The 72,089-nt window shown below is 46.7% G+C and overlaps 1 protein-coding gene across 1 annotated transcript; it reads right to left on the reverse strand.

Annotated features, from left to right (window-relative positions):
- Positions 1 to 4,707: 4,707 nt before the first annotated feature.
- WNT3A (Wnt family member 3A) lies at positions 4,708 to 59,514 on the reverse strand. The gene is made up of 3 exons (XM_048837380.2): positions 59,303 to 59,514; positions 9,788 to 10,053; positions 4,708 to 6,794 (listed from the first exon to the last, which is right to left on the reverse strand). Exons 1-3 carry the CDS (start codon positions 59,427 to 59,429, stop codon positions 6,315 to 6,317), a joined length of 873 nt encoding a protein of 290 aa, XP_048693337.1. The 5' UTR covers positions 59,430 to 59,514; the 3' UTR covers positions 4,708 to 6,314.
- Between the last annotated feature and the right edge of the window lie 12,575 nt (positions 59,515 to 72,089).

Genomic DNA, 72,089 nt, shown 5'->3' on the forward strand with positions numbered 1-72,089 from the left:
AGCTGGTTGTGTTGGGGGTGGCTTGTGATTTAGGAGGGTTTTGGCAATGGGTTGAGGGGGTCATGGTATTAGGGAAGTTTTCATCAACTAGGAGATAGCTCTAGGAAGGTTTTGGCACCTGGGTTGGAGGAGTTTGGGCCTCTTGCGCTTTCCAAGTGGTGGTGGCAGTTGACAGGTGCATGCTGGGGAGGGATTCTGACAAATAGGCGCCCACCCCACCCCTAGTCCTAAAAACCGCAGAGCCCTGTGCAGCTGCATGTTGGCATAGGTCTGTAGCAGCCATGCCCTTGGGCTGTTTGGTGGAGAGGGCTGCATGTTGAGAAATAAATAAATACTAATAAATAAAGGTGAAGAAACCTGGCAAAGGGAAAGAGAAAATGGGAAAGCTTCCCATCATGTCCCCGACGACTCCCACACATGGCTGCCTGAGGCTTTCACCACAAGAACCACTCTGGAAGGAGAGCCAGGCTGAGGAGGAGAGAGAGAGAGAGAGAGAGAGAGAAAGGAGGTGAGCGAGCCACATGGAAAAGGTTCTTATGGCCATTGAAACGGGGGAAGATTGCCCTGCCTGGATTATATGCACAAAACATGTGGATTTAGCCCAGAGGTGAATGGTTTTTTTTTTTCTACTTTCATTATGTACTCACCAGCAGAAATAGCAGAGAATTCACCCCCCTCCTCCTCTCAGTCATATTCAGTAGCAATCACTAATGTAGACTCAAGTAATTGCTTGCATGGTATTGGTCCCCGCCCCATGCCCTTGTACACCAGTGCTAATCCAGAGTAACACAGTTGAAGCCAAAAGGGTTCCTCCGGATTAACGTCAGTCCAGGTGAGAGCAGAATTAGGCCCACACATAGATTTCCATCCTAAGTCTCAGGGGAGCTTTGCAAGGGGACGAAGGAGAGTTAGGCACCCAAGTCTCATTGGGAGTTGAGCGACTATCTCCAACTTGTGCCTTTGAAAATCTTCCCCTTTGCCAATGAGGGAGAAGTATCATTATCCCCACCTGACAAATGGGGAAACTGAGGCAAAAGGAAGTTGGAAGTGACTTGCCCAGCACAAAGCAAGGCAGTGGCAGAATCAGGAATTAGATCCTCATGGCCTCTTTCTCAGGATAGAGACCACTAATAGCTCCCATCTTCAATGTCAAATGGAGTGTCTCATACCCTGCTGTGAAGGGGAAATGAGGCCCAGGTCACCAGCCTTTGGGTCCCATGCTTGGCACTGGACCACCCAGGAAACAAAACTCAGTAGCTGTATTTGGGGCACAAGAGAGAGTGAGGGAGACAGAGAGATTGGGGCCTGGCCATGGGAGCCTGAGCGGTCAGGGAAATCATCCTGCAGAAAGCAAACCAGTCCCCACTGACTGCCTAGGGAGAGCAGGGAAAGACGGGCACCAGCGTCTCCATTAGCTGTTATCAGAGCCAGGATTTAGCTGCTAGCCAGCAGAGAACTAAAGAACGAGGGAAACCGAGCCATTGAAACACAGACATGGCATCCCCCACCCCCACACAGCCTCCCCTCCTACCTTTGTACTGCCCCTTCTACAACCCCTCCGCCCTGGATATGCAGCTGGAGGAGCTATTGCCCTGGGCACATCGCCCATTTTCCTGGGTACATCACTGTCTGGAAGGTCTTTCCTGCTTGGTGGCTTCAACTCTGAAGGAGGAAAGGCTCATGGCCATGGGAGACAGGAAGTTGTCTACATCCTAGGGTCCAGCTTAGCCCGACCACATGATTTGTTTTGCGTGCCTGTTTTTTAATACATTTCTTCCCAAACCTGTAGTTAAGGCGTCAAGAGAAGCCTATGGTCGCTCCGAAGAGGCGTCGATGCTCAGATGAGCACCCACGCCTCCCATTAGGTACTGCTGCTGTGACCACCCTCTCCCATTGCCGCATCCTCAGCAGGCTTGAACCTAGCCCCTTCAGCATCAAACGCTACCACTTCAGCTAAAGGAGTGATGCTGGCTGCAGTAGTAGGGTGTTGTCCTGTCTGTAGACTAGCCACTAGAGGGGGGCACCACACATACACTTTACAAAGTGGGTTATACTCAGTCTTCTCTCAGGCTTAGGCCCCAACTGCCATAAAACTAGATGCAAAGCCCATTGAAATCAGGGGAAAGATTCCCATTGCCTTCAATATGCTTTGGATCAGACCCATAGTACCTGACACTAAATGCCCAATTGAAACCCACCAAACCCATGACCAGGTATCTCCATGTGTGTGTTTTGTGGGGGAGGAGGGTAGGTTGGTAGAAAACTTCAAACCTTTCCCCTTCCTTTTTCTTCCTTTGACCCTAAAATAAACACCCCCTAAGTCAAAAAACAAAACAAAACAACCAACCAAAACAAAACAAAAACCAATTTCTTTCATAGAAAGAAAACAAAATAAGGCCAAATTCTTCCCTGGGGTCTCTCCACTGGCTGCAATGGAGTTGTATCAGGGATCATTGTGACCCATCAGGCCTGATTTTATAGCTACAGTAGATGTGGAATAGCAGCATTTAAGAAGAGGATTATGTTTTTTTCTTTCTTACGTAGTTTTCTTTATACAGCTGTGTTTCTTGGCTTGATGTATCTTTCCCCCTCTGTTATTGTCACACAGATCCTCACGGTATGTGCCGTCTGCTCCCAAGATACATTTGGTCACACGCAAGAAGACAAGGGAAAAACACTGCGTTTTATTCAGGGTGGGCGGGACAGTTCACATTTGTCAGTGTTAGGAGATGAATGGTGCTGTGGCTTTTGACCTAAGTGTGTTGGGTGTACAGAATAAATAAAGGTGGAAGGGAAAGATTTTGTGAAACCTGTTTAAGATTATGGTGATTCTTAGCATTTGACATTTGCAAAATGCTTCCCAGACAGTAAGTCATGAATACGGCACCTCAGGGGAGCAGATGGTATCACACCTGTTACAGAATAAGACAACCTAAAGCAGAGAGAGGCTGTAGCCCTAATTTTCCAGAAGTGGCCTTGGGTCTTGGATGTCAAATTCAACGTGAGACTCCTTAATACACCTCAGATTGGATGCCCAAAATCAGTGGCCAGTTTTGTAACATAAGGTCCCAATGACTTGTCCAAGATCTCAGGGCTAGCAGACCTCTGGCTCCCAGACCTGTGGCTAAACCATCTCTCTCTCCTCTGAAGAGTCAGACCTGGGACTAGAACTCACAAATGCATTTGGAGTCATTAACAGAACACATGCAGTTGTCTTTCCGCTGGTTTAAATGGGGGCTGGATCACCTCCTTAGGCTACATGATGATGAATATTTACATTACAAAAAGAAAGATGTTGAGAAATTGGATATGGGCCTAGTTCAAAATCCTTGGTTCTGCAGGGGCCACCCACAAATGTTAAGCTGTTTGAAATCTGAACCCCAGTCTGAATGTGGCAGCTTGAGGCCCATCTTCACTGCAGATCCATTCCTCATTTTACCCATCTGCCATAATTTAGACTCAAGATTTTGTGTGTTCCCCAGAACAGGCCATTGCTTAGCAAGTGCCTAGACTTTTCCTCACACTTCCCCAGCAGAGTTGAGAGCCAGCGATGGTGGGCTTGATTCTGATTGCACTCACAGTGGGGTAAATCAGAAGTAACTCTTGGTGGAGCTAGCATGCTGCAGAAGTGATGTGAGACCAGAGTCAGGCTGGCCGGTTCTCCCCAGGGACATTGAGAACCCCTAACTCAAGTCTTTGCGTGGGTGTTAAGCAGGGAAGGTTTTAAACTACCTTACTTTAATGTATAAGGGCTAAATTCTCTGCTGGCCTAATCCCATTGAAAGTCAATGGCATTGCACCAGCAGTGAAGTTAGCCCCCAATGATTGTTAAACCCACACTTGTGCTCTGTGCTATTCAGACTCTGGCACAGCCCTCATCCTCAAGGCATGCGAGCTCCTTCTAGAAGTGCATTAAGCGACAGGCCTAGCAACTGCCCATGTGTTTGCTGTCCCTGGATCATGAGCTTTTTTTTTTCCTTACCAAATCTTTTCCAGTTTGTTTGTTTTAAGGATTCCTTCCACTTAGACAAGATTCTCTAAAATGTCCAGCTGTTTCCCTTCCTTTTAAAGCTGGTGCACAAATATCCCTATCCTGGGCCATTTCCTTCTGCAATGGCTATGAGCCAGGATGGGCAGGGATGCAAAACCATGCCTAATTCTCTATTTATACGTTCTCTCCTTTTTCTAAAGCACAGATGAAGACACTCTGGCATCAGTCAGCCTTTACACACAGAGTAGACAAAATTGACCCCGTCAATTCAGAGGGCTAGCTTGTGCCTCTGGGCGCAGCTCAATTTAGAAATAGTCCGGGAGGTGCTGGGACTCAGAGACATGCCTCTGGGGCACAACTCCCTCCCCGTGGAGATTAAGCTCCGTTCATTCCTTGTCTCGGCTGCATTCTCCCCACTCACCTGCTCGGGTTGCAGAGAGCAAGCCAGCATCTGGGGATCGAGGGGGTGCTTGTATTTCCCCACTCAGGTGTGCAGTCCCAACCTAGCCCAGAGGCATGATCCAGCTCCCATGGCAGTCAGTCCTCATTTCCATTTCTGCAATGCTTGATGGCAAAAAAAAAATAAAAAAATCAGTCCATTTCCCATTTCTCTAGATGGGACCCCCAGCGGGTGGGGAAAAGAGGGTGAGACATGAAGGAGGCAAAGGCTAAGTGTGCCATGACTCTGTGCTTCATTCACCTCTCACTTACCCCAGTATAAATCAGGAATAATGCAACCCAAGCCAATAGGGTTATACTGCTGTAAAAGCCAGTGTGAGGGAGTGGAGAGTCAGGCCTGAGAACCCACAACCGCAGGTGGAGCCCAGATTATCATGCAGCAAGTTACATTTGTTACTGTAAATTGGCAAGCCCAATCTAGGTCTCAGAGGTACGACAGCTTGCAACACAGGCAAAGGGATGGAGTCAAAGAGGCGAAACGGTTTAACAGCAGAGATAGGGCCGTGCTGCAGAGATGGGATTTGGATCTGGATCCAAACTTTCCCCAAGTCGAGGGTGGTTCAGACACCAGGGTTTTGATTTGGCCTGTTATAGAGACACTAGTTGCAGAGGTTGGATCTGGTTCCAAACTTGGCCAGAGTCCAAGGCTGTTCCAGTTCAGGGTTTGTCTAGCAACACATACCGTGCAGTCCTTCAGAACCGCTGTTCCCAACGGAGTTCGGTTCTGAGGGTTCTGCTGAGCCCCCCGAATTAGCCTGCATGAGCTGTACGGAGAGGATGAAATGAACTAAGTGCACTTTCCAATGTTACTTTGTTTCTTAACCAGAGGTGGGGAAACACCTTTCCTGCTCTCCTTTCCTTGCTGGCTTCTGGTGCAAAGAAACGATGTCCTCATCACCTTAATCACAGGTGGTTTGTGCCCTACCCCACTGCATGTCTCAACGGGCATCCTCCTTCTAATCGGCTGAGTCACACCCCTGCCTCCAGAGGTCACAGTTGGGTCAATGTCTGCTGGTGTGTCTGCTGGTGTGGCCATGCGTTTGCTGGGTCCCCTTCTGGGCACTGAGTTTTTACATACGGCATGCACCATGTGTCTAGAGATCACAGCATCTACCAAACCTTTTGCACTGGTGTCAGTGGGACCTTGGTAGTAATTCGTCAGCAGTCTCTTCCTCTGCAGAAGTGACTAAATGGGTTCCTGCATCCTATGTCAAATCTGGCAGAAACCACTATGTTAAAAAGTTCATGCTAAGAGCTCATCCATTCTACAGCACTAAGGAATGTTTGCAGAATTCCCCTGTTCCCGGAAGACATGGAAGAAGGATTTGTTTGTTTGTTTTTTTAGTGAATTGAATATTTTACTTTATTTTAATTTTTTGCCATTCACATTGCACACAGACTCTGGTTGCTGGGGCTTGGAAAGGATCTCAATACATTGAGAGCTGTTGTCTGACATCACCTCTTCCGATTGGGTTGGGAACAGGAGGTGTTTAGGAAGTTGCAAGTCTTTCAAAGGACACTTAATAGCATGAGTCTCTTCAGGTTAGTAGAGAGAAGAGGAAAGAATCATGCTCCCGCTAACAATCGTCTCTGCAGTTCTGTGCTGTTGGGTAGTTAAAGGAATCACAGTCTCCTAACCGGTGCATAATCATTTTGCATGGCGTTCCATATTTGTAATGTTAGCCTCCAGATGCATCTTGGGACGACCAAGAAGTCATTAGATCTATTCTATCCAGCCAGTTTTAGCCTTTTTTATTTTTTCTTTTACTATAAAAAAAAGTAGATCTTTCCCATCTACACAACCTCAGAAGAAGCAGGCTCAAATCCGTTTCTCCACACGGAGCCTGTCCAGGGAATCCCTGCTTTACTTGCACGTGTGAACATCGTAGACTCGTATGCATTCCTGGCAGCTGACGTAGCAACACCAGTGGAAGATACAGTGGCACTTCTCTTTCCGTTTCTCAGTCCTTGTGTTGTGCCCGCGGCCGCAGCACAGAAGGTCGCATCCGTCTATCCCGTGGGAGGTGACATTGCAGATCCGGTCGCGGGTCCCAAAGGAGCCCGTCTCGGGGTTCGGCTCACAAAAGTTTGGTGAGTTCTCGTAGTAAACCAGGTCTCTCTCAGTCGGGGCCTTGAAGAAGTTGTACTTGGGCCTGAGCGTCTCGACCCAGCCACGGGACTCCCGATGCTTCTCCACCACCATTTCAGAAGCGCTGTCGTACTTGTCCTTGAGATAGTCACCGATGACCCTGAAGTCTGGCTGGGACCACCAGCACGTCTTCACCTCACAGCTGCCTGACAGACCATGACATTTGCACTTCAGATGCATGTGATCAATAATGGACTAGAAAAGAGAGAAAAATGGAAAAGGGAAACTATTAGCCCATAATATGGATCAATAATACATTCTGTTATTTACCTAACACTTCTCATCCCAAAGAATCCTAGGCAGAGGTCTAGTTCCTCAGCTGGTGTAAACCAATTTAGTTTCATTAACTACACTGGTATACACCAGTCAGGGATTGGACGTGGTCTCCATAAAGTACTTTCAATGACAGGTGAAGTCATTCCTGTACCCATGTGTGTAAATATTTCTATAGCTATATTCACACTCAAGGATCACTTTGCTCAGGAGGGAAATGCAGACACCTCTGAGGTGGAATACAGCAGCTTCTGAACAGCACTTAGCCAAGCCAAATAATACTTTAGGACAGGGAGTGAAGAAGGATTCATAAGCCGATTTAAACTGCAGGGAGAATTCATGGGCGAAATGTGCTATGATTATCCAAACGACAATTTAGCCCGGTCATCAGAGCTCCCTTTTCTTGCAAAAGAGACTCAAGTCAAGGAGGAGAGTGTCACCTGCTGAATCACCAGTGCCACTTCCTGCTGAACCCTAAGATTTTCTTCACAGGCCTCTCAACAGTGTGTTGAGCAGGTCAAACCTTGACAGCTGAAAGCACAGCTCGCAGTGTTGCCAATTCTTGCAATTTTATCACGAGCCTCATGGTAGTTGGTGTTTTCCTTAAGGCCCCAGCTCCTGGAGGCATGTGAATAGGTGAGAATCTCAGCTTTCATTTGAAAAAACAAAAAGTAAGTTTCTAGCCTCCCCTGCCCCCCCAGGTTGCTAAAGGTACAGAAACCAGCAGGTAAATGAAAAGAACACAAAATGTATGATTATTTTTTAAGCCAGTCTCATGATTTGAGAAGCCTGACTCTTGAGTTTTTTGAATGCTTGGTGTTGGCAATGCTGCATCTATGGGTGGCATGGTTACCAGATGGAGCGGGTGAACGTCAGTCCTGGTCTAAACGGAAGAAATCACCATTGGCTTCAATGAGACTTATGTTTGCCTCACCCATGGCTGAAATTGATCCACATTTCCAAGGCACTGTTCACCACCATTTCTGAGGTGGAAGATAGCCTGATACAATTTACTCAATAAGCTGTGTTATTAAGAGATGATCAGCAAATTTATGAATGCATGAACAGACTAGTACCAAGCTAAATCCAAAAGATTTGCCATGAATCAGCAACTACAATGTGTGATCAACATTTTCTGGGTGGTTTTTTTGTGCCAGTTAGGCAGCTTCATTCACTGCCAAGGAAATTGTAATTAGCGATGGGAGAACTGCAAAATGTTTGGTTCATATAATCATCCAAATCTCAGTCAAAGCTTTTGGTCTGGAGATTGGATTTGAATTCTTATGAAAACTGGTTCCGACTTCCCCTACTGCTTAGTTTTATTAGCTGGGAATTGGTTCATATAATCATCCAAATCTCAGTCAAAGCTTTTGGTCTGGAGATTGGATTTGAATTCTTATGAAAACTGGTTCCGACTTCCCCTACTGCTTAGTTTTATTAGCTGGAAATACTTGAATCCGGAGGATTGGAACTTGTGCACCTAATGAGTGTTAACATGGTGTGAATGGAAAACATATGCTATTTCTGAAGCAACAGGATTTCAGTGTTAATGTTGTGCCATTTTCTATCTGATCTATGATATCTGTAAGGGGCCTAAAATGGGATCGGAGTCTTGAGGATGGACTGAAGATGAAGATAGCCCGAACAAGAGCCTAAATTGTCACTGTTGAACTTACAGCTAATATTGTATCTTTTTATTGATTCGCATTATGAGACAAATCCCTCATTTCCATCCTACCCAACTGTGTGGTGGTACTCTTTATCCCTGTCTTTTACTGCCATCAGAAATGCTGAGTAACCCATGGTACCCAGGACCCGATGGACAACTTTATGTCAAATGACCACAGGGACATGTCTTGCTTCCTTCTTCTGCTATTTAGTTGCTGCATCCCTCATTTTGTGGTGGGACTTCATCTTGAATTTTAAAGGTCTGTGCTCCACATCTTGGGCCAGATTCTCAGCTGGTGTAGACTGGAATAACTCCATTGGCTTCAATGGAGCTTCACCCATCTCCATCAGTTGAGGATCTCGCTCTGAGGTTTTGGCCTGTTCCGGACTGTGGTTACATACAGTAGCGGAACTCCATATTGGAGGAGTGACTACTTTGTAGTCATATGTTTCTATGGAAGTGGATAGACCCCACTCCTTCCCCCATTGTCAATAACAACTTAATAAGGGAGTAGGATCAGGTTAGCTATTTTGATTTTATGATTTAATTAAGTTTGGTCCCTATATAGGATGAACCATGAGGTCTCTCTGTAGGGGGGAAAGAACACAAAGCAACTTTTGTGAGGCATATAGTGGGGTGAGGGTTGGAGAAGTTAGCTCCAAGCCAAGAAAGTTTCCTGGTGGTGCTAGGAAGCAGGTGCGCAGGATGGACAGCCTGAAGCCTTGTCCTGAAATTGCCCAGTTGACAGCAAGCCCTTTCCCCCATGGCAGGTTGGTGCTAACCCCAGGCACTGAGAGTAAATATGGGGCTATTTTAGGCACCTGCTAGGTGTGAAGAGGCACAGAAACCAGGCTCTGAGCACAGGGAAGTCTGTATATGATGACCATCCTCTTAGTTTTCATTTGGACTGAACCTAAGGTCTTCAGAACTGAGCACATGAGCTTCCGTGGCTTGAACTAACAGGCTAAGGCCCAGATCCTCAAAGGCATGCCCTCAATGGGAGTTAGGCACCTAAAAGCCTTTGAGGATCTAGGCCTAAGACCCATAGCTGGCAGCTATAGCAGACTCATATCCTCTGCAGATCAGGCACAGAGGAGAATCTATAACACGCACTGGGCAGTAGGGGGCTACAGTGTTGAACCCAGTTCACCTGAGCTTCTTTTTGCCGTTCACCTAGGATTTTCGGGGGTGGGGGTGGAAGGAAATGTTTTTAGGGACTCAATAAAATGAAACCGGATGGCCTTACTGTCCTCCCAGCTTCGTTGTTGTGCCTGTTCATGGCTGACCGAGCATCTGGCCTGTTCTCCCGGGCGTCCGCGAACTCTCGAGACACCATGGTCCCAAACTCCACGTCCTCACTGCAGCCTCCCCATTTCCAGCCTTCCCCGGGGGGCCCCTTGTGGCGGGTATCGCAGCCGCAGATGGTGGCCGAGCCCTCGGCACAGGATCTGGTCACCGCAAAAGCAACGCCCGCAGAGGCGATGGCGTGGACGAAGGCCGACTCCCGGGTAGCTGTGGAAGAGGGAAGGATGCAGGGATCTGTTACTGAGAGGCGAACGTGAGTGACCCTTCCCAACGGACTGACATGAGCGCCTCCTCTGAAGAACACAGCAGCAGGCTAGGAAACCTGCCTCCTGGCTTAAGAATCCCATTTCCAGGCCGGGTCATTTCCAGCACTGGAAGACACAATGAGTCAGGGCTGGCCCTGACTCAACACCCACTGAAGTCAGTGGAAAGTCTCCACACAATGGACTTTGGATCAGGCTCTAGTAAGCAAATGGCCAAATGGGGCTCTCTGCGTTCCAGCATCCAGCACTGATTCAGGTACATATAGACTGGACCCCAGTCACCCCCGTGGAAGGGGAGACATCTCTTTGCTGCCAGACTCCACTCTCTGGCAGTGGGGCCAAGGCCAGATAAACCACACACTTTTCAGAGCCCTGTGACTAGCCCAGCCAGCCTTTTCAGGGCTCTGCAAATGGCATGGCTGGTTCCATATCATGTTGGGGACTGCTGATGGTTGGCAGTTGGGAAAACACCAGGACGGCCTGCTATTCCAGCAGTCTGCTTCCCGCACCATGCACACCAAGTGTCAGCCTCCTCATCTTTCCTCGAAACACGCTCTTTCCGCTACCTGACCAGCTCACCCGGATGCTGCGTCCAATACACTGCATCTTATAGAATCATAGAAATGCTGGACTGGAAGGGATCTCAAGAAGTCATCCAGTCAAGCCCCTGCTGCTGAGGCCAGGCCGAGTATTTCTAGACCATCCCTGACAGATGTTTGTCTAGCCTGTCCTTAAAAACCTCCGATGACGGGGATTCCACAACCTCCCTTAGAAGCCTATTTCAGAGCTTAACTACCCTTATAGTTAGAAAGTTTTTCCTAGTATCTAACCTAAATGTTCCTTGTTGCAGATTAAGCCCATTACTTCTTGTCCCACCTTCAGTGGACACGGAGAACAATTGATCAGAGTCCTCTTTATAACAGCTCTTACTATAGCTGAAGACTGTTATCAGGTTCCCCCTGTCTTCTTTTCTCAAGACTAAACATGTCCAATTTTTTAAACTTCTCTAAACCTTTGATCATTTTGGTTGCTCTCCTCTGGACTCTCACCAATTTCACTGCATCTTCCCTAAAGTGTGGCACCCAGAACTGGACACAGTGCTCCAGCTGAAGCCTCACCAGTGCTGAGTACAACTGGACAATTACCTCCCCTGTCTTATGTACAACACTCTTGTTAACACACCCCTGAATGATATTAGCCTTTTTTTTTTTTGCAGATGCATCACATTGTTCACTCTCATTCAATCTGTGATCCACTATAACCCCCAGATCTTTTTTCAGCGGTACTACCAACTACCCATTTATTCCTCAATCTGTAGTTGTGCATTTGAGTTTTCCTTCCTAAGTGAAGGACTTTTCATTTGTCTTTATTGAATTTCATCTGTTGAATTCAGACCAATTCTCTGCATTGTCAAGGTCATTTTAAATTCTAATCCTGTTCTTCAACTTGAATCTATCTAACTTATCTAAATATTCTTTAACATGTTCTTTCCCTGGTTTGGCTTGCGTTCCTTCCCCTTTGCTGTTAATTCTAATTGTGTTGCATATCTGAACATCATGAACATTTTTCATGAAAATTGTAGCAAAATAGGCATTCAACTCATTAGCCTTCTTAATGTCATCCATAATAACTCTTCTTCTCTGCTAAGTAGAGGACCTACATTTTCTTAGTTTTTCTCTTGCTCCTAATATATTTAAATAACCTCTTCTTTTTGCCTTTTATGTCCCTTGCTAGGTGTAACTCATTTTGTGTCACTACATGGTTGTCCCATTCTTTTGTACTTATCCTTAGCAATTCATCCATGTTTCCACTTTCTGTAGTATTCCTTTTTGATTTTGAGGTCATTAAAGAGTTCCAGGTGGAGCCATATTGCCCTCTTACTGTGCTTCCTATCTTACTATAGCATCAGAATCGTTTGCAGTTGTACCTTCAAAATTGCCTCCTTGAGAAACTGACAGCTTTCCTGAACTCCTTTCTCCCTTAGATTTTCCTACCATGGGACCTTACCTACCAGTTCTCTGCATTTGTTGAGATCTGCTTTTTTGAAGTCCATTGTCCTTATTCTGCTGCTCTTACTCCCGCCTCTCCTTAGCATCATGAAATCTATCATTTAATGGTCACTTTCACCCAAATTGCCTTCCACCTTCAGATTTGCTACCAATTCCTCCCTATTGATCAGAATCAAGTCTAAAATGACTGTCGCTCTTGTTACATCCTCCGTTTTCTGAAACATACGTTTTTCCTTAATACTTTCTAAGAATATACTGGACATTTTGTGTTTTGCCATATTACTTTTCTAACAGATGACTGGGTAGCTCAAGTCATCCATTATTACCAGGTCTTGTGTTTTGGATATTTCTGTGATGTGTTCTAGAAATGCCTCATCCACCTCCTCTTCCGGATTGGTGGTTGCTAGTAGATCCCTACCATGACATCACCCTTATTCTTTATCCCTTTTATCTTTACCCAGAGAATTTCAACTGGTCTGCCTCTCACCTCCTTCTGGACCTCAGCACAAGTGTACATATTCTTGATATACAATGCAACACCTCATCACTTTTTATCCTGCTTGTCCTTCCTGAACAAGCGATACTCCTGTATACCAAAATCCAGTCATGAGACTTATCCCACCATGTCTGTGATGCCAAGTAAACCATAATTGAGCATATGTATTAATACTTCCAGTTCTTCCTGTTTATTCCTCATACTTATGGGTGCTTGAAGGTTTGTCTATTTGCCCAATTCGGTGCCAGGTCCCTGAGCTACCTAAAAGGATTGTTGTCATGTCTGGCTCTTCACCTGGGAATGTTGGCGACAATCTTTTTAGCCTTTGGCTGGGTCAACTGAAAGGAGTTCTCATCATGAGGTTGAGTAGCTAAGTCTCTGGGAAGACCTTCCTTTATGCACTTCAGTGGTAGCAGATGACAGAACAAGGAGTAATGGTCTCAAGTTGCAGTGGGGGAGGTTTAGGTTGGATATTAGGGAAAACTTTTTCACTAGGAGGGTGATGAAGCACTGGAATGTGTTACCTAGGGAGGTGGTGGAATCTCCTTCCTTAGAAGTTTTTAAGGTCAGGCTTGACAAAGCCCTGGCTGGGATGATTTAGTTGGGGATTGGTCCTGCTTTGAGCAGGAGGTTGGACTAGATGACCTCCTGAGGTTCCTTCCAACCCTGATATTCTATGATTCTATGATTCACTTGAGCCATAACTAGAGTGGCCGGAGAACAATTCCATTACATGACAGCTTTCACATTTTGCTTTCATTCCACAGTGGAAGGATACAAAATTTTTCAAAAGTCTTTGTGAAAATGGAATAGTGTTGAAATATCTAGCTTTGGATCTGTAAGTTCAGCTTTCCAATTTGGGTCTTTCTCTCTCTTTGGAAGTGACCAGAGAGCCCGCCCTAGACCTCAGAAACCTTCCCGTCAAAATCGATACGTCTCCATGAAACCCAATGGAGCAGCATTTTTTGACAAAAAACATTTAATCTAAAAGGTTCCAACTGGCTCTGGTGTAGGGAAAACATGATGATCAATCATGATAATCCAGCCTCTTGGAGACCCTTTACAAATCTCCCTAACAAGCTAACTCCTTGTCTATGCAATTCCAGTTATCCAAACAAATTTGGTGTCACCCACGTTGTTTGGATAATCAGGATTGTTCTGTAATACAAATATAGCCATAGAGGCAGATTTTCAGCTAGTTTAAATTGGTGTAGATCCGTTGACTTCAACGGCTCTATGCCATATTTACACCAGTTGATGATCTGGCTCAATAACTTTACTCGTCGGGTTTTTTTTGTGTTTTTTTTTTTACCAGGTTTCGTGGACCTTAGTCCATTCTAATTGCTATGAATGGGAACATATGGCTTTAACTTCTGGCTGCTCAATCAGTTATTTGCACTTAGTAATATGGAGAGTATTTAACAAGCCAAGTCAAAACCCTAACGTGTTCTCAGGATCGAAACCAATATTGCGTGTTCACAGAGAGGTCCTGACTAGCTTGAATACTTGAGCCAGAACCTGTGCATTGGCTCTTCCCTCTGGGATACTACCAAATTCAACAATATGCAAATAAAATAGCATGCAGGAAATTACAAGCAAAAGGCATGAGCAATGTCCTGGAACACAGCTTCAGCATGCTTATAAAGGTTAGAAAGTCACTGAGTGAATACAAGTAAGGGAGAAGATACTTTTATTCAAGCATGTGTAACACCGACAGACCCCGGTTGTTGGCGGGCAGGATCGAACCTGGGACCCCTGGAGCTAAGGTGCATGAGCTAAAAGCCACATGGCCCTTAGCTAAAGCTGTAGAGCAGACTCATTAATCTGTAAGTGGTCTTGGTGGCACAGCACCATTCCCACATGTGTGTAGGTTACACATGTACAGAAACTCTTCAGCTCTGGAGGTATTTTTTATTCTTTTCCTTAAAATAACTTCAGGTTTTATATAGCACTTCTCATGTGGAAAGATCCCAGAGCACTTTACAGACTATACATGTAGGGGTTGCTCAACGGCCAGTGAAACGCAGCTGCCTCTAGGGTGGAACACAGCAGCTGTTTAACAGCATGCAACAGGAAGTGAACAGCACTGTAACCAATTGTAACTACATGAGGAATTGAGTCAGGCAGAGTGTAGTTGAAATCTGGCCCAGAGCACTGAGGTTAACAATCCTACTCTTGAGATAATGCCAGGGGATCTTTTAATGACCACGTGGGATTGAGACGTTGGATTTGCATCTCATCTCTCACCTCTAACTTTAGGCTGGGACAGTGGGCTCAGTATTGATGCACATAGAAGAGTGCCATCTAGTGAATCACTTCCTGCAACATATTCGGTCTGAGGACCTTCATCCAATTACTAAGCAGACTTGACCCTGTTAAGCTTTGGAGAGCTCACCAGGTCATAGCCCCAGGCGGTGTGGCTGCAGGAATGGAGAAGGAGTGCATAGAGATACAGATAAGCAGAAGGAAAGCATGCACTTGTAATGGAAATGAGGGGTTATTAAGGTGCCATATAAAAATGCAAGAAACTTAGTAAAGATAAGAGGAGAGTGCAATGCATTTGTCAGCGAGCCTCATTCCTCTCTGGGTGGTTCTGGTAGCAGGAGACAGGCAGCTCGTTACAACTTGAAGAGGGCTTCTGGAAAGTCAGCTGGTAGGAGAAGGTTAATGGGGATGTAGGCTTAAGAGCATTTTAACTACTGTTTACCCCTGCAGCAGAAGGTCACTGAGTCTCTGGCTTCGGCACATTAAAATCTCATATTGCTCACAATGGTGGCTGAGATTTTCAAAAGTGACTTAGTAATTTTGTCTGCTGCAATCTTTTAAGTGCCTAATTTTAGACAATTCAAAGGGGGCTGAGTCTCAGAAGGTGGGCGCTCGGCACTTTCTGAAAGTCAGGGCCCTCGAAGATGTCTGAAACTGGGCCCCTAAGATATAGGCACTCAAAATCACTAGCCACTTTTCAGAGGGGTAGCTGTGTTAGTCTGTATCCACAAAAATAATGAGGAGTCTGGTGGCACTTTAAAGACTAACAGATTTATTTGGGCATAAGCTTTCATGGGTAAAAACCCACTTCTTTAGATGCATGGCATCTCCATGCATCTGAAGAAGAGGGTTTTTACCCATGAAAGCTTATGCCCAAATAAATCTGCTAGTCTTTAAGGTGCTACCAGACTCGTTTTTCTAGCCATTTTTGAAATTCTTGCCCATAGTATCTTGAGGTTCTATTCCCCAGAACTTCCCAACTGCATGCTCCATGCAGGACATTCCTGATCCAGCCAGAGACGTGGGCAGAGGAGGAAAGTGATATTATCAGCAAGGAGAAGTAAGGAAGACTAGGAGTCTTTATTTCCAGTTCTTATGCAGGCTTCCTCTGTGACCTTGAGCAAAAGTCACTTAATCTCTCTCTGTCCCTCAGCTTCCTTATCAAGAACACAGCGGACAATCAGACTTATCTCCCAGGGAGTTTGCAAGGCTAAATTTGTTGATGTTTATAGAGTGTCTTGGATGGAAGATGCAAAGTATCGTTACAGCTCAGTGTTGACTGGTGCGATGGTAAAAACGGAGGAATGTCTCTTTAAAAAGAAAGAGATGAGGGGTAACCTGATGTGAACATGAGATCTGAATAACCCTTGAAAAAGGGAAGGTAAGAGAAACTGACAGAAGGATAGGATACCTCTGGGCTAAGGTTGGTGATCTTCCTGAGAGTAAGTTAATGAGAAGTATATTGTAGTGGCCGACTAGGAATTTCAAATGGTCACTGTGCTTTGTGCTGTAGATGCTCTGAACATCACAGCAGTGGTGAGGACAGAAAGCAGATTATCCTGCCTTAAACTCTTTCAGCTTTCACAGTAAAAGGCCTATGACACACAGTAGGATTCCACTCAGCAGAGGGCAGTGGAATAGTGTCTCTCTTACATATATGTGTAAGTAGCCAGTTGGCTACAGCCCATATTATATTCCATTGAAAAGCGACCTATGGAGAGGTCAAGGGTCTCATTAAAAGGAGATTTATAATATTTAATATCCTTCATATATTTTTAATAGCCTAAGTGACTTGGGCACCTTACTCTCCTTGACTTCCAATGGCTGTGAATTCGACTGGTGGCAGGGCACCTAGGAGTTAGCTGTTGTAGCACCTAAGCACCCTTTGTGATTATAGTCCTTGGTAGCTTAGCTTGAGTGATAGAGGTCACTGCTGGAGGTTGGAGGCTCAAATCCTGCTGTTTAGTGCATCTCAAATGCTGCACATGCTTAGGGGATTTTAGGATGGAAAAGTCACTGAGAAATGGACAGACACAAAATGAAACAGAATTCTTGGTGCACCATGCACCAGTCCCTCCTGTTCTCTGGCTGTGGCATACCATCGGTGAGTCTCCGGAGGGCTGTAATACGTTGGTATAATTCTGGCTGTTGGGCTTGGGATGGGGGTGGCTGGGTGGTACTTAATGGCCTGTGATTTAGACGAGGTTAGACTAGATAGTTTGGCCTTCATCTCTATGACTCTAAATGGTAGGCCTCAGAGGGTGAAAAAATCTCAACTATGTCCTCCAGTCCATTGTTTCCTGCCCATGAAATGTATTTAGACACAACAAATCCTGCATCTTGGCAGGGGGTTAGACTAGATGACCCTTGAGGTCCCTTCTGACGCCATGGTTCCATGGTTCTATGACTACCCTACAACATAGTGCCTGAATTTAGTTTAAAATGACCCAAGTGATGGGGCTTTCAACTCCTCCTTTGGAAAACTATTTCACTGTATAAAAGGAAGCCCTCTTCTTTTAAAAAAAACATAGTCCCCTGCCATCAAAATAACTCCGTGCACCAGTTCAAATCAATAGGCTCCATGAATGCTGTTTCAAATGAAGGGTCCTTTGAATGTATTCACATTGTTGTTATTTATCTGTAACATCAAACAAGATTGGTCCTTCATTGTGCTAGGCATGGGTGGCGGGTGAATGCGCCGTTGGAGGAGGTTAGTCCCTGGCCCTTTCCCCTCTGCCCAAGGCCCCGCCCCATCTCTTCCAGCCCCCCTCCCGCGCCAGAGCTTGGAGCACACCGCTCCCTCCCCTCCATGGCCACTGGCTCTTCTGTGTGCCCTCAGCCTCAGTGTGCTGGGGTGGGTGGCATGGCCGGAGCGCCCCCGGCCCCAGAGCACTGGGTGGGCAGCGTGGTCCCAGTGTCCCAGCATTGGACAGATGGGTGGTGCTGGGCCTTGTGCTCACCAGCCCTAGCCTGCCTGCCTCAGACTCTTGGCTGGACACCGAAGAGTGGGAAGGGAACTGGAAGCAGGCAGGAGGGGTCCTGGGAGTGGAGCATGGGCAGGGTCACGCCAAACTATTTGGGGAGGCACAGCCTTCCCATGCCTATGCTATCCGCCTAGGGCTGCCAACCCTCCAGGATTGGCCTGGAGTCTCCAGGAATTAAAGATTAATCTTGAATTAAAGATTATGTCATGTGATTAAATCTCCAATAATACGTCCAACCAAAACTGGCAACCCTATATGCGCCGTCTATTGTGCTAGGCACTGTACAAACACATAGCGAGAGACAGTCCCTGACCCAGAGCTTGCAGTTAAAAAAGATGAGAAAAACGGGGCCGGGGGAGAGAAGAGGGAAAAGCAGAGGCCCATGGAGTTGAGGTGATTTGCCAAAAGTCTCACAGTTGACGAGAGACAGAGATGAGTATAGAATCCTGAGTCCTAGCCCTTAAATAACAGAATTGCCAACAAATGATTGAAACCACTCTATCTGCAGTAAAAACAACGAGGAGTCCTTGTGGCACTTTAGAGACTAACAAATTTAGTTGGGCATAAGCTTTCCTGGGCTAAAACCCACTTCCACTCCATGCATCTGATGAAGTGGGTTTTAGCCCACGAAAGTTTATGCCCAAATTAATTTGTTAGTCTCTAAAGTGCCACAAGGACTCCTTGTTGTTTTTGCTGATACAGACTAACACAGCTACCCCTCTGAAATCTGTCTGCATTGGGGTTCTTGATTTCCCACTGGCAGGTTAACGCTCCTTGTGCCACTTTTCCTCTCACCCCAGCTCTGCACATACTCTGAAAACCTTGCCAAGTTTGAGACTGACGTGAGGTTTTTTGGTTCAAGTGTCAGAAAAACTAGGGAACGTCAAACACAAATGCTGAGAGCTCATATGGTTCCACTAATGGCCAATCAATTTGGAATTGATACAGGGAAACACAGGACTCCTTTAGGCAGGGTATAGACAGGCTATGGAACTCTGCTGCAGGGAGTTACCAAGTGACTCATAGCAGCTAGATTTTTAGAAGGGCTTTGACTAGATGATTTCTTATGCACCAACAACATTCGTAGCCAGATGGACTTGTCCCATGATATGTGTAATGCTCAAGCATCCTGAAAATAGTAAATATTTTTGCTAGGAAATAGCCTGTAATTTGTAATTGTGCTGAACACAAATACAGACCATCTACCAGGGATGTAGAGGAGAATGTTTGGGTGGAAGGATCTACACAAGGGAGCAGGCTAAGGGATGCATGTGTGAGAATCTCTGCTAAGCAAAAGGCATAGCTGCTGTGGTCTATGAGCATAGCATAGTGTCCTGACCTGTGACATGGCCAGTTCGTCGCTGTTTGTAGTTATGCAAGCTGATAAGGATAATCAAAGCTCAAGCTCCAGGGTGTAAACTGATCGCTCTAGGGCTCTTAGAATGGAAATTCCCTCCTTCTTTCCCAAGTACAGGGTGGTATGACTAGCTAGGAACCCTGTGTGCTTCTTTTCTTCCTTTGAAGCATCTGGTGTTAGCCAGTGGTGACTTAGCTGCCGCGGCCGCGCTGTAACGTGGGCAGTGTACACATGCCCTTAGATGGACCAATGGTTTGGTGTGGTTATAGGGAGCATTGGTTGGGAATTTTCCGAGACAGCATTTTTGGTAGAAAAAGGCCAGTTCATCAAAAGTGAAACTGTCCACAGGAAACTGGCACATTCAGTGAAGTTCTTGACTTGAAAAACATGTGGTTAAAAATGTTTGTAACTAGTCAAAACATCCCAACATTTTAACCCTGTCTAAACCAACAGTTTCAGTTTTCCAGTTCCAAAGACTTTTGGTTTTGAATTTAAGCTAATTCTACTCCAAAATGTTCTTTTTTTTTTTAAAGCTTCAAATTCAAAACAAACTGTTTCAATTGCCCTGAACCAAATTCTTTTTCTGGCTTTTCAGTTCATAACATCTTTTGAAATTTTGACTTCTCAGCTTGATGCAGGATGGGAAAAAATACTGAAATCTCGACGTTTTTCACAGGATGAGAAAAACATTTTCCTCCCAGCTCTCGTTATAGCAAACGTTATTCTACTAGATCTGTGGGGAATTTTTAAAATGTGCCATTATGTGCAAGGTCTGTGCAGTTTTATGAATGGAGAAACTGAGGCAGGGGAGGTAAGTGACTCACCTGGGTTTCTCTTCTGTAGTTGCAGGCAACAGGATATTGCAGTTGTTGGGCTCTTATCCTTCTGTCACCCTCCAAATACATAGACTACAGGAGAATGTGTCGACTTGATTTTCTACTCACATTATTTTTTACACTAGTGCAACATTATTCGCTTCATGAATCATAGAAAGGTAGGACTGGAAGGGACCTCGAGAAATCAGCAAGTTCATACCCCAAGAATCAAGGAAACCTAGACCATCCCTGACAGGTGGTTGTCCAACCTGTTCTTAAAAACCTCCAATGACGGGGATGGCTACAACCTCCGTTGGAAGCCTATTTCAGAGCTTAAGTAACCTTACCGTTAGAAAGTTTTTCTTATATCTAACCTACATCTCCCATGCTGCAGATTAAGCCCATCACTTCATATCCCACCTTCAGTGGATATGGAGAACAGTTGATCACAGTCCTCTTTATAACAGCCCTTAAAATATTTGAAGACTGTTATCAGGTCTTCGCTCAGTCTTCTTTTCCCAAGACTAAACATGCCCAGGTTTTTCAACCCTTCCTCATAGGTCAGGTTTTCTAAACCTTTGATCATTTTGTTATTCTCTTCTGAACTCTCTCCAACGTGTCCACATCCTTCCTAAAGTGTGGTGCCCAGTATTGGACATGGTACTCCAGCTGAGGCCTCACCAGTGCTGAGTAGAGCCAGACAATTACCTCCCAGATCTTATGTAAGACACTCTTGTTAACACACCTTGAAGATCAGCGTCTTTTTTAGCTGCATCATATTGTTGACTCATATTCGATTTGTGAGCCACTATAACCCCCAGATCCTCTTCAGCAATCTTACCCCCTAGACAGGGGTCCCCATTTTGTAGTTATTCACTTGATTTTTCCTTCCTAAATCAAGTACTTTGCACTTGTCTCTACTGAATTTCATCTTGTTGATTTCGGACCAATTGTCCAATTTGTCAAGGTCATTTTGAATTCTAATCCTGTCCTCTAAAGTGCTCGCAACCCCTGCCAGCCTGGTGACATGTGCAGATTGTATAAACATACTCTCCACTCCGTTATCCAAGTCATTAATGAAAATATTGAATAGTACTGAACCCAGGACTGATCCCTGTGGGACCCCACTAGATATGCCCTCTCGTTTTCACAGTGAAACATTGATATCAACTCTTGAAGTACTCTCGTTCAACCAGTTTTGCACCTGCCACGCCGTGATTTCATCTAGACCACAATTCCCTGATTTGCTTGTGAGCATGCTATGTGGGATTGTGTCAAAGTCTTACTACAATCAATAGCTTCAGTGGTTTAATCCTGATTTACACCAGTGTGAGTGAGTAAGGAATTGGGGCCAGTGGATTCACTTACATTTTTTTAGTCTGAACGGGATCACAGGCAAACTATCTCAAGAGCTCTTCCTGGAGCAACCCCTTCCACAGCTTGGGAGAGCAATCAAAAGCTTGTTTTCTAAATACCAATGAATCATGTTCTTTTGATTTCAGGCACTTGAGCTAATCAGACTCAGCCAGGAACCCACAGACTTCATTGCCTTTATGGTAGCCCTTGGACCAAATACATCCCTGATGCAACTCTATTGACTTCAATTCCTCCTCCCAAACCGCAGGGAGGATGGAGGGAGGGGGGAAGTACTGTCCCTCTAAAAGTCAGCAGTGGAAAGTAAGTAGGAAACGAAATAAGGAGTCTAATGCCTGGACTAGAGACAATGTCTGAATTACTTGCTCAGTCTTCTGCTATCTCTAGGTCTATGTTCAAAAAGGATGGTTGAAGTAATCTCTGCTGTAACTATGTGCCAGACAAAGCTCATACATATTAGGGCGACGGGTGACCTATAATTACCCTAATAGATTGCTGGTCAGATAGACTTGGGAATGGGATGGATTGAGAGGGGGAGAAATGAACTGAGTGGAGTTACACCCAGCTCAGGGAAAATACTTTAGGTTGGTTTACCTGGAGGTGGACTCCTTTGTTGCTACAATTAAATGGGACATGATGAAACAGACACTCATCTCAGAGGCTGCTAAAAGCCAATATTTGGTTTCCAACGTTTCCAATATTTTCCCCATCAGCAAAGTCAGGCTTACCACAGCTGTGACACCTTCTGGATCTTCCATCTTTAGGGTGGGAACAGCTTTTTACTACCCTTCAGCCTGTGGGCACACCTCCCGCGCATGTGGAGCTGTCAGTAGATGCATGCCAAGGGCTTCCCTGTCTCTTTCAGCTTTCTGGGATGTTATCTCTCTGAGTTTGGTGCCTTGCCAATATTTAATCGCTCTGATTGCCAAGCTATCTGGTTTTGTATAATCATAATTCCTTTTAACATTTCTTCTCCCATCCTCTCTTCCCCCAGGGAAAGTGTGTCCTAGTCTCTGAGATACATCCTTCAATTTGATCATTGTCAGACAAAGGGAGGCGTCTGGGCAAATGGTCAGAGCCTCTAACCTGGAGTCAAGGCTCCTGACTTCCATCAAGGGCTCTGCATTCCCTCCCCACTAAGCATCCATAGGCAGACTCAGCAGAGAGGCCCGTGACTGAACAGCCCATGGAGAGTGAGCTCTTTTCTCATGCCTAGAGGTCAGGGTGGAGGTGAGGAAGGCTGTACGCTGCAGTCTGAGCTTGGGTGGTTTGTGGATAAATGGAAAGACTGGAGCCTCTAGGGATATCAATGCCGATCTTCAAAAAAACCTACGTACAAAGCACGGGACACATTGGTTGCTCTCAGACAAGGCTCTGGCTCGATTATGTTTTCAGATCACTTAGTGCTCTCCATTTACCTCTGAAAGTCGAGATGTTCCTTACTCACCCGGATTTCCATTTCCTAACAGGAAATGATTTCCTATTAAACCTTTTTGCACCATCAAAACTTTTGCTCCTGTGTCAAGCTGTGACAGCATTTGCAGGCCTGAGTCACGTTTACACTAAGGCCACTTTACACCACTCTGCTCTTCCCTTTACCCTTCCCGAGTGATCGAAAAGTGGCCTTAGTGTAAATCAGAAGCAAGCCGTTACATGCCTAGCTCTTAGCATTGGGGCTATTACTAGCATATACACGGTGATAGACACAGCTATGCTCATACACAAGATGGGGAGGTGCCCCTTTTTTTAGATTCAATAAGAAAGCCAGCGGGTGCTAGTGAACAACCAAATCCTGTTGCCACCAAAATCAACTGGCAAACTCCAATTAGCTTTAGTTGGAGCAAAACTTGGCCTCAGATTCCCCAAAACCTCATTGACAACTTGCTGTATTTTAAAGCTGCGTCCTGATACCTTTACTCAAATTGCAGAGCACTGTCCTCCTGGAGTAGTCCCACTTGTTTCAATAGCAGCAGTACTGGAGTAAGCTACTACTGACCATAAGGGATGAGTATCTAGCCCTTAGTTACTAAGGGCCAGATCTGCAGAGATATTTAGGTGCCTATGTCCCACTGATGTCCCTAAATACCTAAAAAACCCACACTCTAAATTCTCAATCCTGAAAGTTCGAGCAGACACGTACACCCATCTGAAGTCCCATCAAAGCTAATGGGTCTCCATATGGGTGCAGGGATCCCTCCACAGAGATTGCACATTATGTTTCATGCCTACCCACTGGAATGCTCATTTGAGCCCCAGTGTTTGGCTTGTCTGGTGACTGCGTCTCTGAGGCACTAAATACTGCCTGGGATATTGATCAGCGGACTCACAAGTGTATTCATTGTGGGAGCTAAGGAAGGGGCTTGCCAGTCTGCGGGAAAGAGAAACAGCCCGAATGTCAAAAGGGCTGCACGTACTTGCACAGTTAAGCCCTGGTCTTGCAATCGTATGCTTGCATGGGGCTATGCATGGGTGAGATCGGTGCCCTGATTTGCAAACACAGAAGTGTCAACGGTGGGCCCAAATTCAGTAGCTCATTCCACACTATACATTTCCAGCATCCAGTTTAAGGATTTTTACCCTTTTAAAAACCAGGCCCCAAAGTGCAAAGGCTCCTGGGAATAATAACAACAAGCGAACCAGGCTTTTTCATCTTTTAACAGAAAAGTTGGGTTTGGGTGCCACCTGAGAGTTGGATGAGGTTCTGCAAGAGTTCTTGTTCTTTCTGAACCAGCGTGCTAGTCCCAACACACCCCAGTGAAGGTGAAAGGGCATAAAAAGACATATGAGCCGATAAACAGGTGATTGGAGCACACTTATGCAGTAAGCAATTCCCGCCAGGGAAGGCGAAGGCGATCCAGATAAGAGGGAGTATTGGATTGACAGCGGTTGGATTAAGGTGGCTTTATGAGACCCTTGTAGGCCAAGTTCTTCTAAAAGGTCGGTGGATTGGTTTGTTTTATTGCATGCAGGAAATGTATTGTAAATTCTAGTCTGGCATTAGGGATTCAGAATGTTTGTTGCATTAAAGCAGGTACATCTTCATTTTTAGACACTCTGAGCGCTCACAAGTCTGGCTGCAATTGACAGGAGCAGTGGCTGATCAGCACCTCCAAAAAATCAAAAACAATTTGCTCTCATGCGAAAATGATGGGTCAAGACCTGGAATGCTCTAGCTAATTACCTACTGTCAAAATAACCTGCGATAAACATAGGTAACCTGACCCACTGGATGGGGGCAGACCAGTAGAAGGGGGCTGGGTATATGTTACTATATTGTTCCAACAAAGGAAAAAAATCTATCTATCTACCTATCTATCCCCACATACCCCTCCCCCATCATGTATGAAAACTTTTTAATCTAACCCCTTAAATCTATTATTCCAAACTTCTTGAATCTTGTTTATATCGCCATGCACAATTTGCTTACCCCCAAACTCCACCAGTTATTTAACTCCTGCTTTACCCAATGATTCAGTGTCCCTGGAATGTTTTAGAGAAAGGGGTTGTGTGTGTATGTGTGTATCTGTGATTAGCAGAGATACAGTATGTCCATTGTGAGAAGACAAGAATCTTTAATTAAAGAGGGCTTGGAAGGCGAAAAAGGGCAGCAGGAATCACTGGGTGAAACTCTCTCTGGACCTGTGGGATGCAGGAGGTCAGACTAGATGATCATAATGGTCCCTTTTGCCCTTAAAAGCACTATGAACACAGGTTCTGCTGGTCAGTGGGATAGCTGGGGGAAAAAAATTGTATTCTGTGATCAGGAGCAACCTCCTCTAACAAAAGGATCGCCCTAGCCCACCTGAGAATGGAATGTGAGGCTCCATCCAACTGGCCTGATCGCTTTTGACAGCCCCCCTCGACACTGCCTGGTTGGTATGGCAAATCGTCCTTATTACCTGCTGGGGTGAATGAATCCCCTTTTGTGCTGGCATTGTCACGCCGCATTAGACTGACAATGGCCCAAGATATTTTATATGAAATTCGCCCTCACTAGTGATTAGCTAGGACCAACTAAGTCATAGCAACCTAGAACTATGCATTGGCCGGGCCCCGTTGTCGGCCGAAAGGGAAATCCCTATTCAAATGGTTTAATAAAACAATCTAAAGGGCGTGTGAATCGTGAAAAGCATTTTCACTTTTCTCTTTAGCTTAATCTCATGGTCGCTGGGATATTGTGCTCAGAGCAGACCCCAGCAGGGTGCGGGCTAAGGTCCCCCATCAGCCCTTTTTACAGTCTCCTTTTCTGCGAGTTAATGATATACCGGTGTGATTGCCTCCCGCAGCAAGAAGCAACACGCATTTGATGAAAAGGATGGCCCTCCTAACACATCCTAAATGGTAACAATTTCTCATCCAGAGGTCGCAGGTCATAACCTGGATTTTGTGACACCGCCCAGCTCCTTTTCAAAGCCTGGTTAAAGCTGCAGGCTGCTCCGAGACCCTGATGCACGCACACAAAGTTAGCTGAAGGCTCCCCGCTCCACTTGAAGCACAATTTTAAGGTTCAGAAGAAATTGGGATTGCTGTTTTTGGGACCCAACCTAGAGTTTGCTCCTCTTATTCTCCCCTGATCAGACCCACCCAGGTTGCAAGGCAGAGAAAGGGAAAGAGACCTTTGGCTGCTCGGAGGATAATCCCATGCTCCTTGTATATTTAGAGGGCTAGCTGCTACACCCCCTGCACCAGGCTGAGTAGCCCAGCTTGGCATGCAGTGTTCATTGGGAGCTCAGGTGGAAGGCAGACACTGTTCCAAGCTGTGGGCTGGCAACAGAGCTGGTGCTGTTACCACAGCTGAGGATTTTAGTCCCTGCTACTCCTGTGCCCGCATTCCATGGGGCAGCATAACCAACTCCCAGTAGGAGCGCATCCAGCCAGCCCTGTCTCTGTTCCTTCCTATTACAGCTCCAAACGTCTGCTTTTGGCAGGGGACGGACTGGCCTTCACAACGTGCAGATGATGCGGGCCTCTGGCACAGGCTCCCCAGATCCTGACCCCCATGCAGAATGGAGCTGCTGCATGCAGAGTGGACTTTCCATGGCTGTACCTGAGTGCAATTCATTTAAATGGCTGCAGATTTCCCCCCACTCCTTTTATTTAGGTCCTTTCTGTCATTCCCTAACCCCAGCCTCGGGAGTGGGGAAAGGGAGGTGCTGTGGGAGCATCAGAAGGTTTAGCTCAGGCTGGGTGCTTGTCCATCCTTTATCTAAACAGCTGAACCCTTTGTGTCTGCAAATTGAGACTGGAAATCCCCAGGGAACAAGCCCTCTCATGAAATCTCCCACAGCCTGGCTCCCCCTCTTTCCCCCCCGGCCAGAGCTCAGAGGCACGGGAAAATGAATCAGAAGGGGAATGTAATAAATGAACTTTTTCCAACACCAGAAAAGTTTGGGCACCGTGTCGAAGCGGGGAGGTTCCCGTGGTGTTTAGTAGTTCAATATTCTTAGTGGACGCTCTTCTCATAGAGGTGCTGTAGCTTCACCTGAAGTTAGGAGGAATGCAGGAACCGCTGGGAGAAACTGGGGGACTTGTCATGGGGGAGACCAGAGTAGATGAACATAATGACCCACCTTCTGGCCTTAAAAATCTATGAATCTGGGTTATCCAGTCTGGTTTATGTCTCCTCGAGGATGCTTTTGAAAAGCAGTTTCAACTAGCTTTTGTTCTGGACATGAGCAATGTCTTTCCATAAGTGTTCCAGTAGGAATTGTAAGCAATCTGGGGCCGAGACTGTTTATTTTATTATGTGAGTGTACAGAACCAAGCACAACAGGGCCGTGATCTGTGCTGGGAGCCTCTGGTGCTACTGTGGTACAAATAAAATAACAACGGTAGAGCTGGGCAAATATTGAAACAAAGGTTGCATGACCATTCCTTTGAATAAAACAGAGAAATCACTTTTATGGTGTTCGTGGCCCATTTAAATTACTTTCTGCAAAATTAATGCTGGCAAAACTACTTTGGGGAAGAGTCACAAATGCTTGTGCAAATAGGCATTTGATGACTAGTCATGCTGGGACTGTTCCCAATCTTTGAAAGGTCTTTCGCATTCTTGAGTGTGCTTTGGTGGCCTTCAGAGTCGTGGAGTCAGGGAGGGGAAAAGATACCATGTGACTTAGGTGACAAATCACAGCATGTAACAGCCAATGAGAGGAAGGATGGTTTTGTGGTTTAGGCACTGGAGAGGAACTTGAGAGATCTGGATTCAGTTCCAGGCATGACCACAGACTTTGTGCCAGTCACTTAAATCTATCTGTGCCTCAGGTCCCCACATCTGTGAAATGAATAATGCTGATATTTCTCTACCCCTGGCCGTGGGGTGAGGACAAGTTCCTTGTTAGTGGGGTTCTCAGATACGAAAAAGATGGAGGCCACAGCGCCAGCCATCCCGAGACCCTGCAGCAGACCAGCCAATCCCAGCCCCAGCTCCAGCCCCAGCCAGCCTGGGCCAGGGCAGAGCACCTGAAACTGCAGGAAGGGATCTGGGGGTGGAGTGTGGGTGGGGCCATGCCAGGCTGTTTCGGGATGCACAGCCTCCCCCAGCCTATGATACACGCCGCCCATTATCTGTGTTCTCATTGGTACATCCTGAAGTAAATTAACTACCATATTTTATATAACAAATTCCCACACAGTTTTAAAGCTTTGTCTGAATAGTCTATTAGGAAAATGCAATAAATACAATAATTAATAAATAAAATCCACCATTACGCAATTTCTCCCATGTACCCCCAGGAGTATGCACACCACGGTTTGGGAACCTCTGTTAGGTTGAATATGTCCTTTGAATGATGAGCATATTAATAACAATCAAAGCATGTGCATAATTTGCAAACAGAGAAGGGGGCTAAATTAATTGAATAAGTTGCCAACAGTTTGCTCAGCTCTATTCTTAACTATCAGAGAGCAAATGCCAATGGGAGAGTACACTAAGAACTACATCTTCTGAATGCACCCAAGCCACCAAACCAATCAACTGAGCAATTGGTCTGAACCCAACCAAATCACCAATGAAAAGAACTCAAATGGCTCCATCCTCTGCTGGAGAACATGACATGCATATGTCTATGCATATGTCTGCTGCTGGGGCTTTTCACAGATCCAAAGCTTGGTCACACAGGCCCAGATTCCCAAAGGCATTTAGGTGTCTAATTTTCATTGAAATTAATGGGAGCTGGGCCACAAATACCAGAGTTTCCAGAAAGCCTTCAACATACATTGTGACCCCAAAAACCAGCCTGTGATGTTCTGAGAGACATTCCCCCTAAAGCTACCAAACCTAGGGAGGCTTTTGCTCAGCATATTAACCACAGCAGCCGGGAAACCCATGGTGAGGTAGCTCACAAGTGGAAAGCCTGTGTTTACCCTAAGCCAAACAGGTGAAATACTAGATATGGAGCAGGCCACGGCTTGGAATTAGACAGCCCCATACACAGGATGAGGAGAATTGGGCCTTAGCCATTGAGGTACTTGTAACACCTCAGAAAGAGCATCAGCCAACAATGGCATTAAACCAGAACTGCCCTGCGTTGGGACAACACCTGCGTATCCAAGCGTAAGATTCATGCTAACTCCCCTTGTGTATAAAACCTCTAAACCAACTAATTGTGGAGCCCAATGTGTAACAAAAAGACACAAAATATTTAGGCATATAATTGTGTGGGACAATAAAGTACCAAACATCTGTTTCCTTCTCATCTATATACAACAACTATAGCACGCACAAAGCCAGTACATTCACCCGCAAACATTCTTAGGAATGGCCTCTGTTGAATCACAGAACAAATACTGCTGAGATAAAGGGTGGTGCAAGTTGGATTTTCCTTTCCCCATATGCTTCCTCTCAGCTCTGTTGCGAAAGGGCTACTTCTGTTTGGCATGACGGTAGTGCAATCTGCATGCCAAGCCAATCCTGGTCCTTTCTGCTGAGACTGCTAACATGGGTGCCATTTAATGCTGGTTCTATGATGCTGGCAAGTGCTCACAGGCACGTACTTCAGGACTGGCTTGCCTTGGGGCCTGCAACCTAGACTGAGGGGCCAGTTTGTGCCTGTTTAGGTCACCAAGGAGCTGCCTGATGTAACAACTTCTAATCGTTATTGAACAAGGCAGGATTTGAACCAGCAATCTAGAAACAAAGCCCTCAACAGACCACGATGGTCTCAGCCATCCACTCTTCCTTAGTAGGAAATTGCTGTACAAGCAAAGGATACCAAAAACAAAAGTATAAGATCTCCAGACAATCCTTCATCACTTTAAGGCCTTGTCTACACTATGCGGGGGAGATCAATCTAAGTTACGCAACTTCAGCTACATCAGCTGAACCCCCGGTAAGTGTAGACAAGGCCTTAGTCATAGTGAGCAGGTTTTACCAATCTTACTCGCAATCTGCCTTTACTTGAACTCTAAGTGGGAGCATCACCCATTCTACTTAACTACAGATGCAGAACTATCTTTCCAAGTCCCATAATGCATTTGGTTTCTCCCAGCCCTTGTGGTGGCCAACAGTGTGGTTGAAACTATGCTGCAGATGCTAAATGACTAACATGGAGAACACCCAGGAGTGGTTCCCAGTTCCAACCCTAGCTGAGGACAGGTTTTGTTGTTTAATGCAGGAACAAAGCCATGCACCCAGGCTTGCCCTAGCTCACCCAACAGGTTGGCAAAGATAAGACAGTGAATTCCTGACTCCCAGTCTCTTTGTTCTTGGGGTCACTTTATTTTTGATCCCAAAGGACAAAATAGGAAAGGTCATAATAATAATACATAGTTCTTATGTAGCACTTTTCATGAGTAGATCTCAAAGCACTTTACAAAGCAGCTCAGTAGCATTAGCCCCCATCATAAAGGTGGTGAAACTCAGAAAGGAAGTGACTTGACCAAGGTCACTTAGGAGGCCAGTAGCCAAGCCAAGAATAGACCCCAGGTTGCCTGAGTCACAGTCCAGTGCTCTATCCACTAGTTCACACTGCGTCCCTCTCTGCTGCCCCTTGGAAAACAGCTGCCCAGACACCATATTTCAGCACCCAAACTTGTGTCTCCCATACTGCCTTGCCAGGTCACAGCTGACGAGGTCTTATGCCACAGAAGTGGGTGGGGCTAGGGGTTGTAGTGTTGAAGTGGGGAGGAATGATAGATACCAGACGACTGCTAACTACTATCACCACCAGCAATGCCACCTCAAGAATCCCCTTCTAAACGGGTTCCCTTCACCCCTGAGTATTCCTCCAGAAGTGCGATGGTTTATCACATATGCAGAGAGGTACCAGACACTTTTAAAAAACTCAGACTGTAACTCATTAGACTGAAACTGCTTCAGTCTATCCTATAAATCTAAGCGCACCCATTTAGGGAGTGATCTAATGCCCACTGAAATCGATGGAAAGACCCCCACTGACTGTAATGAGAACTGGCTCAGACCCTTTGTTCTCCATCGCTGTCACTGGACAGGGCATTATTCTTCCCTTCCTGTCCGAAATCCTTGTTTAGTGCTGTTGTGGGCTGTTAAACAGCTGCCACAACTCCCTACCAGAGGTGGTTGCATTTCAGTGGTGGCTGAAGTGATGCCTTGATTCCATATGCAACATGTACACGTGTGTAATTTATCCAGGGCCAGATCCTGCAGGGAGCTGAGCGCCGTCAATTTTCACTGATTTCAACTCTCCTGCTGGTAATAGCTCATCTTAAGTGATCACTCTCCTTACAGTGTGCATGATAAACACCCATTTTGTCATGTTCTGTGTGTATATAAATCTCCTCACTGTATTTTCCACTGAATGCATCCGATGAAGTGAGCTGTAGCTCACGAAAGCTTATGCGCAAATAAATTGGTTAGTCTCTAAGGTGCCACAAGTACTCCTTTTCTTTTAGTGGGAGGTGAAGGCACTTGCCAGCTTACAGGAAGTGTGCAGCACCGTGAGGCTTTATAATTGGTGTGCCTCACCTTGGCTGCCATACAGCAACAAAACCAAAGCAATGCATTCTGGGATTGCTTGGGACGAAAGTCACTAGCAAAGCCGCCGTTGATATTAAATGTGAGGAACCTTGGTGGTGATGCTGCTGTGATGTGTCTACTAATGAGCAGGGATCTATAATACGGACGGTTAAAAAAAAACACCCGGCGAAATTTCTTGGCAAATTCGATACTGAGTAAATCCAGTAGAGCAACACTGGGCCTGGTTCACCTCTGTCTGGTGTAAATCAGGTGGAACTCTGTTCAGGTCAATAGAGTTAAGCCAGTGTAAATCAAAAAAGAACCAGGCACTAGTTGAGTCCATCATTATGGATACCACATCTTAGCTATACTTTATACAAACACTTTTGTTTATTTCAAGCATTGTTATTATTATTTTGTATTACACTGCTGCCCCACCCCACAGAGGTCAGGGCCCCAGTGTGCTAAGTGCTGTACAAACATAGAGTGAGAGACAGAGGCACAGCACAGAGACACACCCAAGGTCACGCAGCAGCTCAGTGGCAGGCCTGGGGGTAGACTCCAGGCCTCATGACTCCCAGGTTAGTATCTTAGCCACTACAGCAGAGTTCTCATTTCAGTAATCCCCTTTAGGGTCTCTTCTCTCTCCATGGCTTTCCCTTCTTTTTCTATGCTCCCTCCTTTCATTTGTTTCCATCTCCCATGTTAATTCCCTTAATCCGTCAGGCATTCTGCATGTGCCCTCCGAGGGAATGAGTGTCACAACATACGCAGTCTTAACCCAACTTCTTTGCTTGCACAATCAGTGCTCATGCTACTATGTCTAACTATTTCTAATGCTGAATATTTAATATGAAAACTGTAATTAAAGTTTTATTCATTAAAGACAGGTTTCAGAGGAACAGCCGTGTTAGTCTGTATTCGCAAAAAGAAAAGGAGTACTTGTGGCACCTTAGAGACTAACCAATTTATTTGAGCATGAGCTTTCGTGAGCTGTGGCTCACGAAAGCTCATGCTCAAATAAATTGGTTAGTCTCTAAGGTGCCACAAGTACTCCTTTTCTTTATTCATTAAAGAATACCTGAGCCCATTTTTTTTAATACCCAAAGAAAATATTCCACTTAGGGGCTGAGTGCCAGAGAACTGTGGTGGGTTCCCCTCCCCTCGCCCCCAAATCAACGCAGCTGGGTTTGATATTATGAAGAACATGGGAAAGCCACCAAAATCACAATAATATTTACAGGTATTTGCTCTGCAGGTCAGAGACCAGCCCTGCAAGGTCACTGAAGTCAATGAGAGCTGAAGGCACTCTGTGCCTTGCTCGGTAACTCATAGGGTATACACCTAGAGCTCACCAGCTTATACACTTGGACCCAGATCCTCAGTCGGTGTAAGTTGACATAGCGGGTTTGATTTAAGTGGAGCTGTGTCAGGTGATGCCAGCTGAGGATCTGGCCTCTTCTTGGCTTGGTGGGACTGTTCACACAATCCTTCTAAACAGCTCAGTTCTGCGCCCCTTACTCATGCAAACAGTCCAGACTAATATGAGCAGTGCCAGGCTTTCAGGAGTCAGAGTTGCAGGAGTGAGGCTGGAGCCCCGGAGATAGGGATTTGGAATTGTCGGGGGAGAACCGCTAAGGTTTATAAAATCATGACTGGTGTAGAGAAAGTCGATAAGCAAGTGTTGTTTACTACTTCTCATAACACAAGAACTAGGGGTCACCAAATGAAATTAATAGGCAGCAAGTTTAAAACAAGTTCTTCACACAATGCACCGTTAACCTGTGGAACTCCTTGCCAGAGGATGTTGTGAAGGCCAAGGCCATAACAGGGTTCAAAAAAGAACTAGATAAATTCATGGAGGATAGGTCCTTCAATGGCTATTAGCCAGGATGGGCAGGGAAGGTGTCCCTAGCCTCTGTTGCCAGAAGCTGGGAATGAGCATCAGGGGATGGATCACTTTATGATTACCTGTTCTGTTCATTCCCTCTGGGGCACCTGGCACTGGCCACTGTCCGAAGACAGGATACTGGGCTAGATGGACCTTTGGTCTGACCCAGTAGGGCCATTCTTATGTTCTTATGTTAAAAGTTTGTGGGGGTAGGGGGGAGCGGGCTGGAAAAGCACCCAAAATTTGGATGCTTATCCAAGGTATATCTGAACTATCCAAAGCTCTTGGGCCTCCAAGTCTCATATGACCAGCTCACTTGTCAGATGTTTCAATATTCCAGTCTTCCAGCTGACTGGGAAGTATCGCAAGAAGAGCTTTTCTTGGGGCCTTTGCAGTTCAGGTCCAAGATGGAACAAAGAAGGGCAGAGGCAAGCGAAGTTATGAACAAGAAGAACAGTAGAAGGTTAGGTGGGCATTGTATTAATTTCTTAAAGCATTCAGCGGTGGCATGGTTTGAGACTTGGGAAAAGATTGAGATCAGTTCCCCCAGTCTCTCTAGTTCAGTGTGAGGTATGCATTCAGAGATGTCCAGCAGCAGCTGTTCTGGGTGCTGTAGCAAATCCAGGCCAGAGGAGGAAGGATGGGCTTCCAGTTAAAGCTGTGTGGCCAGGGAATTTGGAAAGCTGGGATCATTTCTGAGCTCTACCATGAACATCTTTATGTTCAACACTTAGAGTCGCCAACCTTTAGAACAGAAATGATCACACTCCCCTATCTCATAGTGAAGCTAAATCCATCCATATGTGGGAGGGGTTCAGGTATTAGGAGGATGGGGGGTATATAAATAGGTGGAGCGAAGAAGTGCAAAGATCTGAAAGCAGCTCTTATGGGGAATCTGGTTGGTACCAGAGGTTCATGCTTTTCCCCTTTCATGTGTGTTCAAACCCCACTCGGGTTGGACTAGATATTCTCCATTTAAGATTAATTTAAGACTAGAATAAGGATAGGGGATATCCCTTCACTCCCATGAGCACCACGTTTACTCACAGTATATAGAAGACATAATAAAGGTTGTAAACCAGAAAAGACTTGGGAAGCCCGAGGGCAGTTGTATGGGCCAGGAGATTTAAGGAGCGGGCCAAACTGTCTGGGTAATGGAATAACCATGGTACTTTCATGCCTAGGGAGAGCTCATGTCTTATTTTATCTCACTTACCAGCATGGTCGCAGAGTCTTGTTCATTGATGTCTTCAGGGAAAGAGACTAGGGTGACTGAGGTCTTGTGCTGGTCTGTGAAATACATCTATGTGGCAACAGCACAGCTCTTCACACCCGGGGGCTGTTAGATATGCAAACACTGGTATGTTTCCAAAGCTCTGAGTGGGGGGGGTTCAGCAGATCAGCCACCATTTGCTTTTTAAATGAGTGCAATAGAGATAAAGCCCACTGGCCCTTTGCGTCGGGCTGCAGGGTTGCATCGCCTAGTGTCTGTCACACTTGAGTATTCCTCGGGGAGGTGTTATTTATGAGGTGGGAGGGGCTAAGCTTCTGGCAGTGGGATACTGAGACTTTTCACTGGTTCACATCGGGCTCAAGCTGGTAACAACTGAAAGTTGCTCCCATGGGCTGAATGGTTAGTAGCCTATGAGAAATGAGGGGTGCAGTTCCTTGCGGGGGGGGGGCACCCGCATTGCAAACACACAGTTCCCACTAATTGTCAGCCGTGGTAGAAGCCAAGGATTGAGTGGAGCAGAAGGTAGGAGCCTGAACTTCCCTTTCACCCTGAGAGGTGCTCCCTCCAGGGCAGGGCTGAGGAATGTTGGTAGGGCTCTGTAAGGGAACCTTGAACTGCCAGGGCCTGCATTTCCCCTGTTCGGACGATAAACAGAGGACGCCAGTCTCTGCGGCACCATGCACCAGCACTCAATACACTTGACAGCAGAAAAACAAAATACCAGTTGATTGTAGATTCTTAAAGTCAAAATTGGAGGAGGTGGGGGCTGTCTAAGGGGTCAAGCAAGTAGGTCAGGATTTCCTGGCCCTTTAAACCTAAAACACAAAGTTTCCTGTATCAATAGGCCCAACCCTGATGAGAGAAGCCAAATATATTTACAGCCATTGGTTAGAACAAGTTAGTGGTCAACCCCATAAAAAGGGAATAACGCTCATTTAATAGCCCTGGAGTGCCTGACGCAGTGACCTCATGGAGTTGCAATGACGATGATTGCAGCCTCCTTGCAGAGAGCTGTAACGCTGATTATTTCAGTGGGATTTTTTTTTTATTATTGTATCCTTCCTCCTTTTTAATAATTTTAATAAGACCCACGCTTGTTAAATTTTATACTGTTCCGCAGCAACAGAACAGCCATTTACATCAATGCAACTGTGATGTGTCGAGTTGTTACAGCAGAATATCACTGTTTTTTTTTTTTAAAAATCAGGTTAAAGTTGGAGAATTATATGGCCTCTCTTATTAAAATTAATTTTCCACCGTAGAGGCTCTGGGTGGCTGATGGCCCTGATGCCAAGTGGGTCTGAAGATTTCAGGGGAGTCCTGGCAGCATAAAACTGGAGTGATACGGTAGTGAATTGGGCCCAATAATGATTGACGGGAAAGTAATTTTCTGGCAGTTAATGACTGGCTTGGTTTGAAGGCCTGGGGCCTTGAGGAGAGGCCTTGACTCTTTCAGTTGGTTATTTGTTGCCAGGAAAGGTCCAGCTTACTTGCTGCTCCTTATTATTGTTGGAAATACCAAGCTGAAAACCAAGATGGGGCCAAGATTTGCTGAGCTATTTGAAAGCTTGTCTGGCATAGAGATGGGGTACAGCAACCCCATGAGAACAGGACTCCATTTTGTCTCCCACTCCATTTGGTAGACAGATTATGGTGAGATAACATGACGAAACAGTTGTCCCCCTACAACTCTTGCCGGTGCAAAGTAATCCCTGGTGTAACTCCATTGAGATCAACGACATCACATCAGGAGTGCATTTGCTCCAGGATTATTATTAATAGAGCACGGTAAATGTACACAACTCTTTGCAACCCCCTTAAATACCAGCACCTCACTTGCAGGAGCTAATCTAGACAGTTATGACACAGTAAGTCCAGTTCAGACACAAAAGGATGTTCCCTTCTGATAGAGAAGATACAGGACTTGGGTGTACTAAACACAAATGGGGTTCTCTATTTGGGAGGCTGGGTTCAAACAGACTCTTTGTTGTTACTTGTATTAAAGTAGCTCTTAAAAACCAACGCCCTGTTGTGCTAGGCAATGACCCACACCTACAACAAAAAGTAGTCCATATCCCAAAGCGCTTACACTCTAAATAGCTGTCTAGCTCACCAGCTGAGGAACATCTACATATTCATATTAGGTACTGGGAGATTCCATGCTTGAAAATGTAGCGAATAGAGATGGTTGGAAAAAGCTGTAAATGGTCCACAAAAAATGTGGAACAAATGTAAAAATTTCCATGTTTGAAATTTTTCATGGAATGTTTTGTTTTTCCGACGAAACACAAAGCAAAACCAAACAAAAAATGTGGGTTTTCAAAAATTAAAAAAGTTGAGGGGTTGGTTTTTGTTGTTGTTCTTTCCCGTCCTTTTTATCCCTTTTCCTCCCTGAAAGTCAAAGGGAGTTGAGTGCCTAACTGCCCTTTGGGTTTCTGGAACTCTCCCCAAAAATCCCAAGCAATACAACTTCTAATACTTCCTGACAGAGACACTCTCACAATCTAACCCTATCATGAGGCCTTGATACAATGCTCTGGCATGGACTTATTCATGCTGTTTGTCATATCCTTTAGTGTCATCTGCTATCATGTCTCTCTTGCTTCGACCATTTATCAGATCCGCATTGAAACATTTCTAAGCTATACTGTTGTCAATGACCCTGGATTTGGCAAACTTGTCCCTGTGATTAGAACAAGGTGTTTCTTTTGGGAGCAAGCTATGCCTCTTGTCTCTGAGAGCTGCTCAGAAAATGGAACTTCTGTTTTGACATTTTGAAAACAGAAAACAAAAAAATGTCCTGAATCAAAATGAAAAAGCTGACATTTCAAAATTTCCTGTGAAGCAAAAAATGCAGATTCAGGGATACTGAAACATTTTGTTTTGAAAATGTTGGCTCGTTTCATTTGGATCAGGTAAAATGTTTCATTTTGATTATTTCAAAAGATCACATAATATAAAATATGAAATATCATATATATTATGTAAATACATCATGTTAATATGATTTTTGTAGGCGGTGTTGTTATAGATGTGTTGGTCCCAGGATATTAAGCGACAAGGTGGGTAGGGTAATATCTTTTATTGAACCAACTTCTGTTAGAGATTCAAGCTTTCAAGCCCCACAGAGCTCTTCTTCAAGTCTGGGAAAGGTACTCTGAGCGTCCCAGCTAAATGCCTAGCATTTCCCAGACCTAAAGAAGAGCTCTGTAGGGCTTGAAATCTTGTCTCTCTCACCAACAGAAGTTGGTCTAATAAAAGATATTACCCTACCCACCTTGTCTCGCTAAAATTTATTTTGTAATATACAAGTCAAAATGAAACATTTTTTCTTTAGTGATCTGAAATGCGACATTATCAAAACAAAACCAGAAAGTTGAAACAATTCATTTGAAAGTGAAACAATTCATTTAGACTTTTTTTCTGTAAAACATTTTGATGAAATTGACACATTCCCCCCCTAACATTTTGATTTGGATGAAACTGCATCTTCTGACGGAAAACTCTTCAGTCAGAAAAGTTTCAACCAGCTCTCATGCCTACTAAGTGGATCACCAAGTGTTGTAGATTAGGGTTCTCACCCCTCCTCTCCCATTCACAATGGATCGTACAACATCCTTGTGGCAATTATAGCAATGGACTTCCATGGAGAAGTACTATTATTAAGAAAAGATTTAGTATATTTTTCACTGTCTTTTAATGTGATTTAGTAGCTGGAAACAAGGAAGAGGATCCTGTGACATGTGCCCAGCCAGCAATCTGTGGCCCATCAGCAAATGTTTCATGAACCATTTGTGGACTGTGGACTATAGTTCGAGAAAGAATGTCCGAGGTAGACCAAAAAAACTGCTTAAATGAAGGTATCTCTGCTGCAGGACCCAACTCATGTTCTTTGACAGCCCCAAACCTCTGAGCTGTGTGAGGCCCACTGGATTTGCACTAGGAAGGCTTTCTTTTGCTCTATTTTTCTGAAGGATCTAGTTTACTTCTAACTAGAGTGAGTCAGAACATTTTCAGTGGAATGTATTTTTGGCGCACGATGGTGTTTGGTCAAAGCTGAAACATTTTGTGGAGACGTATTGAGTTTGAGGAAGTTTTCAAAGGCAAGGTTTCTGAGGTCCCAGAGAGAGAGAGATGAATTGAAAACCTGACCTTTCTGATCTGAAAATCTGTGCTGTTTCAACACAATTCCAGTTAGTGAAAATCTTCTAATTTTTTCCCCTGTAGTGGAATGGAAACAAATTTAGAAACCTCAGCAGTTGTTGTGAAACAGAATTGTCCTCCGGCTATCTCTTCTTCTGATGCCATGCAATACAGGTGTGACACACAGGAATGCTGGGAAGAGGCTGAGCTTCCGTCCCTGGCCCCCGTCACATGAACTGGACCAGGGTTCGAAATGTGAATTACCCCTGGGGCATGAGAGAGGTCGGTAGCCACTAACCCCCGTGGTTCCTGATCTAGAGATGACTGGTGGGTTGTGGGGGAAGGGAAAAATAACTGACGCACAGCAGGGGAGATAAATGAAGGTGAGTTAGAGGGAGGGAGGAACAGACATATCCTGGAGCAGCATGTACCCCCCAACCCACACTCTCCAGTGCCCTGTATCCCCAACCCTCCTGCTTCTCCAGTGCAAGGTACACAGCTGCCACCCTTGCCCAGTGACATGGTCTCTGGTATCAACCCATCCAGGTTTTGGTATTAGCCCCGACCTGCCTTCCTCTGCTCACCCCAAGTGCCTCAACACCCCCCCCCCCCCACACACACACGTCCTGAGCATTCTCTCACCATGCCTGTCTTAGGAGGATCCCCCTCACCTGCCCATCTGCCCCACCCCTCCCGGGAGCCCCACTCCTTCTCCAGTGGCAATCTTAAGAAAGGTGTTTATTGGTTTGAAAACATCTGGTTGCCAGGACTCCTTGATCTACAGCACGGCCAGCGCAATGCCCTGAGCAACTGCCTTTCGAAGCTCAGAGCAAAATTTCAGCTGACACAAGGCTGGTAAAGCTCGCGGGCAGATCAGCCATTGTTCATGCCAAGTATTCTGCACTGCAAGGGGGTAGGTAGATGGATAAGCTGCTCATTTGGGGGGTTCTCAGGAATCCAAATACACCTACATAGCTCTTTATTAGGGTTTTTTCAAGTGTGGTTGGTTTTTTTTGGTGCACGATGCTATCTAAGGGACTGAAACAACCTGGGATTTGGTCTTTCCCCAACATTTCTAGTGTAATAATAGCACTTTTCATCTTCAAATCATGTGACCAGCATTACGCCCCAAATTCCGCTCTCCTGCGCAACACCGGCTGAGTCAATGACATCATGCCATTGTCACTCTCAGTGGAATTTGCCCTTCCCAGATATGTATCCTTCAAGTACAGAAATACCATTCAAAGACTAGGTGCTGGGTCCTTTTCGCCTGCTAGATGGCGTGGAAATCTTGTGAGAAAGAGACACTAAAGCCAAGATGTTCCTGATGGAGATGATGTGCCCTCATTATTCCTGCCAGCAGTCTGTTCCAGAACCTCCCTCCTCTCCTGCTGGGAAACCACCTAATTTCCAGACTCGGTTGAGGCGATGGGACTGGAATCTGCTGGGCTGTGTCCCCTGTTTGTTCCACTCAGTCCTCACTGACTCGCTGTCACCTTGTCCTCCCCCATCAGTGTGTTGCAAACAGCTGCTTGTCTCTCAGCGTATGCTTAGATTGCCAGCTCTTTGGAACTAGGGCTGTCTCGTCATTACTTACGTGTTCACAGCCCCTAGCACAAGAGGGCCCTGATCCTGACTCAGGCTTCCAGGTGCTACAGCCATACGGAGGAAGAAGAATACCGAGGGGATATGAACCCAGGCAGCATGAGAGCAGAAGCCAAGCCAGACAAAACAAGTCTCCGTGCCCCGAGATGGCTGGAGTGGAGGGGGACCAAATCGACAGCATTTCAGTCTCATGGACTCCGGGGTGACCAGGTGCAGCAAAACCGCTCCAGGACAGGCACAGTGCTGCAGGGGAGGACAGTGACATTAAGGGTGCGTCTACAGAGCCAAAAACAACAACAAAAAAATAACCCACGTCAGTGAGCCTCAGAGCACGAGACAACAGACGTGGGCTTGCGAGGCTCACGCCACAGGGCTACAAATAGCAGGGTAGATGTTTGAGCTCAGGCTGGAGTCCGGGCTCTGAGACCCTCTGCCCTCACCTGGTTTCAGAGCCCAGGTTCCAGCCCATGCCTGAACGTCTCCAATGCTCTTTTGAGCTCCAGGAGCCTGAATCAACTGAGCCAGGCTCTGAGACTCGCTGCTGTGTCGGGTTTTTTTTTTTGGCCGTGGAGACGTACCCTTGGAAGGAAAGGAGTGAATAATATAACTCCCTGTACATCCTCTCTGGTTGAGCTTCCTGTTGTCCCACTGCCCTCTGCTCCGCCTGTCTGACTAGACCTGTCTGAGTCATCCGCCATGTCTCCATGAGGCACCCCAGGCATGGCTTGGCCCGTCTGAAATCACCTAGGAGGCCCCTGCCCTCTCTGCCCTTGAAAACTCACTGCTGTGGTGCTGCTCACCATGAAGCGTGTGGATCTGTGACCTTGGAAAGTCACGTCCCCTCTGAGCCCCTGCTTCCCTGCCTGCCCCTTGCCTGTCTTCTCTGCTTAGATTGTACAGTCTGTGGGGCAGGGGCTGTGTTTTTCCAGCACCTAGCACAATGGGGCCTCGATGCCTCGCGGAAGCTCTTGGACACGACTACAGGACAAATAAATAATAACCATAGTTGCTTTGGTCATTCCCCTTTGTCTGTCCACCTGCTTATCTGTCTGACTGTCAGCTCCTGGGACTGGCCTGTACAATGAAATGCCACAGACGTCCCCCCAAGTGAAGGAGGTGCTGATCTCGGGAGCTGCGTATGGTAGGAGAGTTTCAGATGCACCAGTTCTGCTCATGCTCTCCAGGACTCGCTGGCTGGAATTCTCTGGCCTGTGATATACAGGAGGTCAGACGAATGGTCCCTTCTGGCCTGAAACTCTCTGAATGTATTCACAGTGGCCAGCAAGGAGCGCCTCTCGCAGGGGAAGAAAAGCCACATTCAGGCATTTGCATCCCCTATGCACCTTCGTCAAGGAGACTGTTGCTGTTTTTTGTGCGTTTTTTTTTCCAGACACAGGCAGAGCCTCAGCTGGCGTAACTCAGCCTTGCCACACTGCGGATGCTAGGCCGATTTACACCCGCTGAGGATCTAGCCCTGGGTGGTTGGAGTTGGAGTGGTGCCTAACGACACACTCGTTACCCCCCCTTGGTTGTTGCTACAGATAAACATGACCGGAGAGCCTTGGGCTCTGGGATTCCTGCGTGCCCTTTTCTCTCGGGCTCCTTTCCATTTGTGTGTGTGTGTGTGTGTTTGTGCGTGTCTGTTGTGTTTAGTGTGCCCATTTATAACTGTGATTCCCACAGGACAAAGGGATGCTAATTAGCTCCACCTACTGTTCCCTTTTGTTGAGGACTAGCTCCCACGCCAGCACTTGGCATTCCTGTATGCGGCAGAGGGAGCTCCTTGTTGCAGCGAGCGGTAGCCCAGTGGGGGAATGTAATGTACCCAGCAGAAAAAAAATTGGCAAGGGCTGCTCTCTGCCAGCCCCCGATGCTGCTGATGCACTGCGGCCAGCAGATGTTTCCAAAGCCTCTCATCGCCAGGAGAGACGCCACTGGTTCTCTACCCACCTCCATCCCACTCCCACCCCCTACCCCTTCTGGTCACTGAAAAATGGGGATGTCAGAAATGCCAGCTCAGGAAATCAGGGTGAAAAGAGAGGAACCAAGCTGAGCAACGGAGACTAAATGGATTCTGCAGCCACATCCTACCCTTGCTGCCTTTTTCTCTTTTGTGTCCATCACTTTGGGACGTTCATCCCACATCTGGGCTTTGGCAAGATCAAGAGTTATTTATAAAGGATGCCTGAAGTATCCTCTTGAAATACTGTTGTCATGCAGGGCCCTATTCAGCCCTGGGGTAACTCCACTGGAGTTGCAAGAGATCTTATTGTACGTCCAAAACAAGTCGGCGTAGGATGCTAGGAATGTAGGATTTGCCACATCAGCTGATTTGTCTCCCCAGACTGGTGTCAGGCCTCTGGCACATAAGTACAGCCACTGGGGTAAAAGAGGGAGATTTGTCCGGCCTCAGCTTTTCGTTGTCTCATTGGCCTCCTCCTCATTTGCACTCCTGCACAACCCGCTTCCCTTTCATATCATTGCAACTGTGCTCCATGGGTGGCTCAAAGGAAGGTGCTAACAGCACACAGGGTAAGTTTACATGGCACACTAAGCGCGGGCTCTGGCTCAGGTTTGAGCCCAAGCCTGCTTCTGTCCCCATACAAATCAGCCTAACTCAGGTCAGCAAGCCCCTAGGACCCTGCTGGAGGAGAGAGATCAGAACTCATGGCCTGCTCTGACTTGGGTCCAAGCCCCATTATTTTTCAGGTTTAAAACAAACAAAAGAGAATGGTTTGGGAGAGTTATCAGAGGGAAGGGATCAGAAGGAGACCCCATCGACCAGAAGGTATGGGATGCATTGCCCAAAGTATGGGGGTTCCACGTCCACCAGTACCATGAGGAGGAGATGGGTGGTGGTGGTCGGGGACTCCCTCCTAAGGGGGAAGGAGTCATCCATCTGCTGTCCAGACCGGGAAATTCGAGAAGTTCAGAATGTGACAGAGTGCCTGCTGAGACTGATCAAGCCCTCGGACCACCGCCCCTTCCTACTTCTCCATGAGGGCACCAATGATACTGCCAAGAGTGACCTTGAGGAGGTCACTGCAGACTATGTGGCTCTGGGAAGAAGGATAGAAGAGTTTGAGGCGCAAGTCATGTTCTTATCCATCCTCCCTGTTGAAGGAAAAGGCCCAGGTAAGGACCATTGAATTCTGTAGGTAAATGCTTGGCTACACAGGTAGTGTCAGAGAGAGGGTTTTGGATTCTTTAACCACGGGATGTTGTTCCAGGAAGAAGGCTTGCTAGGAAGAGATGGGATCCACCTAACGAAGAGTGGGAAGAGCATCTTCGCAGGCAGGCTTGCTAACCTCGTGAGGAGGGCTTTAAACCAGGTTTGCTGGTGGACGGTGACCTAAGCCCTGAGGTAAGTGGGGAAGTGGGATACCGGGAGGGAACACAAGGAGGAGGGTGCAACAGGGGAGGCCTCCTGATTCATACTGAGAAAGTAGGGTAATCGGCTAGTTATCTTAGGTGCCTGTACACGAATGCAGGAAGCCTGGGAAACAAGCAGGAAGAATTGGAAGTCCTGGCACAGTCAAGGAACTATGGTGTGATTGGAATAACAGAGACCTGGTGGGGTAACTCACATGACTGGAGCTCTGTTGTGGATGGGTATAAACTGTTCAGGCATGGGAGAAAAGGTGGAGGAGTTGTCCTATATGTAAGGGAGCAGTATGATTGCTCAGCGCTCCGGTATGACACTGCAGAAAAGCCTGTTGAGAGTCTTTGGGTTAAGTTTAGAGGTGAGAGCAACAAGGGTGATGTCGTGGTGGGCGTCTGCTATAGACCACCAGACCAGGAGGAGGAGGTAGACGAGACTTTCTTCGGACAACTAACTGAAGTTTCCAGATCACAGGCCCTGGTTTTAATGGGGGACTTCAATCACCCTGGCATCTGCTGGGAGAGCAATACAGCAGTGCACAGACAATCCAGGAAGTTTTTGGAGAGAGTTGGAGCCAACTTCCTGGTGCAAGTGCTGGAGGAACCAACTAGGGGCCGTGCTCCTCTTGATCTGCTGCTCACAAACAGATAGGGGAAGTAGAAGTGGGTGGCAACCCTGGCAGCAGTGATCATGAGATGGTTGAGTTCAGGATCCTGACAAAAGGAAGAAAGAAGAGTAGCAAAATCGGGACCCTGGATTTCAGAAAAGCAGACTTTGACTTTCTTAGGGAACTGATGGGCAGGATCACCTGGGAGCTAATATAGGGGGGAAAGGAGTCCAGGAGAGTGGGCTGTATTTTAAAGAAGCCTTGTTGAAGGCACAGGAACAAACCATCCCGATGTGCAGAAAGAATAGCAAATATGGCAGGCAACCAGCTTGGCTTAACAGAGAAATCTTTGGTGAACTTAAACACAAAAAGAAGCTTACAAGAAGTGGAAGCTAGGGAGGAGTATAAAGATATTGCTTGAGCATGCAGGGGTGTAATCAGGAAAGCCAAAGCACAACAGGAGTTGCAGCTAGCAAGGCATGTGAAGGGCAACAAGAAGGGTTTCTACAGGTATGTTAGCAACAAAGAGAAGGTCAGGGAAAGTGTGGGACCCTTACTGAATAGGGGAGGCAACCTAGTGACAGATGATGTGGAGAAAGCTGAAGTACTCAATGCTTTTTTTGCCTCGGTCTTCACAGACAAGGTCAGCTCCCAGACTGCTGCACTGGGCAGCACAGTATGGGGAGGAGGTGAGTAGCCCTCAGTGGTGAAAGAACAGGTTAAGGACTATTTAGAAAAGTTGGACATGCATAAGTCCATGGGTCCAGATCTAATGCATCCAAGGGTGCTGAGGGAGTTGGCTGATGTGATTGCAGAGCCATTGGCCATTATCTTTGAAAACTCATGGTGACTGGGGGAGGTCCAGGATGCTTGGAAAAAGGCAAAAATAGTGCCCATCTTTAAAAAAGGGAAGGAGAACCCAGGGAACTACAGACCGGTCAGCTTCACCTCAGTCTCTGGAAAAATCATGGAGCAGGTCCTCAAGGAATCTATTTTGAAGCACTTGGAGGAGAGGAAGGTAATCAGGAACAGTCAGCATGGATTTACCAAGGGCAAGTCATGCCTGACCAACCGGATTGCCTCCTATGATGAGATAACTGGCCCTGTGGATATGGGGAAAGTGGTGGATGTGATATACCTTGACTTTAGCAAAGCTTTTGATATGGTCTCCCATAGTATTCTTGCAAGCAAGTTAAAAAAGTATGGATTGGATGAATGGACTATAAGGTGGATAGAAAGCTGGCTAGATCGTCAGGCTCAACAGGTAGTGATCAATGCCTCGAGGTCTAGTTGGCAGCTGGTATCAAGCGGAGTGCCCCAGGGGTCAGTCCTGGGGCTGGGTTTGTTCAACATCTTCATTAATGATCTGGATGATGGGATGGATTGCACCCTCAGCAAGTTTGTGGATGACACTAAGCTGGGGGGAGAGGTAGATATGCTGGAGGTTAGGGATAGGGTCCAGAGTGACCTAGACAAATTGGAGGATTGGGCCAAAAAAAAATCTGATGAGGTTCTACAAGGACAAATGCAGAATGGATTTAGGATGGAAGAATCCCATGCATGGGGACCGACTGGTTAAGCAGCAGCTCTGCAGAAAAGGACCTGGGGATTATAGTGGACAAGAAGCTGGACATGACTCAATAGTGTGCCCTTGTTGCCAAGAAGGCTAATGGCATATTGGGCTGCATTTGTAGGAGCACTGTAGGCAGATTGAGGGAAGTGATTATTCCCCTCTACTCGGCACTGGTGAGGCCACATCTGGAGTACTGCATCCAGTTTTGGGCCCCCCACTACGGAAAGGATGTGGACAAATTGAAGAGAGTCCAGTGGAGGGCAACAAAAATGATTAGGAGGCTGGAGTACATGACTTATGAGGAGAGGCTGAGGGAACTAGGCTTATTTAATCTGCAGAAGAGAATAGTGAGGGGGGATATGATGGCAGTCTTTAACTACCTGAAGGGGTGTTCCAAAGAAGATGGAGCTAGGCTGTTCTCAGTGGTGGCAAATGACAGAACAAGGAGCAATGGTCTCAAGTTGCAGTGTGGGAGGTCTAGGTTGGATATTAGGAAACACTGTTTCACTAGAAGGATGGTGAAGCACTGGAATGGGTTACACAGGGAGGCTGTGGAATCTCCATCCTTATTTGTTTTTAAGGCACAGCTTGACAAAATTGGGGTAGGTCCTTGACAAAGTTGGGGTTAGTTGGGGTTGGTCCTGCACTGAGCAGGGGGTTCGACTGCATGACCTCCTGAGGTCTCTTCCAACCCTAATCTTCTATGATTCTATGAAAAAGAAGTACATCTTCCCACAACGCACAGTCAACATGTGGAACTCATTGCCAGGGGATATTGTGAAGGCCAAAAGTATAACTGGGTTAAAAAAAGAATTAGATAAGTTCACATAGGTTAGGTCCATCAATGGCTATTAGCCAAAATGGTCAGGGATGCAAACCCCATGCTCTGGGTGTCCCTAATCTGCCAACGGCTAGAAGCTGAGACTGGCCGACAAGGGATGGATCACTTGAAATTGCCCTGTTCTGTTCATTCCCTCTGAAGCATCTGGCACTGGCCATTGTCAGAGACAGGATACTGGGCTAGATGGACCATTGTACTGACCCAGTATTGCTGTTCTTATGTGAAGGCAGCTCAAGGCGCAGATCAAAGTCAGAAGGTCTGCACAGTGCAGTATGTACATGTTAGTGTGGCTGTGAAACCTAGGTCCAGCAACGATAAGTCCCAGTTTACCATGCAGTGTGGATGCTCAGGCATGGGGTTGGAAACATTGAGTCCACAAGTCCGGGTCCCACAGACCCGAGCTTAGTGTGCAGTGTAGACATACTCATAGTCACTTGTGCAATGCCTACACATGGAGATAGTCTTCCTTCCTTACCTCACCAGGATCAGCTTATCTCCTGAAACAGTTCCCCCAGCTCCTACCTCAACATACAATGCCGATTTGCTACTGTATAGAGCCGACACAGCTGCCCTGATTCCAAGAGCTGCCTCTGTCTGTTTTGTCTAGCATCAAGAAAGGAGACAGACAGATCAGGGGTAAGTGGCTGGTGGTCTGCATTTATTCACCTGCATGGCCAAGTGCAACTTGTACGGATAGATGTTCAATCCTGTTCCTTCCAGTTCTTTCCCCCATGGTTACCAGGTACAGTTTGTAGATCTTTGTTGTTGATACCTGGGCAGCTGCCCAAATTGCCACTAGCACAGAGGTGGAAGGGGTGTGGTGGGAAATCAGGTCCTCTGGGGAAAATTTGCATCAGAGAGAGACAGAGATTTTCATCCAACCTCCTACATGTAACATACCAACCTCCCGGAAAAATAAATGTCTCGTGGCTCTCTGCTGATGCCACACTTTATTGCAGAAGTGAAAAAGTCTGATCCAGGATGTGGGGGTAGAGGGTGGGGAGCAGGAGGGAAGGCGTTTGGCACAGAGACGAGCAAGATGTTGGCGCGCCATCAAGAAAATATTATTGAGATTGTCTAAATCCCTTAGTCTTAACTCTGCAGCTTCTTGCAAGAGTGATCTCTTCAGTACAGGGCAGAGGGCAAGACTCTTCTGTCAGAGGTGAGAGACTTGGTCTCGCTGAGCAATATGTTACCTTACTGCAAGGGCTTGTGTCCCCTCTAATCTTTAGGGTGGGAAATTTGAGGCCCTGGTCTGTTGCTACTGAAGTCAAGGGCAACACTCCAACTGCTTTCAACAGTAGCAGGATGAAGCTCCTGGTAAGGAATGCCAGTTACTAAGGTATAGCCTGAGCCCGCAGAAACATCCACCCCTTCTGTCAATGTTCAGGAGCTTCTCTTGTAAGAGGAAGGATAGTTTTGTGGTTTAGATGCTAGACTAGACTACAAGAGAGCCTCCTGTCTTCCTGAGTAAACTTGGGCCAAATCATTTAATGTCTCCGTTCTCCCGTCACATGGGCATAATGGTACTTCCTTTCTCCCACTCTCTGTCTGTGTCGAACGTAGCCCTTCAGGGTGTGTGTAGGTGTATCTAACCTGCTGATATAGATTTTATAGCTAAGGTGTCACGGATACTTGCTTTATTAAATAGAATTACCTGCCAATACTTAGTAACATAGCACCACCCCATATTCACTGTGAGAAGGCCTCTGTCATGCTACTGGCCCAAATCCGTGAGAACAGTGACCTGCCTTTGTACGCAGACCTCTTCAACCACCCACCAGCTTGCCTCTTTTCTAGATGCCCTTTATGGTCATTTATGCCACCACAGGACATGAGAGTGGAATCTGCTTGGCGCAACAAGTGGTCAGCAAGGACAATCATTAATCACTCTCTCGTCACAGACCCAACCGTCTGCCCACCAGGTTCTGAACTGCTAAGGCTCCTGTGTTCATCTCTGAACTGGTTTCGAACAGGACAGGGCAACTGCGTGACTAATCTCTTAAATGCGGTTTGTCTAATGACCCGCAAGGCAGCTGCAGTCAACTTCAGACTATGTCACATATCCTTGCCCAGCGCCCACTGACGTATTTCGACAGCTGGCTACCGGCTCTCCACCTGGCTGATGATGATGCCATCAAATGGCTGGGTACATTTAGGATATGCTGAGACCTGGAGAGAAAACACCAGGTTCTAGAGAGCTCTTTGATCTAGCAGTGAAAGGCAGAACAAGATCCAATGGCTGGAAGTTAAAGGCAAACAAATTCAAATGAAAAATAAAGTACTTTTTTGTTAACCGAGGGTGATTAACCATTGAAACAAATAGCCAAGGGGCTTAGTGGATTCTTCATCACTTGAAGTCTTCAGATCAAGACTGGAGGCCTTTTGGGAAAACTGGCTTTATTGGAGTCAATACGGGAATAACAAGATGAAATTCTATGGCCTGGGTAATACAGGAGGTCAGACTAGAGGATCTAATGGTTCCTTCTGGCCTTAAAATCTATGAACTGATTAAATGAAGAAATATATGGTTTGGGATCCAGCGCTGTGATATCAGCATAAATGACATGACATTATTATCATTTATTATCACTGCCGGATGAAGCCCTCAAAAGATGGGTTGGCATAATTTCTCTGCCTGCTAAGAAATCTACTGTACCTGTCCAGCAATGCTTGCTGTGAAATCGAGGTCAAGCCAGGATCATCTTTTCACACTTGGGCTTTCAGAACAGGTTGGGGTCCCCAAGGCAGATCACAGTAACTCATTCATTCACATCCTTCCCCTTGCCTTGGCCACTCAAGCATGGGTTCTTGCAACCTCTGGAAGTCCAAGTCCCTCCCCACTAATAAGGAGACCATCGTACGGCTTCGAAAGAGGCAAGTCTCATGCAGCATTAATCTTCTTGCTGGATATGGGTAATGTTTCCTGGGGTTAAAATCAGAGGAAACTGATCCAGAGGTCACACCATTGGCTTTGGGGCTTGGCTTCTGTCATTTGCACACTAGCAGGAGTGATGGCAAAGAATTCTTTCTGCAGCTCATGATGTTCCATTGGGGTACGGAATGAATTTATGTCTCCAAACCTCCAAGCCTGCCGTTAGGTTCCCATTTGTCCACTGTGAGTTTGATAAATGCTCCGAGAGGGCACATCTGGCCGGTGCAGATGCTTGCCGAGGCAACACACGCGCACACTCAGCAAACACACACGCACCCAGGCAAACACACAGATGCACAAAAAGGGACACTGTGACTTTCAAAGGTTGCACGAGTGTTAAACTCTAATAAACAAGCTCCGTTCACGAAGGCTGAAAGAATCCAAGGCCTCCTCAACAAAGCATTTAATCCAGTTTGCCACGACCTTTGACATTATTAGGGGTCGCAGTGACCCTAATCCAATCAGATTGATTAACTAAAGCAGAGACCCCCATAAGCTGACCCCCCTCTGTCTTCTCCTATTTAGTCCTGACCAAACAGTGGGAGAGTCGTGCCGTATTTACACCACAATGGGCCCGCATTGAGAACCTGTTTCATTACAGGGCGACTTAAACTCCCATTACTCCATCAATGTATCATTCTTCAATAGTTCATTAAAAGCTGCTCCTCCACAATAACTGTTAGCCATTTCTCAGTCCAGCTGGCAGGTTTAGAGCCCCGGCCAGTCTTTCTCAAGGAGGGGTAGGAGGGAGTGAAAGAAGTGGATGGACAAGGGCTCCCTTTTAAAATTTAAACGAACAGGGGGCTTAAATAGTTTGAGGTCATTTACTTTTATTGAAAGAGGGGGGAGGAAACTTTTATTCCGGCTTAATTATGTGCTGAGGTCTCTTAAAGAGACAGGGACCTAATAAGATTTCTGGGTTTGCTTTTTTTTTCTTTTGTCCTTTGTTTTTTTGTCTTTTGTTCATGTTGAATCATGTTTTTTTTGCCCCAAAGCATTTCAAATTGAATTCAAATTCACATTGCTTTGGGAGATTTAAATGAACAACATAGACTAACACAATTCAGGGATAGTCACCTTATAAATGCATAGATAGACAGATACAATCCTTAATAGAACCATAGGAGTTAGAGATGGAAATTACCTATTAGATTAGTTAGTCCACCCTCTGTTGCCTAGGCAGAATTGTTACAATATATTATCCAGACTGTATCCAGTCTAGTGTTTGCTCCTTGTTAAATCAAAAGATACAACAGATTTCTGGTGGATGAGCCACGCTTCTTAGCTAAACCACTGGGTGTAACCTGTAAGAATAAAGCTGCTTTGATAACTTTAAAGCACGTTTCTTGGGCAAATTCAACTTTCAGTTAAGCGATACCCATGTAACATCTAGAGCAATGAATGACCTAGAAACAAATGGATTTCCACAAGTGTCAGGAGTAGGATTTGGGCCCTAAAGATGGTTTTATGATGACAAACACTTTAATAAAGGATTCTCTTCCCACAAAAAATAGAATAAAAGGGTGTAGATGTCATAGTGACTGGTGTTCCACGAATAGGATCGATCAATAGGAGTGGATGGGTGAGTAATGGGGACCACATTAATTTTTCCCTTCCACGCACCAGGATTTGTTTCGCAGGGTAGCTCGCATGCCAAAGAGTTTGGGAGAATCTGGGATGCTTGTTTCCAGTGGTTTGCAGAGAAAGAACCATGCGTTCTACCCATGCTGTGATTCTTTCCCCTGAGCTGCCCATCCATTGGCACTAACAAAGAAAGCACAAGAGACACTAAGACCAGATGGAAGGGAAAACATAGTGTAACTAACAACTTTTTAATAACACCAGATCTCCCTACCCCTGAGAAGCTTTCCCCAGCCCTGCAGCACGGTTCAGCTAGGCAAACACCACTGCAGGAGCCAGGGGAATGCCCAAAAGGTTCAGCATGAATAGGCATGTAACTGTTCTGATGCCAGGGATGGGAAAACTGAATAGTCCGTTTGTCCAATGGCATGAATGCTGGTGGCTCTTGGACTCTTGAACCCTGCCTGGTTATCACCTGGTGAAGTAGAGCAGAGCGAGAGGCTTCCTGGCCAGTAAATGAGACTCTGATATGTCCAAATGGGAGCAGAGCCCACATCTGAAATCACCTAGACACCCGTGAACATCAGGCCTCGTTGAGGGTTAGACATGATCCTGAGTATCACTGATGATGTAACTTCCTATAGGCCTGTCTCTGCTACAGAAACAATCATGTTTAAATCATGTATGATTGTAGCTAAGCCATGTTATACCATAGAGGTGTCAAGGGGTGACTGGCCGTTTACGGGGAGATGGAGCCATCCACACCTGTGCCATAATTAATTAGCTGCTTCCCAGCCTGAGGGGGTGGGGCTAAGGAGGATCAGGTGGTAGCTTAATGGGCACCTTGGCCTTATAAAAGAGCTGCGAGAGATCAGTCTAGCACTCAGGCCCACAGGCAGTAAGGCTTGCTCCTGTGAAGGCTCTGAGCCAGGCTCTGCAGGAGAAGGGTACTCCAGAGCTAGCCCAGAGCAGAGAAAGGTAGCCCAGAAAGGGGCTGGGAATAGGGCCCATAGGGTAGAGAGAAGCCCCACAGAGCAGAAGAACCTTTTTGTTTGTTTGGGACTTTTTATTTTGGAATTCTTGTTCTGTGACGTGGCCAGAGGGTTAAGACATCTCCAGAACAGACTGATGTGTGGCACGCCGAGGAGAGAAACTGAAGCAGGGAGTACCTGTAGTGCTACACTTAGCCAGTAGGGAGTGCTATGGGGCAGCCACACCCCATAACAAGGGTTTTTCCTTGCATGTGTGGACACAAGGAGCTTTTTACCTATCTAAAACGCAAAAGGAATACCTACAGGAAATGGAAGGAGGGGCATGTCACCAAGGAAGCGTACATGGGAATAGCACGAGCGTTTAGGGACAAAATCAGGAAAGCCAAGGCAAAGAATGAGTTACAGCTAGCAAGAAACATTAGAAACAACAAGAAGGGGTTCTTCAAATATGTCAGACAAAAAGGGAAAGATCAAGGAGGGTGTGGGTCCGCTGCTCAGTGGAGAAGGTGAGCTGGGAACGGAAGATAATGAGGCAGAGCTGCTCAATGCCTACTTTGTTTCAGTCTTCTCACAAAAAATAAGATGTGATCGGATGATTACCGAAGTTACCATAGAGAATAAAAGGGGAGGGATGCAGATCGGGGTAAGTGAAGAACATGTCAGAGATCTTCTGACCAATCAGAATAAATTCAAATCAGCAGGGCTGGATGCTATTCACCTGTGGGAGCTGAAGGAATTAGCTGAAGAAATCTCAGAGCCCCCGGCAATAATATTTACAAACTCATGGATGACAGGAGAGGGGCTGCACAACTGGAGAAGGACTAAGGTGGTGCCCATCTTTAAAAAAGGGGAAAAGGAGGAGCCAGGAAACTAGAGACCAGTCAGCCTGGCTTTGATACCTGGGAAGCTGCTAAAGCAATGTATAAAACATTCAATTTGTGACTACCTGGAGATGAAGGGGTGATCACAGGGCCAGCCCTAGACCAAATGGTACCGCAAGCAAGGAGTGTCTTTGGTGCCCCCCGCCCCCTTTTGTTTCCCATCAGATTTGTTCCTTGCTGCAAACTAGATTGCAACTGAGCTTTTTGCTTCCTACAATGAGCTCCTGAAGGCTTCTTTTGGGGCATCTTTTATTGTCTATGGGGAAAACAAACAGTATGAGGGAGAACAAAAGTCTCTGTTCCGCGGTCTTAGAAAGTCATCCAACATTACATGTGAAGCATGGCAAAAGAAGAACCAGTATTTCTTTTATATTGTTGCACAGATAGAGGTTCAATAGATGTCTCTGGCGTCTCATTAAATATGTCCTTTATTCGTCGCTATTTACACTCTTCAAGTCTTAAAACACAAGTACGCTTTCATAATTACACAATAAAACAAGGTTCACAATATCGCAGCTGGGCTCTCACTTCACTTCAGTTTGTTCTTATATCTCACTGACTGACTGGTGACACAACACCCCTTATATACCTGCGAGAGTACAGCGGACAACATTCTAGGAGGTTCAAGGAAAATGTAGTTCTCAGAAAGTCTGGAAGGTTCCACGAGATTCTACAAAGGTCCAGAACATTCTAGGAGGTTAGTGAAAAATGAATCCACATACGGAATACCTGAAACATGTTACTTCAAACATTCTATTTTCCCTTTTGTCGCCAACAACAAAAACAACCCCCCAAGCCCGGCACCCCGCAAGCCCGGCACGTCAGGCAGTCGCCTGGGTCGCTTGCCCCTAAATCTGGCCCTGGGTAACCACTAACAGCCAGCATGGATTTACCAAGAACAAATCATGCCAAACCAGCTTGATTTCCTTCTTTGACGGGGTAACTGATTTGGTGGATGGGGTATGTGGTGGACATAATTAAGGCTACGAGTCTGTCACGGAGGTCACGGATTCTGTGACTTTCCGGTGACTTCTGCAACGGCCACTCCGGCAGCTCCTGGGCCAACCACACCGGTGGCGGCTGCAGCAGTCTCGGGCTACTGCCTGCCCCCTCCCTCCAACTCCAGCAGCAGCGGGAGTTTGGGTGCATGTGGGAGGGGGCTCAGAGCTGGGGGTTGGGGTGCAGGAGGAGGTGAGGGCTCTGGGCGGTGCTTACCTTGGAGGTCCCCCCAGAATGTCTCTCCATCAGCTCCTAGCTCTACATGCTGCCTCCAACCACAGGCACCACCCCCGCAGCTCCCATTGGCTGCAATTCCTGGCCAATGGGAGCTGGGGGAGGGACATGTCGCTGCTTCCAGGGAGACCCCCAAGGTAAGCGCCACCCAGAGCCCTCGAGGAGCCAGGTAGGGAGCCTGCCATTCCTGCCAACCTGCCCCCCGCAGCACCAGCAGGGGTCCCAGGCTGTGCGCCACCTCCTGCCCCTCCTCCCCCAGCACCAGCGGGGGTCCCGGGCTGCTCCCTCTGAGCATCTGCAGCACCCCCTGGACCATCCCCCCCCACCAAGCACCCACAGCACCCCGGGCTGCCCTCCCCCCCTGCAGGATTTAGTTAGGGGTATATCCTGTCCATGACTTTTACTAAAAATACCCATGACTAAAACATAGCCTTCGACATAATATACCTGAACCTCAGCAAGGCTTTCAATTCAGTCCCACGTGACATTTTGATAAGTAAACTGGAGAAATGCGGGCTCCACAGAACTACCATTAAGTGGATACATACTTGGTTAAAGAACCACAAACAAAGAGTAACTATTAATGGAACGACGTTGGATTGGAGGGAGGTCTCAAGTGCTGTTCCACCAGGATCTGTTCTGGGTCCGGTGTGGTTTAACATCTGTATGAATGACCTGGATGTAGGACTAGAGAGCAGACTGATCACGTTTGCAGATGACACAAAGCGGGGGTGGGGCGGTTGCCAACACTTTGGAACATACAGCTAAAATTCAGCGGGGTCTTGATAGATTGGAGAACTGGGCTAGAGACGACCCAATGAAATTTAACAGACAAACTTAAGGGGCTACTCTCAGGGAAGAAAAACCAAATGCACAAGTACAGAATGTAGGGGAAAGCTGGCTTGGCAGCAGCACTGCTGAGAAGGATCTGAGAGTTGTGGTGCATCACAGCCTCGACATGAGTCAGCAATGCGATGCAATGCTGTTGCAAAAAGAGCAAATGCAATTTGAGCTTGCATTACCAAAGGCATAGCCTGCAAGTCAAGGGCAGCGATAGTTCCACCCTACTCGGCACTGGGTAGGCCTCAGCTGGAGGACTGTGTCCAGTTTTGGTCACCAATATATAGAAAGGTGGAGAGAAACTGGAAAGGAGCCGGAGATGAGTGACAAAGATGATGAAAGGGATGGAATGCAAGCCATACGAGCAAAGGCTGAAGGAACTGGGTCTGTTTAGTTTGGAAAAGAGGAGATTAAGGAGGGACAGGATACCAGTCTTCAGACACTTGAAAGGCTGCCATAAAAAAGATGGAGAAAAGTTCTCTTTTGCCACAGAGGGTAGGACAAGAGGCAGTAGGTTCAAACTACAGCATAGCAGCTTTAGATTAAATCTCAGGAAAAACCTCCTAACCATAAGAACAGCAGGACAATGGAACAGACGCCTCGTTAGGTCATGGGAGCTCTTTCACTGGAGGCTTTCAAAGGGAGGCTGGAGCCATGTCTTGGGTGGTTTAGACACAACCAATCCTGCATGTTGGCAGCGGGTTAGATTAGATGACCCTTGTGGTCCATGATTCTAAAGCATCCCCCTCCTCACATTCACCATGAGAGAGGCACCTGTTTTAGACTATGGTTCTATCAGTGTCAAAACATGGTGGCCTCACATGACCACAGTCCAGCAAGATTTTGACATCACTGAGTCAGAGTCAGACCCTAGCCCTGAATTCGTAATGAGATACCAAAGTGGCAAGTGTGGCATGAATACTGAGCGAGTTTCAGTTAGATTCAGGCCTAGAAAGCGTTTCTTCAGGGAAAATCAAAACATAAAAACAACAACAAAACCCAACCAAAACAGCCCTTCTTCGTAAGAAAGACTGAGATCCAGACCCCCACTGGTGAAAGTGGGAATAGCTCCCATGACTTCAGTTTGGCTTCTGTGACTTCAGTGGAGCAGTGCTGATTTACACCATCCGAGGACCTGGCCCCACTGACCGCAATGGAGCAGTGCTCATTTACACCAGCCGAGGACCTGGCCCCACTGACCGCAATGGGACACTGAAGTTAGCTTCTCGGTTACTTGGCTTTTAAACTGTGAACTCCAGCACTTTTCTTTTCTTTTCTTTTCTTTTGGTAGTAGCTCAAGTATGTTCCTCCCCTCGGGGATCTGCACAAGAATGTGGCTGAGCTGTTCTCCTCCCCCCCGCCCCCCCCCCGCCTCCTGCAATAGGTGAAGCCAAACTGAAGGATGGTTAGATTCTCCCTCGAGGAACAACATTCTTCAGTTATGAAATCGTCCCAGCGTCCTTTTCCTAGCCGAGCCTGGTTACTGCACAACGGCAGGATCTGGGCCCCATCCTGGCACACACACGCCCGATGACTGCAGTGGGCGCTGCAGGTGCAGGGCACGGGCTTCCTTCGCGCCAACATATAACCACAGGTATATCAGAAGGTGGCGTGGGGCAGTAGAGCAGCTATGCTGCCCTGTGTCTGGGGTATGTCTACACTGCAGTCAGAGGTGGGCCTGGATCTAGCTTGGATCTAGCTAGCTCCCATAACAATGGCAGCACATGCCTACCTGGGACCCTGGGTGTTTACTCGGGTGGCTAGCCTATGCTGCCATGCAGGCCCTAGGAGGAAGTTTGGGGCCCTGGTATATCATGTTTCCTGGGGCCCCTCCAATTTCATCCCCATTTCACCCCTTTTTATTGATGTTTTGAGAAGGCCCCCCTGAGCTTGGGCCCTGGTACAATTGTTCCCCCTTTTCACCCTTCTCATGACCCCTGCTGCCATGGCTACGCTGGGATTTTTATTGGAGCTTGCTAGATGAAAGCTAGCTTGGGTTTGTCTACACAGGCTGCAATCACACACCTGACTGCAGTGTAGACATACCCTGACAGCCGCAGGCATCCCATGTGCTGTTTATGACAGTATCAGGAATTAGGGCGGTCTGGCGTGATGAAGGTACTGGACTAGGATTTAGTAAACCTGAGTTCAGTTCCCAGACTCCTTGAGGGACCTTGGGCAAGTCACTTGGGTCTTGTCCTCACTAGAAAGTTCAACCCCCCGCAGCGTGACTGAGATTAGATCACTATAAAGGTGCTCTCTATCAAAATAGCTATTCCTGTAGGGGAAGGGGCATTACTATTCTGAAACGAGTCATCTTTATAAGTTCATCCACTCTCGGGATTTTGCCAGTATAACTAGTTTGATAAAAATCATGCCTCCAACCAACATAACTTTACTGGTAAAAAACCATATAGACTAGACCTTAATACATATGTGCCCCAGTTCTCCATCTGTAACCTGGGGATAATAGCACTTCCTTTCACTTTCTTTTCCATGTGGGTGTACAAGGCCTACTGCAAGAGTGCCCTGATTTTGGTTGGTGTCTCTAGATAGTAATATATTAATGTAATGTGAGAAGAGCTCTGTGTAAGCTCGAAATCTTGTCTCTTTCATCAACAGAAGATGGCTCAGTATAAGATACTACCTTGTCTCTCTCCAATCAATAATGATACAGGCATTCCTTTCAGTATACTGCTGTGATGTAGTCCGGGAATTTTATAAAGTTCACCACAACAGGATCCAAAGCTCTTCTGAATTACACAGTAGGATAAAAACAATATCCCGCCCCGACACCTGATCGCAAGTGACAGTGGATCCTGGCCTGAGGTGAATTTATGAGCTCAACCATATAAACAGACTTTAGAATGGTCTTCCTGAAATGTATCCTAGAGGCTGCCTTGCACTGCTGACATGAGGTCAGCTGACGTTGCTCTGGCTTTCAGACAAGCTAATTTCAGCGGGAGGAGCGTCAGTCCTTTCGGGAACCTGTAACAGTGCCTTTAATTGCACACTGACAGGATTACTTCCAGGTCTGTGCTGCTGCTATCCTGAAGGCGCAGCCGGCTGTGTCGGATATTCCTAAACAGCACTGGGCAGGGAGTCCAGCTTCATTATCTCCGGGGAGGTCAAATGCAAAGCAAGTTTGCCTTACAGCTGAACTTATTCGTGCTAATCTAAAACTAAGGGCCTGATCGTGTTCCCACTGAAGTCAGTGGGAGCCGGACTGGGCCCTAAAAGCCAGGATGCAAAAGCAGAATAAAACAGTTGCTTTTGCTCCCAAAGAGGCATCTAACATATGGGACAAGGCCCTGATCCAGCTCCCTTTTGAAGTCAATGGAAAGACTTCCAGTGGGAGTTGGATCAGAATCTATTTAGCCAGGCAGGCCCCAGTATCTATCTATCTATCTTTCTATCTAGTGCCCAACACCAAAATCTAGAAACTAAAAGCGCAATTAGCTCTGAAAGGGGAACCCATTAATCCTGATTGCAGTGTATCATTTCCCCTTTACATACAGCCCTTCGGGGGGAGGGGGGGCGGGGGTGTGTGCGTTCAGCCTGCTTGACAGCATGCCAGGCCAAGCCAGTCAGCAATCACTGACAGACCATCTGATGTGGCGTGAAATGACGTTTGGTTGGAATGGAATCCAGAGGTCCAGCTCTACCAATGAAAACAGCTGCTGCATTAACAATCTAAATCTATGGGAGGAGACTAGATGATTCAGGGCCCTGGCAATGCTAGCTCTCTAGGTCACCTGTTCAACACCAGCCCCAGGTGGGCAGTAAGTGAACACTGTTACCACTTGAGGAGTGTTTGGTAGCCTGTCTGAAGGAGTTGGGAGATCTCAGTCCTCTTCCCAGTGAGCCCACTGCTGTTGGCCATCTCATTGGCGAGGCCCAGGGCTGAACGGGTGCTGGGACTGAATTGTCCTCTCTGCTCTAATGATGGCCTCTCTGCATCAGGCCAGAAGCGTACAGGTGGGAGGCTAGGTGGAGAAAGCTTGCACTTTATATGCATGGCACTTTATACCCGCCCAAAAGAAAAGGTCACGACAAATGATACCAACTACTGCTTTGAGCAGGGGGGTGGGACTAGATGACCTCCTGAGGTCTCTTCCAACCCTGACATTCTGTGATTCTATACAAGATGGGTTTCAATGTATATTTGCTGCTAATAGTCCACAGGTATCACCCTCGCTTGCCTTATCACTCAGCACTCACCTTTATCTAGCACAGGCCCAAATATGGCCAGGCTGTCATTGACGGTGGTGCAATTCCATCTCCTCCCACGGAACTGGTGTTGGCACTCCTGGATCCCGACCTTGACCCCTTCCGCCACGCTGGGCATGATCTCCACATAGTTCCGACAGAAGCGCAGCTGCTTGGGGACCAGCCCCGGGATGCTGCCGCAGAGGATGGGCTGAGTCCCCAGGGAGGAATACTGGTGACCGATGGCCAAGGACCTGGAAGAGAAAACACAGCAGTTTTCAGGCTGACTCTGCTCCTTGCACGGCTTGTTACCAGTCACAGCTAAGGGGACAGCAACACTTTCAGTTCCTCAGCCCTCTCTGCCCAACAATAAATGTCCCAGCTCCTGATCCCTCCCCACAGAGAATGGAGTCATCTACCTCTTTAAACCTTCCACAATCCCCAACAAAGAACCCCACCATAGCTCCTTCCCTGAACTAGGTCTTGTCTGTATGGCGACACACAGGAAAACTAATCTGAATTATCTTTTAAAGTGGATTAGTTAAATTGTATTAAAGTCCTATGTGGACAAATGTATTCAGAATTAAAGTGACCCAAATTAAGGCCTGGACTACACTAGAAAATAAGGGATGGTTTGCAGAATATCCAGACGTCATAATGACAGGTGCATTCAAAATAGATGGGCAGATAGAAGGATAGGTAGACATACAGCCAGTTAAATAGATTTCAATATGCTCTTACGAGTGCTCCTAACAACCACCTAGATTATTACAACCGAAAGGATTTTTAAAGTCAAATTTCCTTTGCACCTTTGATTTAGTTTCTTGGTTTACTTTTTTGCCCTGAACGTGAAACTACGCTGGTGAGTTTCTCTTTCTGTTTAAACACATCTTTGCTACCCGGGTTTTCATTTAGCAGTAGCTTGTTGTGTTTGGGCTGCCTCCGTGGCAGAACAAGTTTGTCTGTTTTTAAAAAAAGGTTATTCGCACTGAAATTGTAAAAAAAAAAAATGACAACAATTATATCGATGCCGAGTGCTGCAAGAAGGCTAGCGTAGAGAGGAAGGAGGGGCCAGAGCTTTGTGCCCTAGTCTAAGAATTGGGAGCCAGAGGCTTCCTATATCCTGTGAGGCAAGTCTCAGTTCTCCATCTGTACAGTGGGGATAATTGCACTGCTCTACCTCCCAGAGGTGTTGTGAGGATAAATTCATTACAGAGTGTGAGGTGTTCAGAGACTGTGGTGATGGGGCCATGTTTCACCTAAGATCAATTCTTTTTTTTAACTAGGATAAAAGGTGAGTTAGAAGGTGTCACAGGCGGGCTGGCCTTTTAAAGGGACGCTTGGCCCAGCCTCACCAATGCCTCCTAGCTGAGGCCTAAGGAGCCCTGGGTCCTTAGAAAGGCCACAAGAGCTCAGCAGAGCTGGTGAAGTGCAGGGATCGGGGAGGATTCTGTAGTAGGCCCTGAGTCAGGGCAAGGACCCGGAGGGGCTGAGAGAGGTGAGGAAAAGCTTCTGGGAATTTCAGCCTATGATGGGCACGAGAACTACTTTATTTTGACATTTTTCCCCCAAATTGCCATTTAACCAATAAATTGTGCGCTGAGGCAAGGCCCTGGGACTGATCCTTCCTGCGCTGGGGAGCGAGCCCGGCAATTGACAGAAGGCATTAGCTAACATGTGCTAAACCTTCCATCTGGCTCCAACTCAATCAGCTAGCACATGTTAAAGCCTACATGGCCCTGTGTTAGACTAGAGCATGTGAGCTAACATGTCCCAACAACACATCCCTAAATCCTAGTCAGGACAAACCCTTGGGGACTGATTCATAGCTTCCAAGGCCAGAAGAGACCACTGTGATCACCTCCTCTGGCCTGCTATATAACCACAGGCCACAGACCTCCCCCCAAATTACTCCTAGACGGATCCTTTTGAAAACCATCTGATTAGGCTTTAAAAATGTTCAGTGATGGAGGCTCCACCATGACCCTGGATCCTCAGATGTATTTAGGCACCTAACTCCCACTGAAGTGGGCATCAAGTGCTTCAATACCTTTGAGGTCCTGAAAACCCTCATCCACTATCCACTGAAGTCAATGCGAGCCCTTCCTTTGACTGCAAGGGGCACTGGCTTAGAGGCACTGACTTTCTATTTCCCCGTGGGTGCTTGGCCCCTGCTCCACCCCAGGCTCTGCCCCAGGTTCTGTCCCACCTCTTCCTGCTCCTGCTCCACCCCCACCCCGACTCTTCCCATCCCGTTCTGCCCACTCCCCCAAGCGAGTTCCACCCTCATTGTGCCTCTTCCTGCCCCCACTCCTCCCCCTTCCTCCCAGCACCTCCTGCACGCCACTGAAAAGCTGATCACTGGCCGGTGGGAGGGGCTGGGAGCAGGTGGGGGGGAGCTGATCATCAGGGCCCACTGGCGGGTGGGGGGAGCTGGGGGGTAGGGGGAGGAGCTGATCAGCGTGGCTGCCAGTAGGTGCTGAGCACTCACTATATAAGTTGGAGCTTATGGCTGAAGCCCTAAGGGTCTCATCCAGCTATTACTGAAATCAGTGGCAAAGTTCCCATTGACTTCAATGGTTCAGGGCCAACCCCCGAGGGGCTTTGTCTCATTCCTGTTGAAGTCTTTGGGAGGCTTTCCATGTATTTGAACAGGAGCTACATTAGGTCTGAAGAGCCCAATCCTATCTAGTTAGACTCATGATAATCCTAGCTAGCTCTTGCCAGCCCCCACATTTTGAACCCACTGGGACTAGTGAGAGTAAGGGACTCGCCATAGGAATAAGAGTTTGCCAGGTCATGCCTTTGATACTGCTGCTGGAAAATCACCTTAGGTACAAATCCTGGTAGAAATAATTCTAAATGAAAATATATTTGCGTTTCACACAGCTCCTTCCTTAATATGTAAAGAAACAGCCATGCCTTTCTCTGGCTATGTGACAGCCACAGAAGGCAGCTTTCTGCAGCTGTGAGCAGGATAACCATGTCCTCCCGGTGTCATTGGCCGCTAAGATGGTGTAATGTAAACTTGGCATTTCATTGGTGAACTGGGTGGTCACTTGACCTCCAGCTGGAGAATTGTGGGGTAGATTCTCTTAACTTTCTGTCCATCATGCACATTTCAGTAACGCTCTGTTAAACTCAGTTATCTTCCTAAATCACTTCAAGACTCCGAAGCACAATTGCTCCAATCACGGCACTTTCCATCGGCCTCTCTCTAGTGTGTCTAATATTTAAACAAAACCACTTGATCTCTGTCTACAAAGTTCACCGGCTTCTGCCATGGAGAAGCCCCAGATTCTTTGTTGTCTTTGGCCATCTGGAGTTAGTGATGTGCCGAGCTCAGAAACAAACAAACCAACAAAAAAGTTGGGAAAAGTTTGGATAAACCCCTGAAGTTCAGAAACTTGCTTCAAGGTTACCCAAAGCTTTTGAGGTCTGCCAGCTCCCAACACCCATCCTTCTCATTTTTCCCAGCAACCAGCTCCCTTCTTCTGCCTCCTCAACTCCTTCTTCTTGTCCTGATCCCAAGCAGATCTTCTACATTTTGGCAATGTTGAGAATACAGTGGGTAGGGGAGACATTTTTCAAGTTTGGTGTTTTCTCTTGGTTAGGATGTGTGGCGTTCAGTAAATCCTTTGCTGCCCTCTGGGATCTAGCCAGCCATTTGTCTCCAAATCTCATGCATTTCAGGGCTTCCCAGAACGTGTTGCCAACTCCCCTCTTCCCTCTTGTCACTAGAAAAGCACTAGAACTTGAGAGATTTGTAAATGTTGAGCCTCAGAACAGGTTCTGCTCAAATTTGGGGTGGGGAGAAGGGTCAGGTGATTTTTCTTCAAGCTAGTTTGCCCGTCCCCACCCTTAATTTAAGAGAAACCTGGAATATCCATTCCTGTGAGCAGTCTAAACAAAGACAATACAATGCTATTCTGCATATTCACAACCAACGTTCTTGGTTTAATCTTTAACCTTTACCTACCCTAAAGTGTATAATTCAATCCATAGTTACCATTTTTCTTTGCAATGCACTACCCTCCTTACCCAAATCAACTGAACCTGCTCCTCCAATCAGTCAGTAGTTGACCTAAGTGCCTAATCCCCTTCTCTATCCACCACACCAGACACCATTTTCAGAGCTCTGCTTCTAGGATCAAATTGCTCCAGAAAAAGAGAGTTCTGTCTACGCTACAGAGCTTCTGAGCTGGTCGACACTATAAAGTTAAGTCAACATAGCTACGTTGCTCAGGGGTGTGAAAAAGTCACTCCCCTGAGAGATGTAAGGGCAATCTAAGCCTTGGTGTAGATACTGCTAGATCAATGGAAGAATTCTTCCGTCGACCTAGTTTCCGCCTCTCGGAGAAGTAGATTTACTTCCGCCCCTGGAGTTAGTGTCTACACGACAGCACTGAAGCTGTGCCACTGTAGCATTTCTAATGTAGACGTGCCCTACGCTGGTATAGCTCAACTCATCAGCGGGTCAATGCAGCAACTTTCACCAACTTCCTGCTAGAGCTTTCCAAAGTTCTTGCTACACCAATAACAGCTGGTAGAGGGGAATACACCCTATCACGGCCCGCTTAGCCCATATCGCTATGAACTCTTTGGCTTTTTGCATTGTCTATTTGCCATTCATGACCAAGAGCACCTTCACTGGCTCCAACCATTACTAAGACACCCTCACTGGAAGCCCTTGGAAGCCACCAGCCATTAGCAAAATAGCTGCCTTTATGAAACATTATACAGCCAGGATGAAATTCTCCCCTGTGCAGAAGGCCTATCACAAGGCCAATGCACAACTTACATCCAGCGTAAGCTTTGTTTTGAGAACTGAGCAACACAAGTGACACTAATAATTCTGATTCCTAGACTTAAGTCAATCCCAGTGTAAAGCAAGCACCTAAACTCGCTGGAGCGGCACCTGCTTACATCGGGTGTGAATTTAGCCAACTGTATCTTAATTTGCACTGTATCCTTCTCTTACAGGTACCCCTGTGCTTCTTCCCATGCTGCCATCTTTGCATGGGATCCTGCCTCTCCTCCTTCAGATCTCTCCTCATGACCCACTTACCTTCCCAAATGCAGACCCCCCTACTCCTCTCTCTGCCTAATGTTCTCTCTCCTTCTGCCATGTCTATCTTAGGGCCCAATCATATTCCCTTGATTCACACAAATACGGGATCCTCTTTGCTTGGGTCTGACCCCTCCTGTCTGGCAGAGGGCAGCTTAGGGGAGGAGTGGCCAGACTAAGAAGTTGCACATCATTCCTCTACCCCCAAAAGAGCCCTGTGAAAATCACGGCACAAAGGTAACACAAGGAGCATTTGGGGAGGAGGAGGGCCAGCTGTGAAAGTCCTGGTAGCGAGGATCCCAGCCTGAGAGGGAAAAGGGGAATGAGGAGCTGATGTGGAAGCTCACATGGCCTCCTCTCAGATAGCCATAGCCTCCTATAGATGCCTCAGGACCTGTGGAGATCTCAGGGAAGCCATAGGGTTTGTGGGCCAGACCCAAGGTGAGAGAACCATTCAGGATGCACTTTGAGAGAAGAACCCTATGGAGATTTCCTCCTTTTCAGTTCTCTCCCCATTTCCCATGGAAAAGGGGACAACCAGGTCCTTATGTTGTAAGATCACCCAGGGCAAGGACTTTTCATGTCGCCTTAGCCAGTAAAGCACCATACACCGTGACAACTGTCAACACCTTTCCCTGGTACCAAAGCAGCAAACTACCAGTAGTTAACAGGGACACCTAATTCCATTATGCAGCATTTAAACAGCACCGTTTCCAGTGCCATACTCCTAGCAAAGGGGAGCCTCTAAAGGTTGGGAGGATCAGCTGAGGCAAGCATCTCAGCACGCAGACATTCGAAGACTGAAACGGATATTTACCAGCATAAGGATGCTCTTGGGAAAAACAGAGCCACGGGAAAAGAACAGCCCTGTGAAGTCTCCATGGATGGAACCTCCATGAATGGAAGACAACAATGGCCGGTCTGTGTGCAGTGGACTCATGGGACTGAAGCCAGAGTTTGTCTCTTTCCTTGCCCCATTCCCTCCAATAAAAAAGTGTTGATTCCTAGTCTCCATGAAAGAATGTACCCACTGTTCTGGCTTCAGGAAACTCAAATGCCATGGTGATGGATCCCCCCACCCCCCTACAAAAACACACACAGGCAGATAGCTAGACAGACGGATGGAGCCATTTGGAAAATGCCAATTATTTTTACAGGAATTTTTGAATTTAAAAATATATATATACTTTCTGTGAATTTTTTTTCTCTTTTCTGACAAAAAATAAAAACCGATAAATGCTTGAAAACTGGTTTTGGGCAAAAAATAATTATCCCCCCATTTTTTTAAAACGGAAAATGCAGGTTGCTGAGGGGACTGGACAGATTTCTTTGCTATTTTTCCATTTTAAAAAAAGACAAATTGGGTCAAAATGAACATTTTCCATAGAAATTTTGGTTAAAAAGCGTTATTTTGGCCACCAAAAAAAAAAAAAGTTTTGATAAAAAAATAACAGCTCTTGGAGATCGTGTGGCTGCCAGATACATGTGAAATATTGAATATTCCATTAAGATCAGTTTGGGTTTTTCAGTTCTACATCCTGTGCCCAATAAATCAAAATAAAATACAATCCTTGTTTTTCAAATCATCATAGAATCATGGAATCATAAAAATGCAGGCCTGGAAGGGACCTCAAGAGGTCACCGAGTGCATCTCCCCATGCTGAGGTAGGATTAATTAGACCTAGACCATCCTTGACAGGTGTTTGTCTGACATGTTTTTAAAAAACCTCCATTAATGGGGATTCCACAACCTCCCCAGGTAACCGGTTCCAGTGCTTAAATAGCCTTACAGTTAGAATTTTTTCCCTAATATCTAAGCTAAATCTCCCTTGCTGCAAAGTAAGCCAATTACGTCTTGTCCTATTCTGAGTGGACACAGAGAACAATTGTTCGCTGTCCTCTTTATAGCAACCTTTTACATATTTGAAGTCAGTCATTATGTCCCCCCTCAGCCTTCTCCTCTCTAGACTAAATGTGCCCAATCCTTTCATCCTTACTTCATAGCTCAGGTTTTCTGAACCTCTTTTCATTTTTGCTGCGCACCTCTGGACTCATTTGAGTTTGTCCACACCTTTCTTAAGTTGTGGTGCCCAAAACAGGACACAGCACTGCAGCTTAGGCCTCCTCAGTGCCAAGCAGAGCAGGACAGTTACTTCCCAAGTCTTACATACGACTCTCCTGTTAATATGTCCCAGAATTGCATTTGCCTTTTGTGCAACTGCATCACTTTGCTGATACACCTCCTTCCACTCGAAGGGCGAGGTGTATTTCTTTGACTTGTACCTTTTTAAATAATTCAGACAAATGGAGGTCCTAGTTCTAATGCTCTCAGAAGTTCTGAGGAAATTCACAATAGACTAAGGCGATTTCCGATACCTGATCTTTACTCTCATAAAATAGCCCTGAGCATGGATGGCTGGTGAACTGGCCATTGGGGAAGGCTAGTCCCCAGCCCCTCCCCTTCTGCCCAAGACCCAATCCCTCCCCATCCTTCTGCCCCCCCTCCCCTGCAGGCACCCAGGGAACCCCTACCGCAGCCACCGGCCCCCCCAGCCCCAGAGCACCGGGTAGCTGGGCGTGTAGCTTGGCCCCAGTGCCCCCAGCCCCAGAGCACAGGTCGGCCGGGCGGTGTGGTCCCAGATCCCCCGGCACCAGGCGGGCAGCGGCGTTGCCCCGACCCCAGCCCTGGGCCTTGCAAGCACCAGTGCCAGAGGCCCCAGCCATCCCGAGCCCCGGCGGCAGGCTGGCCCACCCCCAGCCACCTTGGGCCACAGAAGAGCGGGAACTGCAGGAAGTGGTCTGGGGGCAGAGCATGGGCGAGGCCACACCAGGCTGTTTGGGGAGGCTCAGCCTCCCCCAGCCTATGATACCCACCACCCATGGGCCTGAAGTGATATGATTAAGTTACTGACTTATATATAGATAGGGCCCTACCTGAAGGGTTCATGAAGCGTTCATGCACCTGGAAACAGTCAGGGCACACCCTGACTGTTGTGTAGGAGCAATGCACACATTGCTCTGTTCTATCCAAGAACATGGACCATGAAAACATGGACCATCTGGGAAGTCAAAATAAGGACATCAGCCGTGGGAAGCTTCCTCGGCCGAAGCTCAAGGCCTGAGAATAAAGATTGTAGTAGATAGAGGCTAGTAAATAGGAATATTAATCAAAGTCATATTATTTCCTTTGTTGATGCCTTTTGTGGTCGGTTGGGGTATGTGATGCGCAGGGGGGAGAGAAATAAAAGAGGTGGAAAAGCTGACAGGGGTAATCCCATCAGCAGACCAGCCTGCTTGCTTGCCTAACGCTGTGTCCTGTCTTGTATTGAACCGCCACACCTACCAAATTCACCGCCATGAAAAACGCGTCGCAGATTGTGAAATCTGGTCTCCCACTGTGAAATCTGGTCTTTTGTGTGCTTTTACCCTATATTATACAGGTTTCCCGGGGGAGACCGGCATTTCTCAAATTGGGGGTCCTGACCCAAAGGGTCGCAAGGTTATTTTAGAGGGGTCGCAGTATTGCCATCCTTACTTCTGCACTGCCTTCAGAGCTGGGCAGCCGAAGAACAGTGGCTGTTGGCCGGGCACCCAGCTCTGAAGGCAGCACCCCGCCAGCAGCGGCATAGAAATAGGGGTGGCAATACCAGATCATGGTGGTGGCGGCTGGCGGTGGCTCTGCCTTCAGAGCTGGGCTCCCGGCCACCAGCTGCTGCTCTCCAGCTTCCCAGCTCTGAAGGCAGCGCTGCTGCCAGCAGCATCGCAGAAGTAAGTGTAGCAGGGCTACGACCCCCCCCCTCCCCGCACACAATAGCCTTGTGACACCCGCACGTCTCCTTTTAGGGTCAGGACCCCCTACAATTACAACACCATAACATTTCAGGTTTAAATAGCTGAAATCATTAAATTTACGATTTTTAAACTCCTATGACCATGCAATTGACCAAAATGGACCCTGAGTTTGGTAGGGCCCTATATATAGACACATACAAGTACGTACCATGGGCGTTGTAACAGGTGGGGCCAGCGGGCCATTGCTCCATCACTTTCTACTGGCCATCAGGACGAGTGACAGGGGGAGGGGGCAGAGAGGAGTGAGCAAGGGGCAGAGTCGTGGGGCAAGAGGCGGTGTGGGGGCTCTGGGAAAGGGGCAGTGCATGGGCGGGGACTTGGGGAGAAGAGGCGGTGCGGGGGCAGAGGCTCGGGGGGGAAAGGGTGGTGAGGGGGCAGGGCACCGGTGGCCCCTCCACTTTTAGGAAGCTGCCACTGCTCCTGGTGTGTACATAGTACCATGTACGGGTCTGATTGTACAAAGACTTATACATGCAGGTAACTTCAGTTCCACAAGTACTTTCGTCACCCCTTCCCTGCTCCAACAACAACATGTATGTAGTGCCTTTCAACAGAGGATCCCTGCGTGCTTTCAGCAAAGGAGACATAGGAAACACTTCACTGACCACAGAAATACAGCTACCTCTGGTGTGGAATGCGGCAGCTATTTAACAGTGCACAACAACAGAACCCAACAGTTTGGATCCGGAAGTGGAGAATACCATACTCCGCAGAAAGTTCAGGTGGACTGGAAGGAGGTAGAATGAATGATCTAAACTGAGATTTGGCCAGGAGAATTCATTCCAACAGGAACTAAAGACCATCACAAAGCTCACCACCTCCCACTCCAAGTGCAAGGTGCATTGGACTGCACCTTCTCTAGTATAAACATATAGCAAATGTGTGTGTGCGTGCATTCTAAAAGAAATGTCCAAAACAAAACAATCCACTGCTCACAGTTTTCCCACGGGGAGAGGATGAGAAAACAAACGTGAGGAAAGTTAGTCGCATTGCTTAATGAATGACTGGAAGATGCTCAGATCCTATGGTGTTGAGCACAATGTAAGACCACAATAGAATAGGACACTAGAATTAACAGCCCAGTTTTCTTGCAAAAAGTGCCCGGAGCTCTTTAATTACCATAGGCAATTAGGTCTTCTCTTTTACATATGAACTGAAAGACAGCCGCTTAGTGACCCCTCAAGCCACACCAAGGACAATTACAATGGCATCACCTGTACAACATTCTACCTTGTCCTGGTCTTCCCCCTCACTTCTGAGGCTGGGAACTTCTGCTTGTCTTGCGAGAGCTGCTAACCCCACAGCACAAGGCATTATAGCTGCATTCTCCTTAATGTTTCAATCTGCCACCTACCCCGCAGTTTATGAGAGCTGTAAATCTCATGGTTATAATGAACTCACATAATGACAGGTTTCAGAGTAGCAGCCGTGTTGGTCTGTATTGGCAAAAAGATCAGGAGGACTTGTGGCACCTTAGAGACGAACCAATTTCTTTGAGCATAAGCTTTCGTGAGCCACAGCTCACTTGCATCTGATGAAGTGGGTTTTAGCCCACGAAAGCTTATGCTCAAATCAATGGGTTAGTCTCTAAGGTGCCACAAGTACTCCTTTTCTTTTCACACAATGATATTGCTGATGAATACAGTTACCTGGGATGAATAAACTGTGGGCACAACTGTTATCTGCAGCTGAAAGCAGTGTTCATGTGAACATTTTTGCTGCTGTGCTTCATGCCATTTCGTGACCGACAAATATCTTTTATTCGCGGTGTGTAGAAAATATGTCTTTCTGGGGGCTTGCAGTGCAAAGGCCACACCTGGCTCATTGGACAACACCCCCATCTATGCTCAGAAAATTCCCACGCCCTGGCACCATTTTGTATGTAAATGAGGCAGATTTTCTGATTCATTCGTGACAAAATGTGGGAACCCCCCCTCCCCAAAACAAACACATATTGGGTACAATTGAAAAACACTTAAGTGATTTAGACACTTAGGGCCAGACCTTTAAAGGTATTTAGATGCCTATCACTGAAATCAATGGGAGTTAGGCATCTAAATGTCATTAAAAATTTGGCCTTTAGGAGCCTAAATCTCCTTGAAAGTCAGTGAGATTTAGACTCCTCAGAGCCAGATCCTCAAAGGTATTTAGGTGTCTAATTCTCATTGATTTAAACAGGAGTTAGGCATGTCAGACCTTTGAGGATTTGGGCCTTGCATTCCTGAGACACTTGAAAAATGTGTCTCCTAAATCAGGAAATCAGCAAAATTTGGCTCCTAAATCACTTAGACAGTTTTACCCCTAAGGCAACTAAGTGGCTAAGTCACTGTTGAAATGAGATATATAGATGAAACACACTATGTAAGACCTAGGCATTACAGTGATGATGATGACGATGAAAATTGTATCCAATTTCCTCATAGTTCTGCACTAAGCCATGTATATTTCACACTCACTCCACCGCAGATGGCTTTTTAAAGCTACGTTTTGCACACCCAGAACGCACACTCGCTAATGTCAGAAAGCTAATTCTTTGGAATTAACTGAGTCATCAATGGCTTAGGAAATGTGTGAACTCACGCTACAGTGTTCTCCCAGAAAAATAACAAATTGATTTCATTCTTACAGGCTACGGCATGCTATATAATTGAAGACATTGCCTTGTCAACTCAGACCGGTCTGACCGACTTGAGACATTGCTTACAGCCATTTACAAAGCCATAAAATTTCCTCCTCTTTGTTTTCCCCCCATTTTGCGCTCTCTCTTTCCCGGATGAATCCCTACGAAAGACTTAAGTCATAAAATACTGCTATGGAAAACTAAGGGAGAGGCCTTGATTAAGGAAAGCATCCCAATTCTAGAGAGCAGTCAAGCACTTGCTTAATTTTAATATTTGAAAGGACTTAAGGACCCTCTTAAAACTGAGCCCATGTTTAATTGCTTTGCTGAATCAGGGCCTATATGAGGAACATAGTGTGTGTTAAGGGGTTGTGTGTTTTTCTAATTATTGATATTGAGCTAAAGAGTATAAATTGAAGCCCTGGAGGCTGGCTTCCTCTTTATATCCACAGAAGAGTATTGATGATTTCGCCCACCCCTGCACTGCTCCTGAACCATGACTTAGAAGGACCACCACCACAGCTGGCATGAGAATGGGCTCTCCAGGGTCATTTAACCCTTGGCCTCTCTGCTGAGGCTGCCAGTCTACAAGTCAATTTGACCACTTTGCCCCAAACCATCTCTGTGCTTTTTTCCACACTACCCCTATATTTGGGCTCAGAGATGACCCGTGCCTGCCAATAGTGTGGGGGCAGAGTGAGGGCAGCTGGCTTCAGCAGCGTTAGTGAGCATGCACAGTACAAGCCAAGCAGCAGATCTTGCGGGGGACGTGACCCCGTGTCGCCTCTACATGGGCTTTGATAAGTTTATAGGCAACAATGCACCTGTCACTAATAACAGGTTCTTTACTCAGGAGGCTACATGCGAAATTTTTTACTGAATCTGAGATTGGTGGAGCACACATAGAGACTTTATAGGGTTATTTCCTACAGACACGCGTAATTAAAATAATAGACAAATGTAACAAAACAAGGAAAATACAACAATACGTCCCCTCTACATTGTGCATAGGCACGACTCGACCCTTAGAAGTGAAGATGGAAAGAAAAGTAAGTGGAGACCATCATGAATGGAGATGACATTTGAGCTGCCAACCACTTGTGATCCCAGCTGAAGGTTGGCCATACACCCTATTTTATACCTTCTTTTCCCCAACACCCACACATAGAATCATAGAATCATAGAATATCAGAGTTGGAAGGGACCTCTGGAGGTCATCTAGTCCAACCCCCTGCCCAGAGCAGGACCAATCCCAACTA

This window comes from Caretta caretta, chromosome 2 (assembly GCF_965140235.1).
Source record: "Caretta caretta isolate rCarCar2 chromosome 2, rCarCar1.hap1, whole genome shotgun sequence".
NCBI classification, from domain to species: domain Eukaryota; kingdom Metazoa; phylum Chordata; order Testudines; family Cheloniidae; genus Caretta; species Caretta caretta.

What these genes read in the sequence shown, in the direction of transcription:
- WNT3A (XM_048837380.2), bottom strand. Translation starts at nt 59,429, where the DNA reads ATGCCCAGCGTGGCGGAAGGGGTCAAGGTCGGGATCCAGGAGTGCCAA. An exon ending in TGGGCCTGTGCTAGATAAAG is followed by an intron (nt 10,054 to 59,302) that starts GTGAGTGCTGAG and finishes CCTCTTCCACAG; the next exon opens with CTACCCGGGAGTCGGCCTTC. An exon ending in ACAACGAAGCTGGGAGGACA is followed by an intron (nt 6,795 to 9,787) that starts GTAAGGCCATCC and finishes TCTCTTTTCTAG; the next exon opens with TCCATTATTGATCACATGCA.